This window comes from Triticum urartu, chromosome 1A (genome assembly GCF_056163025.1).
Source record: "Triticum urartu cultivar PI428250 chromosome 1A, HENAU_Tu73, whole genome shotgun sequence".
In the NCBI taxonomy this organism is placed as follows: Eukaryota; Viridiplantae; Streptophyta; class Magnoliopsida; order Poales; family Poaceae; genus Triticum; species Triticum urartu.
The window spans coordinates 49,075,477-49,136,424 of NC_141873.1; the positions used below are offsets into that span (position 1 = coordinate 49,075,477).

Consider the following 60,948-nt stretch of genomic DNA (forward strand, 5'->3'; position numbering starts at 1 on the left):
GAAGAAAAACGGTGGGCCCGCATGTTGGAACAATGCAACATTGCTGTCACCCCAGGAAATAAGTTGTCAGTATTCTCAGCTATGGTCACCTTTCTTCAGGTGCAGACATCTGAGCGGATGACCAACAAATCATCCGATGCGATGTTGGCTGCTTTCCGCAATCTTTCCCAGATGCATCTGAGCTGCCACACACCTACAGTAAAATGAAGAATTTCCTTCGTGCAGTTGGAATTGGATATGATATGATCCATGTTTGTAAGAATAATTGTGTTCTGTTCCGGAAGGATTATGCCAACTTAAGTGAATGCCCGAAATGCAAATCATCAAGATGGAAAGATGGCGATGCTGTGAAGAGGATTCCTCATAATGTTCTAAGACATTTTCCAATTACACCAAGATTGCAGAGGTTGTTTCATGATGCTGAAATAAGAGAGGATTTACTATGGCATTCTAGGAACCAGGAGTACAGAGATCAGAATGTAATGAGCCATCCATCTCATGGTAGTGAGTGGAAAAGCTTCAATGATAAACACAAAGAGTTTGCTGCTGACCCGAGAAACATTAGACTTGGCTTACCTTCAGATGGATTTAACCCATTTGGCCACCAGAGCGCCACATATAGCATGTGGCCAGCGCTTGTTATCCCTTACAACATGCCTCCAAATGTCTGCACCGAAGAATCAAACTACATGATGGCCTTGCTCATCCCAGGTCCAAAAAGTCCTGGAAAGGATTTTGATTTGTTCATGGAGCCTCTTGTGGAGGAACTTCAACAACTATGGAAGGGTGTTCTCACTCGAGACCTATATAGCAGCCCACCAGCTGATTTCTTTCTGCGTGTTGTTATAATTTGGTGCATCCATGATTATCCGGCTTTGGGCACTATGTCAGGGCGAACGACACATGGTTACAATGCATGTGTTCGTTGTGGCAGGAATCCGCTGTCATACGCAATACTTAGCAAGATATGTTACATTGGACACCGTTGTTTCCTTGCCAAGGACAAGCCGCATCCTAGAAAATACCAAAGACATGTGTTCAATGCAAAGCATGAAAACCGTGATGCGCCAAAGAGGCTCACCGCCGATGAGTTGCAAGTGGAATTAGAGAAGGTCAGGCATATTACACCAGGAAACCATCCTGGTAATGGTAGCGGGAAAAGGAAGCGTGGCAGGGTAGAAGAGAGATTATTGTTTACCCGCAGGTCCACTTTGTGGGACTTGGAGTATTGGAAAGATTTGGATCTAAGGCATAATATTGGTGTCTCCAAAGGTACTTTTTGGGTTGGCGTATTTCGAGATTAGGATTTGTCACTCCGATTGTCGGAGAGGTATTTCTGCCCACTCGGTAATGCACATCACTATAAGCCTTGCAAGCATTATAACTAATGAGTTAGTTGCGGAATGATGTATTACGGAATGAGTAAAGAGACTTGCCGGTAACGATATTGAACTAGGTATTGAGATACCGATGATCGAATCTCGGGCAAGTAACATACCGATGACAAAGGGAACAACGTATGTTGTTATGCTGTTTGATCTTTGACCGATAAAGATCTTCGTAGAATATGTAGGAGCCAACATGAGCATGCAGGTTTCGCTATTCATTATTGACCAGAGATGTGTCTCGGTCATGTCTACCTTGTTCTCGAACCCGTAGGGTCTGCACGCTTAAAGTTCGGTGACGATCGGTATTATGAGTTTTAGTGTTTTGATGTACCGAAGGTAGTTCGGAGTCCCGGATGTGATCACGGACATGACGAGGAGTCTCGAAATGGTCGAGACGTAAAGATTGATATATTGGACGGCTATATTCGGACATCGGAAGTGTTCTGGATGGTTTCGGAGAAAACCGGAGTGCCGGAAGGGTTACCGGAACCCCCCGGGGAAGTATTGGGCCTTAGTGGGCCTGAGGGGAGAGAGAGGGCAGCAGCCCAGGAGGTGGCGCGCCCCCTCCCACGAGGAGTCCGAATTGGACTAGAGGAGGGGGCGCGGCCCCTCTTTTCCTCTCCCTCTCTTTCCTTCCCCCTTCCCTCTCCCTCCTCTCCTTGGGGCGCACCAAGGCTGGCCGGCCTCCCCCCTTGCTCCTTTATATACGGGGGCGGGGGGCACCCAAAGACATACAAGTTGATTGTTTGAAGCCGTGTGCGGTGCCCCCCTCCACCATAATCCACCTCGATCATATCGTAGCGATGCTTAGGCGAAGCCCTGCGTCAATAGCATCATCATCACCGTCACCACGCCGTCGTGCTGATGAAAATCTCCTATGAAGCTTTGCTACATCGGGGCTCGCGGGACGTCATCGAGTTGAAGGTGTACAGAACTCGGAGGTGTCGTGTGTTCGGTACTTGGATTGGTCAGATCGTGACGACGTACGACTACATCAACCGCATTGTGCTAACGCTTTCGCTTTTGGTCTACGAGGGTACGTGGACACACTCTCCCCTCTCGTTGCTATGCATCACCATGATCCTGTGGATGCGTAGGAATTTTTTTGAAATTACTACGTTCCCCAACAGAATTAACATGGGGGCAGAAATTAGGAAGATTAAAAGGGGTCTTATGGGTGAATATGATGTTTTAGATATTAAAGCTAAAAATATTGAGCTTTCTCCAGTCATCAGCATCTTGCTGCTAGAGGTAGGGGCAGCGCGACTCTCATGCCGCCGGAGGAAGTAGTGGCATCGTCAAGTTGCTCTAGTCGTCAGTGTCTTGCTCCTGGTCCTGTAGGAGCTGGGAGATGGGGATATGCATAGGGCACTGGTGATTGAGCTCTTGGGGAAGACAAGGGAAAGATCTAGAGGGCGGGCAGCTCAGATGGGGCTAGCTCTGGCCGCCAGAGGCAAGCAAGGTGGCAGCGGCGGGTGAATCGGGAGCATGGCGGCGTTGGGCAAGTGCCCAAACCCCTATCGAGTGGGGAGGCGTGTTGTGCGGGAGAGGCTACTGAAGGGGGAGGCCTGATTTTGTCGTTTCTAGCGACAGGGTCCGGGCTAATTTATTGCTAGATCCCTGATAATTCACTTGTCAAAGTGTTAAATCGGCCAAACAATTAATAGCGAAGACAAGGCATAATAACCGGCCACCCAATGAGTAGCAATAAACTGAGCGATTAATCCTTGAGTCGATCGATCTTTTGAACATTGCAAGAAACTACTCCCTCCGTTCCGAATTACTTGTCTTGGATTTGTCTAGATACGGATGTATCTAGACTCATTTTAGTGTTAGATACCTTCGTATGTAGACAAATCTAAGACAAGTAATTCGGAACGGAGGGAGTACAAAGTATAACTTGCTACTAATAATAAAACTAAGAATTACAACAAAATCTCTCATGTACATCTTCTTCATGGTAACGATTTTAGAAAGATGAAGTCCTTCCAAGCCATCAAGAAAAACATTGCAATTGGACCAGACTCCGTCACTTGTACACCTCCAAGAGCTTGATTAACTTATTGTTCTTCTTACAAGTGAATTTAAAGATGACAGGAGCTTTGATTAACTTGTGGCCACACGGCACAGAAAATAGCGCGAGATTTGATCGATGCGTCTACAACTCTAACATGCATCGCACGTACGTGCTGCTGCATGCTGAGCCTACTCGGACCGAGGCGGGAGTCCACCGACTCCTAACCGAGCTGGCGGGCCGACCCCGCAACCAGCTGGGCCCCCTGGGTATATCCGTGACGCCCACGCCGCCACGCATAAAATTCCTACTAGGCCTCCCTCGCCCCCGCAGCAGCAGCGCCGATCGAAACCCTCCGCAGAACCCGACCTCGCCAAACCTCTCTCGCTGCCGCAGGCCGGCGGCGAGACAGTCACGCACGCGCACGACCGATGGCGGAGATCCTCCTCTACGTGCAGGCGGCGCTGACCGACGAGGCCGCGTGCGCGGACGCGCACGCGGCGGCGCTGGCCACGCTCTGCGACACGCTCGCGCTCACCGACCCGGACGTGCTCCTCGGCATCGTCGACGTCGCCTACTTCGCGGCCCGCCTCCCCGGCTTCCTCGCCGCCGCCGCCCCCGGCGCCGTCGACCAGGGCGACCTGCCCGTCTTCGCCGCGCGGGCCATCGCCGAGGCCGTCGACATCCTGCCGCAGTGGGCCCCCACCTTCGCCCAGCACGGCGCCGTCGAGGCGCTCCGCGACCGCCTCCTCGCCGCCGACAACATCGAGCTCGCCGAGGAGGTACGTGCGTCCCGCGCGCGCCGGCAGCTCACTGATTATTAATTACCGACGACGATGATCTTAAACCGCTGGCTTAAACCCTACATCGAATCATAGATTTCCTTAACTGGCACCATTGTTCTAATTAAATCCAATTTTGACGTGCGGCGCACGGATAGATCGACGTTCTTGTTCACTTATTACATGGCTAGCAAATCAAAAATTTACTACTAGTATCACAAAATTTACTGTAATTAATGTTCTACTGCAAAAGAAAATAATCGGAACATATGCGGCATTTATTTGTTTATTATCTGGTCGTGGGATTATTACTGCTACTGTGTACTCACTCCGGCTGGCTTCTTCTGTCTCGGCGGCAGTGCCTCCGAGCTCTGGACAAGATATCCGAGGAATGCCCGGACCAGTGCCTCCGACTCGGCGTCGCCGCCGCCGCGCTGCACTTGTTCGACTTCTTATCAGCCAGCAAACAGGTCAGCCTCCCTTACCGCAAATCTTCGTGGCTTGTGCCGCCCCTGTTGGAAAAGAAATACCCGCCGTGCCTCTGCTCACCACCTGTTTGCGGGAATGCCGACAGAAAGTGGCGCTCAAGATCGTCGCCGAGCTCGTCCAGGAATGCGACGACGCGGACGTGCCCAAGGCCATGGAGGCCGCGCCGGCGCTCTGCAACCTCCTGCAGTCCGCCGACAACTCGGTACTCGGCTTGTTACCTGTGACCTGTCACTCTTTTGTCTCCCTGATTTTTAGAAGCAGCTGTTCTGATGTATGATCGGTCTCTGTGGATGCCAGATACTGGAGTCGACGCTCTCTTGCCTGGGAATGCTCGCTGCCGATGCTCACGGCAAGGCCGAGCACATGGACAGGCTCTGCGAGTCCAAGGTGATCGACACGGCCATGGGGCTGCTGGACAAGGACGGCTGGAAGACCCTCGGCGACGACACTTTACCTGTATGTGCCATGATCAGTCTCCTCAGTCACCACCAGCTTTGCATTTTGTTTTACCACCGTTCTTGTCACATCTTTCGCGAGCGAGGACTCATTGATGAATCGGCGTGTGTGGCAGGGCATCCTTGGGCTGCTCAAACACATTGCCTCCGCTTCAGAGAAGGCTGTGAACTCCCTTTTCGACCTTGGTGTCTGCGATTTGCTCAAGCAGATGATTACTTACTACAGTCGCTCGCACAGTGGCAGTGATAAGGTACTATACTTGTCCTCGTTGTATTTCCTGGGTGTGCCGGATTTTGTTGCCATGCAAATCCATATCATTGACACTACTGATTTCCAAACATCAGTTGGAGATGCTTGTGGAATTCATCTACCAGCTTATGCGGCCTCTTGGAGCATCTGGGCAGGAGAATGCCACCACAGAGCAAAATGCACACATTGACCAGCTTGCTAGCATTGTGACCCTTATAACACAGGTACCAGTCCCTTGACAATTTGACATAAATTTCAGTATCCTAAGGAAAGGAACTGGCACTAGAACTGTCCCTTTACATACATATTTCTGCACTCCAAACGTAGGTTGCGAAATGTGGTGCGCTATCATCGGTTTGCTACAGGTGCATTATTGTCATCGGCAACATTGTTGAGTTAAGCACACCTACTTTCCTGGTGGAGTTGCAGAAGACTGCAAATCTCTCAAGGTAAATTTTTGCCACAATTGTCGTCTTTGAAAAGATTTTGGATAAGTCTGAAACATGACATTTATTGTATTTCAATCTCGCATGTTGGTCATGCTTTTTTTCATTCTTGTATCAGCTTTCTTACTTGTCTGTTGGCCCGGAAGAACCGCCATATCGTGTTCCAAACGCTCGAAGTTTCAAAGACCCTCCTGAAAAAGCACCATCAGTTTTTCTTCGAGAGTTTTACCAAGGAGGGTGTAAAGCATGCAATTGAGACCATACAAGCACAAGAAAAAAATAGAAACTCCAGTCAGAAGTTGAAAAAGAAAAACAATACGCAAGAATGGTGTTTGTGCTTTGAATTGGACTTGGATTCTTCCTCGACAGATGGATGCAAGATTGAGAACAATGCTATCTTGAATCTAGCAGAAGAGATCAAGAAAAGCTTTGTTGTGGTGAAAGCAAATAACAAATCTCCACATAGGTTTGGATGTGTTCTTAAATTTGTTAAAGATTTTTTTGCTAGGCTGAATCGGCATGCCTTGACAGTCCCCACCCAGGATCTGGATCTCTGCAAAGAGTTGTCTGATATTTCGAGGAAATTTTTATCAGATGAACTTCCAAGTACCTCTACTTTTACGTTTGCAAAGAGCGGATCAACCAAGTATTTAGTAGATTATCTCTCCAATGGGGCATATTTGAAGTCAAACCTCAATAATTGCCAGGACTTAGCAGAGCAGCTTAAGGAAGTGCAACATCGATTGCAGAAGTTCACCCATTTGGCTCTTAAGGTGTCCAATGGAAGCTCCGTGAAGCCCCTTGAGATTTTGGTGGATAAGCTGCTAGATGCTCTGCACATGTCTTACGACAGTTTTCCTGTAATACTATCTGATCATGGACAGCGTACCCGTGAGAGCACGATGATTCCTCTGAGGCATTCAACAACCCAGGAATCAGAATTACTGGATATAAAATTTGTAAAGGCGCGCAGGGAGAAGGAATTGCGCAGTTATGGTGGTGTTCTCCCAGTTAGTCTTTCTTCAAAGCCAGGTGACATTGAAGCAGTCCTTTGGCCTGAGGTTTCCAAAGGGAATGCGCAGGGATCCTCAAGATTGATGTTCTCTTACAAAGGCACAAAACTCCAGCCATCTGCAACAATTTTTGAGTCACTTGTGCGTTTAATGAATGCAGGACAATCTGATATTATGATTGACTCGTCTTTTTGGGATGAAGAGCACAGAATATCATATAACAGAAACAAATGTGAGAACGTCTCTTCTCCGAGTTCCTGTAATACTCAGCTATTCGCCATGCAGGAAAAACTTGAACAGTCATTGGTAAAGGACCCATTTTTCTCTACTCTATTCCATGGGAGGCTTCCTGGTGATGTGGATGAATCTGATCCATCCTACAACTTGTTATTAACGCTGAAAGTTCTTGAAGGGCTTAATCGTTTTTCATATCAGCTGTCAATGGATCAGCAGATATGCAAATTTGCTGAAGGCTACCTCCGGAGTTTGGATGACCTTAAGGTGACAATCTCTCCGATTCCACAGCATCAGTTCATGAGTAGCCTTCTGACAAATAAGCTGGAGATGCAAATGCAAGAGGGCTTGTTTGAGGATGGGCTGGTACCCTCGTGGTGTGTCTATCTGGTGGAAACTTGCCCCTTCTTATTGTCCTTCAGTGCACGGTGGAAGTACTTTTGCCTGACAGTGCATCGCTCATTCATGGGAAATGAGGCAAGTGCTCCGGATGGTTCAAGTACTCCAGATGAGGCAAGTGCTTCACCAGACGAGGAAGAGGAAAGTGATGCTCCAAATGAGGCAAGTAAAAAGATGAAGAAGCACAAAGTAACACGAGATAACATACTTGAAAGTGCTGCCTCTATGATGATCAAACATGGGTCAAGCACCAAAACCATTGAGGTGGTATTTCAAGGAGAGGTTGGGACTGGGCGAGGCCCAACCTTTGAATTTTACAGTACTGTTAGTCATGAACTTCAGAGGCTCGGGATTGGGATGTGGAGAGGCGATAATGCTAGAAAAGCAGGAGAAAATGGATTCGTTCGTTCTGGCTTTGGGCTGTTTCCACAGCCATGGTCCTCAGTAAGCACTTCAACACGGGGGATCGAATTGTCTGACGTGGTAAAAAAGTTCAAGCTTCTTGGACATGTTGTAGCCAGAGCCCTTCTTGATGGAAGGATCCTGGACATCCCGCTCTCAAAAGCATTCTACAAGATCATGCTTGGCCAGGTACTTCCTTCAGCAATCATCGAATAACTGTTTATCCATTCCCTCTTCTTTGCTCAATTGCATCTCCTATATGTTCTTATCATGGATCTTTTTTTGATTTTAGGAGCTAGATATCTACGACATTCCATCATTTGATCCTGAGCTGGGCAAAACGGTAATGGAGTTTCAAGCACTAGTTAAAAGGAAGAAGTTCTTGGAGAAATCTTCAGAGAAGACATCCAATCCCAGCGCAGATTTGTCATATAAAAATGTGAGACTGGAAGATTTGTGCCTGGACTTTACTCTTCCTGGAAATTCTGAATATGAGCTTGTTCCTGGAGGCTCAGACAAGATGGTGACCCTAGACAATCTGGAGGAGTATGTAAATTTGATAGTTGATGCGACCTTGAAGGGTGGGATTGCGAAACAGGTCGAGGCTTTCAAGTCTGCAGTCAACGAGGTCAGTTTTCTGTTGAATAATTAGATCAAATATATTTTATCTTCTTTTCTGAAGTGGACAAGTACTGACCTGTTTTGACAACTTGCAGGTCTTTGCTCTGAAGACCCTTAGATTGTTCGACGAGGAAGAGATGGAGCGCATACTTTGTGGTGAACAAGATTCTTGGGCTGTAAGCACCCCATTGTTTCTTATCTTCATTGCTACAAAGTGTTTTTGCTTAATGGTTTGACTTGGTATGCTTCTTGCAGTCAAGCAAACTTGAAGATCACATCGAATTCGAGCATGGCTACGATGCTAGCAGTCCACCAATAAAAAGTGTAAGTAGAACGTAGACACAAGCTTCTCAAATACTACCTCTGTACCAAAATATAAGGCGTTTTTGCTGTTCAATTTGAACTGCAAAAACGTCTTATATTTTTATAGGGGGGAGTATTTGTCTTCTGAACAGCTAATAATATAGAACTGAAATGCTAATACTCAATAATCCATTGGTGCAGTTCCTGGAGATCTTGCGGGAGTTTGAAAGAGAGGACCAGCGGGCATTCCTCCAATTCACCACTGGTGCTCCTCAGCTCCCACTTGGTGGCCTAGCTTCGCTCGATCCAAAGCTCACCGTCGTGCGAAAGGTTTGCAATTCTGTTTCTCATAAGAAACTATACTCTAATATGGCAAAAGTCTGAGGTTCCGATGAAACTGTTCTGAACGACATTCATTATGTTCAACAGCAATGTGATGGCAACGTCGACAACGAGTTGCCAAGCGTCAACACTTGCCGGCACTTCATCAAGCTTCCTCCTTACTCCTCGAAGGTACCATGAAAAGAGACCCACCCATGCATACATAGTTATTAATACTTCATTCTACAAGCATGCAAAGCCGGGAAGATTTCTCACCCTCTGTGTTTCTGGATCATCGCAGGAGATCATGAAAGCGAAACTCAAATACGCTCTGGCCGAGGGTTTAGGCTCCTTCCACTTGTCATGACAAGGGTCAGAAGGGGTAGGAGCAATGTACATACTAGATAGGGTAGAGCATTGTTTTCTCTTCTTCTGATCTGTTGATGTTTCTGGCTGGGGATCGGTCGCGCTGAATGTGCAACTCCAATTTTCTCCCCTCCAGTTAGATCAATGTTGTACAGCCCACTTTGATTCTTTCGAGTCAATGTATGTAACGTTATATCTTGACACCTCCAAGTTGAGAATGTATTGATGCTGTTTGGTTGCAAATGATTACTTCTTGCTGAATTGATTAATCCTGCAGCAACAGCCCTACACTTGTTCGTTACATTGTTACTCCCTCCGTAAAGAAATATAAGAGCGCGAAGAGCAGCATCTTATGATGTTCATGACCAATCGGATCTTGACGTGCTATGATTGTTACTGTATCCATATCGAAGAGATGCCCTAATCAAATGCCTAGTGGCATGATCAAAGCGATGATCGTAAGCTATGTCTGACACTACATGGAATCGGGCGCCGTGTGAAATGTAGCTCTTCTATTTCTGTACAGAGTTGGCAAATTGGAGATGCAAAAACTGCCCATCAGGCCTCCTTGGCTTGTGAAATTTGCGATGAACTGAATATGAAACATACAATTCAGGTTTGTAATGTCACATTTGTTTAAAAGTAAAGAGTATGCAAATTACCAAACTTCATGACAAGTCTGCATACACATGGACTGCTATAATCATTTCAGATGGGAAACTGGACGCGGCATGAACACACAAATCAAAGCAACTTTCTGCTGCACATTTTGTAGCTCGAACAATTCCAAAATCAAAACTATAGATAGATACATACTCCACATAACATAACTGACTGGTTCCTGAACTTTTTCCTGCTACAGGCTATCATGTAGCAGTACTTAAAAACTTGCTTGCATGATTTGAACATGTAAACTCTTTAATTGCATAGCAAGTCTTTTTTTCTGTGTGGGGACAAGTCTATAGACATGGACTGGTAAAATCATTTCCAAAATGAAAATTGAGCACATCATTCATGGTCTTTAACCAGCTTTGCAATGCAGATAATACAGCACCAATCAAGGGGACACGTCAGAATGAATCCAAAATCCAGATATATAGATAGATAAAAAGCATCATCAATTTAGATGTCTTTGCACCAAAAAGATAAAACTCACTAACATAGTCATCAAACAACACTTTGTAGAAGACAAGCAAAAAAGGTTCAACTGCTGGAAGCTACCAGTCCACATGGATACAACATAACTGACAATATATAGTTCCTGAACTTTTCCCTGCTACAGTCTATCATAGATACTTCAAAACTTGCTTGCTTGCTTGATTTGAACATGTAATCTCTTTCATTGCCTCCTCCTATCCAAAATAACCTGCAAGAGGAAAAACAACATTGATAGTTAGTAACGTAGGAACAGCAAGTGCTGCAATGTCATTGATCAGACAAAAAAGAAACATTGCCAGGATGAGCAGCAGAAACCTGAGTGATCCCCCAAAACAAAACCCATAGTAGTCAGGCTACTGAAGAGCTTCATCATCAACAAATAGGTGATCCATTTCATCGGTGTTCATTGGGCTCTGTGGAGAATCAACCGGCATAGGAGCCGGCAGCGCGTAGGCGAGGCGGTAGCTGACCAGATTTGGGTCCAGGGCACGGATCTTCGGGGTGCTTGAAAACGCCGCCTCGGCATCCAATTTCCTCTTGAAGATCACCATGGAGACCGTCAAACCTTCTGGCCTGGCTTCCACCACAGGCCCAAACTTGCTGAAGATCTTGACGAGGTCACTCGCCGGAGGGACGGTGTCCGGGCCGGTGAAGTTCAGCGACAGCCCGGTCAGCAAAGGCTCATCCTTGTTGAGGCCACCATTCTGCGGCTTCACTGAAGGAGCAGCAGCAGCCCCGGTGCACTTTGCCATCGTCACACCTGCAGCTGCATTCGCCTGAGGATCGGCTTTGTGGCTCACCGGCGACAGCGACATCCGGTGTGCGGCCTGGCTCATGAGCCTCCCCATCTTCGTGGTCGTCTGGTGAGACGCGGGCTGTGGCCTGGGCTCATACTTCTCCTCCATCTCCAAGGGATCTTCCGCGCTCTCGCTTGCGCTGCCGTCGCAGGTGCAGTACCTTGACATCTTCCGTTTGCGCTCGGCGGAATTGTCGCCCTTTGGCCTTCCCCTCTTGGTGGCACGGCGTGCCGGCGTGCCCTCCCTGACACCGTCGGCAATGCCGTCGATGCCATGGCAAGCCGTGTACACGGGGAGGCCTCGGGTGCCCCTCCACCGGGTGAAGGCCGTGAGCTGCGCCATGGCGACGGTGAGCTCGAGCCTGTCGGCTCCGGCCAGCGGCGCGACGGCAAGCGCGGAGACGTACTCGACGAACGCCTCGCCGCGGAACGCGTCCCTGGTGAAGGCGGCATCCACCACCGCGCCCTGCGCGCCCTCACGGACGCCGGGGTTGTCGATCACCTGCTTCTTGGAGACGCGGTAGCCGATGGCGCAGCCGCACGACAGGCCGGCTTCCACGCGGCGCGCGACCTCGCCGAGCGCGGTGTCCAGGGCGGAGGCGAACGGGGACATGGTGGCGCGGGCGCCCCAGAGCTGGACGTGGGCGCGGTCGACGGCGGCGAAGCGCCGGAACCCGTCGCGGAACGGGCAGAGCGCCGCGGCGCCGGACACCCACGCGAACGTCTTCTGCCAGAAGTTGGCGACGAGGACGGCCCCGTCCTTCCGGCGCTCCGCCAGCGCGAGCGCCGACGCGTCCGCCGGGTCGAGCACCTGGGCCGGCCACCACGGGTAGCCCTTCACCTTGGACCACACCAGCCGATTCGGCGCCGCGATCCCCTCCTCCTCCTCCTCGAACGCGCAGCCGTACCGAGCGTGCCCCTCCCCCTTCGCCGCACGCGCCGCCCGCTTCTTGGTCTTGGTCCGCCGGTCGCATCCCCCCTCCTGAAGCACCTCCGCCGCGTCCGAGCGCAAGGCCCGGTGCCTCGACGGGCGCCCCACGGCGCTCCCGAGCCCCTCGTCGACGTTCTTGGCGCCCGCGCCCTCCTCCGGCGCCAGAGCAGACGCCATGTGACCCGCCAGCGCGCGCGCCCTCTCGCCGCCCCTTGTTGGGAGGGAGAGGGAGAGGTCCTCGCCGGAGAGCGTGCAGAAGTAGGCCATGGACGGGACGGGGACGGAGGCGGAGGGGTTCGATCGGTTGGGGTTTAGGGGGAGTTCGAGGCGACGAGGAGAGGAGAGATCGATGGCACTATTTGCAAAACCGCAATCTTGCGGGGGACGGAGGCGGGGGTACGTGAGCGAAAGGGCAGCTGTATTTTTTCTCTTTCCAAAAGAAAAAGTTTCAGTCTTTTTGGAGTTTCTGTTTCCTTGTGTACAATACTATGCAGATGCCTTTTTTACAGCCTCTGATTTCATCATCATCAGCTGGGGCCTTGTAGTGCTGTGAACATGCCATTCAATTTGAATTTGAAAAGAGAAGATTGCTTTCTTATGATCAGGTACTGCCCACCAGCAGGTTTTAGTTGAGAACATGCAGTCATTTTTTGTAAATCTTCTGGCCAATGATGTGCTGAATTTTAGCTTGTATATTGAATTTGTCACATGAAATTTAATACCAGTCGAATCGATCCATCGATATAAAAGATGGCATTGCATTCATACTGTTTTTCATCACCGATATAAAAAGATGTCATTATGGCATTGGTGACATGCAACAGCTGTGGTTGTTGGGGACTTAGGTTAAGTACAATTCCATCCAGGCAGTGTTGCTGCTAGCGAATCACACCGGACCAGAGGCGCTGGGCTATTGGACAAAACCCGTGAAGTGGGTCGGAAGGAAGAAATCCGTTCGAAAGAGAAGGGAGGCCACAAAGCAAAATCATGGTAGAAACTGCCACCTGTGATCTCCTGTCTACACCTGCTGCAACAGCTGGTTGGTTGGTTGCACAAGGCACGTGTGACCTTCATCTCAAAACACAAAGGACCACAAGTAGTGGCGGAGGGCGCAATATTTTTAAGGTGGGGCGGACCTTGTACCGGCTATGGTTGTGAAAACATGCCACCAAGAATTAAAGCACACACAAAATGCTCAATACCCTGGACTGCACAAACAAATAGTTTTTTCAATTATATTTTCATGTGCTACCCGGGCTTGGATCGGTGGGTCGGATGCTCCCATGCCGCCTTGCTTTTCTGGGTTATGCTGGGGCCGAGCCCCATACAACAATGCCCTCCTTTTCCTCCTTTCATGTTTTTTCAACCATGCACCGAGTGATGCATGCACGACTGGATCTAGATCAACCTGGCAGTCGGGTCAGGTTTAGCCGGGTCGACCTCTACCAGACCCATGCCCAATTACACAATTGGGTCCATCCTATGCCCACACCCGTACCCATTGGGTAACCCGACCATATCAGGTGCCCATCGGGTGTAGTACCATTTAATAATTATTAATATTAATTTTAGGTGATGTGCAAGTTGTATTCCTACTGTTTTTCTCCACCGATACAAAAGCTGGCATTGTGGCATTAGTGACATGCAACAGCAGTGGTTGTTGGGGATTGAGGTTAAATAAAATTCCATCGAGGCAGTGTTGCTGCTAGCAAATCACACCGGACCAGAGGCGCTGGGCTATTGGACAAAAGCTATGAAGTGCGCCAAAAGGAAGAAATCTATTCGAAAAGAAGGGAAGGCCACAAAGCAAAATCGTGGTAGAAACTGCCACCCTGATGTCCTGTCTGCACCTGCTGCAGTAGCCGGTTGGTTAGTTTGCACAAGGCACGTGTGATCTTCGTCTCAAAAAACAAGTGACCACAAGCCATGTCGGCAAATGTGTAGGTTTTTACTCTTAGGGCATGTACAATGAAGGCAGCACCAAGGTGTGGCCCCAGCCATCCACATAGATAAATGAAAATGAAGCTACTAGTGTGTGCCACAATCAGCCAACAGAAGCGATACTCTTTGATGCCATCAGCTTACTTTTTCTTTCTCAACAACTTGTTTATCTCTACACAAACATTCCTAACAGTATAATAAGAACATGTCATATTTGCCTAATAAATTGACCCATCTAATTCATGTCATCAATATATGGAGTGGATTAACCCATCTAAACAAAAGAGAGACGAACAAGTTGAACTACATACCTTCTATCCCTCATTGAAAAGTTGATCTTTCAATCTTGTGGCAGCCCTCACATGGATCTCCTTTGCCCATGGCTTCATTGTTGTAGTGTCGGCACTCAACATCTCTGTGAAATTGTCAAACAACTTGGTTCTTTCCACAACTAACTTCGCCAATGTCCTCTCCTTTGCTGCCTCATATGCAAGTCGGTTAGCTTCTACCTTCTGAGTAGATAGACGAATCTATAATTTCACCATCTCATTCGTGTGCACCTTAGTGCTAGATTGTGCTTGTAGAAGGCCTCAATCTGTTCATTCATGTTATTCATCTCAGTATGTGAAAGAACATGCGGTGCCCCCATGTTTGGTTTTGGTAATTGATGACAATCTCTATGGACTAATGGTTTCCTTGAGTTATATTTGAAGGTTTTGTCCATAGGCTTTTCTTGGAGTACATGTGTTGGTTTCAAGGAGAGTTTGTGTCGACCAAGGTGCTATTCAAGGAATTATCCAAAGATTGGTCATTTGAGAGTTGAGCTTATTGCAAGCATGTCTTGAAGAAGAAGATTGTGTGATCATTCATGTTTACCTTCAAGACATCATCCAAACGAAGAGAGTTGGAAAGATTCAAGGTTGATCAAGACTAAGTCAAGAGTGAATCAAGTTGATCAACTCACAAAGAGCAGAAGATGTACCGAGAGGGATCAAGTGATCCCATGGTATGGTAAGCATTGTCCATTGCACTTTGTGTACTAACCCATGGTCTATGTGAGAGTCTATGTGGGGTTAGGTACGTGTCCATGGGCTTACGTCAAGAGGATGATATCATACAACCCATGGGAAGGATGACATCAAGTGGTGATCGTCATCAAGATTGCCGTGTGCAATTTCAAGTGGAGAATCATGAAGAGATCAAGTGCTTGAAGCTTGCCATCCATTGTGGTGTCAATGGACTTGTGAAGATGTGCCGAAGAGTGGCTCACCCATAGTGGAGTATGGGGGAGCAATCATCTAGTCTTCATCGACCCAACGCAATCAAGAAAGGTGGTCCATCTTGAGGAGGACAAGATCGTCATCATCTAACTCAAGTGGATCATATGCAAGGCAAAGGTTTGCCCTTGATAGGTTTTCTATTTTACCGGTCTCATGGTGGTAGTTGGGAGACCGGGTTATAGGATCGATAGCCATACTATCAAGGGGGGCTCTCAAGTGAGTAGCTTGATCGTATCGTTCGTCGAGAGCTCAAACCATTGCATCCTTGCATCATGTTTCTTGGTTCTTGTTTGGTTCTCTTTGTGAGTCTTAGAGCTTATGGTCATATTGATGACAAGCTTGAGTTCATCGAAAACGGAGTTCGCATGCGTCTTCTATGATGTTTTCGGTGTTGTAGGTTTTACCGGTCTTATCCGAGGAAGGGTCCTCACCATTTTCTTATGGGATTTTTCTAATTTGCTTCTTATTGATATTTCTTTGAAGATTGTGTTAGCCCTTGTCGCTAGCTTTCCAACAAACTTGGTTTCATCGAATTCGGAGTCCGTTTGCAAAAGTTGTGGCAGTTTTGGTGTTCTGAAAAGGCTGCAGCGGTACTACCGCGAATTGGAGCGGATGTAATTTTTTACTACCGCTCCAGAGCAGTACTACCGCGGCTCCTACAGCGGTAGTACCGCTCCGGACCAAAAACTCGTCCCAAGTCTTGCGGTGGTAGGCCCGGATGTATTTTTTTAGTACCGCTCGCAAGCAGTAGTACCGCTACCATTTGCGGTAGTACCGTGAGGTCGAACGGTAGTACCGTGAGGACGAGCGGTAGTACCGCTCCGGCGGTTCTTCTGGCCTTTTGCCTCCTCGCTGTTGTTTTTCAAAGGGGTACTTCCGCCCTAGCGGTAGTACCGCTCCTTGGAGCGGTAGTACCGCTCTGTGCGGGCTGTGAGCATAACGGTTGGATTTTTCCCCACCTATAAAAGGGGGTCTTCTTCCCCAATGAACTTTATCCTTTGAGCTCGTGTTCTTCCCCTATTGTTGACCTTCTTCGAGATTTCTACCTCTCAATCCCTCCAATGATTCTTGCTAGTTCTTAAGGGAAAATAGAGAGGAGATCTAGATCCACGTTTCCACCAATCACTTTCTCCTCTTTGTGAGGGGAACCCCTTGGATCTAGATCTTGGAGTTCTTGGTGTTCTCCATCTTGTTCTTCCTCTCATTTTCCTCCCTAGCATTAGTTGCTTCGGTGGGATTTGAGAGAGAAGGACTTGGGCACTCCATGTGCCCTTGCCATTGCATTTGGTGCATCGGTTTGAGTTCTCCATGGTGATACGTGGAAGTGAAGTTTGAGAAGCTTATTACTCTTGGGTGTTTGTGTTGGGTAACGTAGTAATTTCAAAAAATTTCCTACGCACACGCAAGATCATGGTGATGCATAGCAACGAGAGGGGAGAGTGTGATCTACGTACCCTTGTAGATCGACAACGGAAGCGTTAGCACAACGTGGTTGATGTAGTCGTACGTCTTCACGGCCCGACCGATCAAGCACCGAAACTACGGCACCTCCGAGTTCTAGCACACGTTCAGCTCGATGACGATCCCCGGACTCCGATCCAGCAAAGTGTCGGGGAAGAGTTCCGTCAGCACGACGGCGTGGTGACGATCTTGATGTACTACCGTCGCAGGGCTTCGCCTAAGCACCGCTATAATATTATCGAGGACTATGGTGGAAGGGGGCACCGCACACGGCTAAGAATATGATCACATGGATCAACTTGTGTCCCTAGGGGTGCTCCCTGCCTCCGTATATAAAGGATCAAAGGGGGGTGCGACCGGCCAGGAGAGGGCGTGCCAGGAGGAGTCCTACTCCCTCCGGGAGTAGGATTCCCCCCCCCCCCTTCCTAGTTGGAATAGGATTCGGAGGGGGGAAAGAGGAGAGAGAGAAGGAAGGGGGGCGCCGGCCCCCTCTCCTTGTCCTATTCGGACTAGAGGGGGGAGGGGCGCGCGGCCCAGCCCTGGCCACCTCTCCTCTCTTCCACTAAGGCCCACTAAGGCCCATATACCTCCCGGGGGGTTCCGGTAACCTCCCGGTACTCCGGTAAAATCCCGATTTCATCCGGAACACTTCCGATATCCAAATATAGGCTTCCAATATATTAATCTTTATGTCTTGACCATTTCGAGACTCCTCGTGATATCCGTGATCACATCCGGGACTCCGAACAAACTTCGGTACATCAAAATGCATAAACTCATAATATAACTGTCATCAAAACCTTAAGCGTGCGGACCCTACAGGTTCGAGAACAATGTAGACATGACCGAGACACGTCTCCAGTCAATAACCAATAGTGGAACCTGGATGCTCATATTGGCTCCTACATATTCTACGAAGATCTTTTATCGGTCAGACCGCATAACAACATACGTTGTTCCCTTTGTCATCGGTATGTTACTTGCCCGAGATTCGATCGTCGGTATCTCAATACCTAGTTCAATCTCGTTACCGGCAAGTCTCTTTACTCGTTCCGTAATACATCATCTCACAACTAACTCATTAGTTGCAATGCTTGCAAGGCTTATGCGATGTGCATTACCGAGAGGGCCCAGAGATACCTCTCCGACAATCGGAGTGACAAATCCTAATCTCGAAATACGCCAACCCAACATGTACCTTTTGAGACACCTGTAGAGCACCTTTATAATCACCCAGTTACGTTGTGACGTTTGGTAGCACACAAAGTGTTCCTCCGGTAAACGGGAGTTGCATAATCTCATAGTCATAGGAACATGTATAAGTCATGAAGAAAGCAATAGCAACATTCTAAACGATCGGGTGCTAAGCTAATGGAATGGGTCATGTCAATCAGATCATTCATCTAATGATGTGATCCCGTTAATCAAATAACAACTCTTTGTCCATGGTTAGGAAACATAACCATCTTTGATTAACGATCTAGTCTAGTAGAGGCATACTAGTGACACTCTGTTTGTCTATGTATTCACACATGTATTATGTTTTCGGTTAATACAATTCTAGCATGAATAAACATTTATCATGATATAAGGAAATAAATAATAACTTTATTATTGCCTCTAGGGCATATTTCCTTCAATCTCCCACTTGCACTAGAGTCAATAATCTAGATTATACAGTAATGATTCTAACACCCATGGAGCCTTGGTGCTGATCATGTTTTGCTCGTGGAAGAGGCTTAGTCAACGGATCTGCTACATTCAAATCCGTATGTATCTTGCAAATCTCTATGTCTCCCACCTGGACTAGATCCCGGATGGAATTGAAGCCTCTCTTGATGTGCTTGGTTCTCTTGTGAAATCTGGATTCCTTTGCCAAGGCAATTGCAGCAGTATTGTCACAAAAGATTTTCATTGAACCCGATGCACTAGGTATGACACCTAGATCGGATATGAACTCCTTCATCCAGACTCCTTCGGTCGCTGCTTCCGAAGCAGCTATGTACTCCGCTTCACATGTAGATCCCGCTACGACGCTTTGTTTAGAACTGCACCAACTGACAGCTCCACCGTTTAATGTAAACACATATCCGGTTTGCGATTTAGAATCGTCCGGATCAGTGTCAAAGCTCGCATCAACGTAACCTTTTACGATGAGCTCTTTGTCACCTCCATATACGAGAAACATATCCTTAGTCCTTTTCAGGTATTTCAGGATGTTCTTGACCGCTATCTAGTGATCCACTCCTGGATTACTTTGGTACCTCCCTGCTAAACTTATAGTAAGGCACACATCAGGTCTGGTACACAGCATTGCATACATGATAGAGCCTATGGCTGAAGCATAGGGAACATCTTTCATTTTCTCTCTATCTTCTGCAGTGGTCGGGCATTGAGTCTGACTCAACTTCACACCTTGTAACACAGGCAAGAACCCTTTCTTTTCTTGATCCATTTTGAACTTCTTCAAAACTTTGTCAAGGTATGTGCTTTGTGAAAGTCCAATTAAGCGTCTTGATCTATCTCTATAGATCTTAATGCCTAATATGTAAGCAGCTTCACCGAGGTCTTTCATTGAAAAACTCTTATTCAAGTATCCCTTTATGCTATCCAGAAATTCTATATCATTTCCAATTAGTAATATGTCATCCACATATAATATCAGAAATGCTACAGAGCTCCCACTCACTTTCTTGTAAATACAGGCTTCTCCAAAAGTCTGTACAAAATCAAATGCTTTGATCACACTATCAAAGCGTTTATTCCAACTCCAAGAGGCTTGCACCAGTCCATAAATGGATCGCTGGAGCTTGCACACTTTGTTAGCTCCCTTTGAATCGACAAAACCTTCTGGTTGCATCATATACAACTCTTCTTCCAGAAATCCATTCAGGAATGCAGTTTTGACATCCATTTGCCAAATTTCATAATCATAAAATGCGGCAATTGAAGGAAATATGCCCTAGAGGCAATAATAAAGTTATTATTTATTTCCTTATATCATGATAAATGTTTATTATTCATGCTAGAATTGTATTAACCGGAAACATAATACATGTGTGAATACATAGACAAACAGAGTGTCACTAGTATGCCTCTATTTGACCAGCTCATTAATCAAAGATGGTTATGTTTCCTAACCATGAACAAAGTGTTGTTATTTGATTAACGAGGTCACATCATTAGTTGAATGATCTGATTGACATGACCCAATCCATTAGCTTAGCACACGATCGTTTAGTATGTTGCTATTGCTTTCTTCATGACTTATACATGTTCCTATGACTATGAGATTATGCAACTCCCGTTTGCCGGAGGAACACTTTGGGTGCTACCAAATGTCACAACGTAACTGGGTGATTATAAAGGAGCATTACAGGTGTCTCCAAAGGTACATGTTGGGTTGGCGTACTTCGAGATTAGGATTTGTCACTCCGATTGTCGGAGAGGTATCTCTGGGCCCCCTCGGTAATGCACATCACATAAGCCTTGCAAGCACTACAACTAATATGTTAGTTGTGAGATGATGTATTACGGAACGAGTAAAGAGACTTGCCGGTAACGAGATTGAACTAGGTATTGGATACCGACGATCGAATCTCGGGCAATTAACATACCGATGACAAAAGGAACAACGTATGTTGTTATGCGGTCTGACCGATAAAGATCTTCGTAGAATATGTACGAGCCAATATGGGCATCCAGGTCCCGCTATTGGTTATTGACCGGAGATGTGTCTCAGTCATGTCTGCATTGTTCTCGAACCGTAGGGTCCGCACGCTTAACGTTACGATGACAGTTATTATGAGTTTATGCATTTTGATGTACTGAAGTTAGTTCGGAGTCCCGGATGTGATCACGGACATGACGAGGAGTCTCGAAATGGTCGAGACATAAAGATTGATATATTGGAAGCCTATGTTTGGATATCGGAAGTGTCCCGGGTGAAATCGAGATTTTACCGGAGTATCGGGAGGTTACCGGAACCCCCCGGGAGCAATATGGGCCTTAGTTGGCTTTAGTGGAAAGGAGAAAGGGGCAGCCCAAGGTGGGCCGCGCGCCTCCCCCCTCCCCTAGTCCTATTAGGACAAGGAGAGGTGGCCGGCCCCCCTCTCTCTCTTTCCCCCTCGAGGAATCCTATTCCAACTAGGATTGGGGGGGGGGGGGAGTCCTACTCCCGGTAGGAGCAGGACTCCTCCTGCGCCCTCCTCCTGGCCGGCCGCCCCCTCCCCCTTGGATCCTTTATATACGGGGGCAGGGGGGCACCTCTAGACACACAAGTTGATCCTTGAGATCGTTCCTTAGCCGTGTGCGGTGCCCCCTGCCACCATATTCCACCTCGATCATATTGTAGCGGTGCTTAGGCGAAGCCCTGCGACGGTAGAACATCAAGATCGTCACCACGCCATCGTGCTGACAAAACTCCTCCCCGATGCTTTGCTGGATCGGAGCCCGGGGATCGTCATCGAGCTGTACGTGTGCTAAGAACTCGGAGGTGCCGGAGTAACGGTGCTTGGATCGGTCGGATCGAGAAGACGTACGACTACTTCCTCTACGTTACGTCAACGCTTCCGCAGTCGGTCTGCGTGGGTACGTAGATAACACTCTCCCCTCTCGTTGCTATGCATCACCATGATCTTGCGTGTGCGTAGGAAATTTTTTGAAATTACTGCGTTCCCCAACAGTGGCATCCGAGCCTAGGTTTTATGGTTTGATGTTATATGCACGAGTAGAACACAAGTGAGTTGTGGGCGATATAAGTCATACTGCCTACCAGCATGTCATACTTTGGTTCGGCGGTATTGTTGGACGAGACGACCTGGACCAACATTACGCGTACGCTTACGCGAGACCGGTTCTCCCGACGTGCTTTGCACATAGGTGGCTTGCGGGCGACTGTCTCTCCAACTTTAGTTGAACCGAGTGTGGCTACGCCCGGTCCTTGCGAAGGTTAAAACGGAGCCTATTTGACAAACTATCGTTGTGGTTTTGATGCGTAGGTGAGATTGGTTCTTACTTAAGCCCGTAGCAGCCACGTAAAACTTGCAACAACAAAGTAGAGGACGTCTAACTTGTTTTTGCAGGGCATGTTGTGATGTGATATGGCCAAGACATGATGCTAAATTTTATTGTATGAGATGATCATGTTTTGTAACCGAGTTATCGGCAACTGGCAGGAGCCATATGGTTGTCGCTTTATTGTATGCAATGCAATCGCGATGTAATGCTTTACTTTATTACTAAGCGGTAGTGATAGTCGTAGAAGCATAAGATTGGCGAGACGACAACGATGCTACGATGGAGATCAAGGTGTCGCGCCGGTGACGATGGTGATCATGACGGTGCTTCGAAGATGGAGATCACAGGCACAAGATGATGATGGCCATATCATATCACTTACATTGATTGCATGTGATGTTTATCTTTTATACATCTTATCTTGCTTTGATTGACGGTAGCATTATAAGATGATCTCTCACTAAATTATCAAGAAGTGTTCTCCCTGAGTATGCACCGTTGCGAAAGTTCTTCGTGCTGAGACACCACGTGATGATCGGGTGTGATAGGCTCTACGTTCAAATACAACGGGTGCAAAACAGTTGCACACGCGGAATACTCAGGTTATACTTGACTAGCCAAGCATATACAGATATGGCCTCAGGAACACAAAGACCGAAAGGTCGAGCGTGAATCATATAGTAGATATGATCAACATAGTGATGTTCACCAATGAAACTACTCCATCTCACGTGATGATCGGACATGGTTTAGTTGATTTGGATCACGTGATCACTTAGAGGATTAGAGGGGTGTCTATCTAACTGGGAGTTCTTAAGTAATATGATTAATTGAACTTAAATTTATCATGAACTTAGTCCCTGATAGTATCTTGTTTGTTTATGTTGATTGTAGATAGATGGCTCGTGTTGTTGTTCCGTTGAATTTTAATGCGTTCCTTGAGAAAGCAAAGTTGAAATATGATGGTAGCAATTACATGGACTGGGTCCGCAACTTGAGGATTATCCTCATTGCTGCACAGAAGAATTACGTCCTGGAAGCACCGCTGGGTGCCAGGCCTGCTGCTGGAGCAACACCAAATGTTATGAACGTCTGGCAGAGCAAAGCTGATGACTACTCGATAGTTCAGTGTGCCATGCTTTACGGCTTAGAATCGGGACTTCAACGACGTTTTGAACGTCATGGAGCATATGAGATGTTCCAGGAGTTGAAGTTAATATTTCAAGCAAATGCCCAGATTGAGAGATATGAAGTCTCTAATAAGTTCTATAGCTGCAAGATGGAGGAGAACAGTTCTGTCAGTGAGCATATACTCAAAATGTCTGGGTATAATAATCACTTGATTCAATTGGGAGTTAATCTTCCAGATTATTGCGTCATTGACACAATTCTCCAATCACTGCCACCAAGTTACAAGAGCTTCATGATGAACTATAATATGCAAGGGATGAACAAGACTATTCCCGAGCTCTTCGCAATGCTGAAAGCTGTGGGGGTAGAAATCAAGAAGGAGCATCAAGTGTTGATGGTCAATAAGACCACTAGTTTCAAGAAAAAGGGCAAAGGGAAGAAGAAGAAGGGAAACTTCAAGAAGAACGGCAAGCAAGTTGCTGCTCAAGAGAAGAAACCCAAGTCTGGACCTAAGCCTGAAACTGAGTGCTTCTACTGCAAGCAAACTGGTCACTGGAAGCGGAACTGCCCCAAGTATTTGGCGGATAAGAAGGATGGCAAGGTGAACAAAGGTATATGTGATATACATGTGTACCTTACCAATGCTCGCAGTAGCACCTGGGTATTTGATACTGGTTCTGTTGCTAATATTTGCAACTCAAAAAAGGGACTATGGATTAAGCGAAGATTGGCTAAGGACGAGGTGACGATGCGCGTGGGAAACGGTTCCAAAGTCGATGTGATCGCGGTCGGCACGCTACCTCTACATCTACCTTCGGGATTAGTATTAGACCTAAATAATTGTTATTTGGTGCCAGCGTTGAGCATGAACATTATACCTGGATCTTGTTTAATGCGAGACGGTTATTCATTTAAATCAGAGAATAATGGTTGTTCTATTTATATGAGTAATATCTTTTATGGTCATGCACCCTTGAAGAGTGGTCTATTCTTATTGAATCTCGATAATAGTAATACACATATTCATAATGTTGAAGCCAAAAGATGCAGAGTTGATAATGATAGTGCAACTTATTTGTGGCACTGCCGTTTAGGTCATATCGGTGTAAAGCGCATGAAGAAACTCCATACTGATGGACTTTTGGAACCACTTGATTATGAATCACTTGGTACTTGCGAACCGTGCCTCATGGGCAAGATGACTAAAACACCGTTCTCCGGTACTATGGAGAGAGCAATAGATTTGTTGGAAATCGTACATACAGATGTATGTGGTCCGATGAATATTGAGGCTCGTGGCGGATATCGTTATTTTCTCACCTTCACAGATGACTTAAGCAGACATGGGTATATCTACTTAATGAACCACAAGTCTGAAACATTTGAAAAGTTCAAAGAATTTCAGAGCGAAGTTGAAAATCATCGTAACAAGAAAATAAAGTTTCTACGATCTGATCGTGGAGGAGAATATTTGAGTTACGAGTTTGGTGTACTTGAAAAAATGTGGAATAGTTTCGCAACTCACGCCACCCGGAACACCACAGCGTAATGGTGTGTCCGAACGTCGTAATCGTACTTTACTAGATATGGTGCGATCTATGATGTCTCTTACTGATTTACCGCTATCGTTTTGGGGATACGCTCTAGAGACGGCCAACATTCACGTTAAATAGGGCACCATCAAAATCCGTTGAGACGACACCTTATGAACTGTGGTTTGGCAAGAAACCAAAGTTGTCATTTCTGAAAGTTTGGGGCTGCGATGCTTATGTGAAAAAGCTTCAACCTGATAAGCTCGAACCCAAATCGGAGAAATGTGTCTTCATAGGATATCCAAAGGAAACTATTGGATACACCTTCTATCACAGATCTGAAGGCAAGACTTTTGTTGCTAAATTCGGAAACTTTCTAGAGAAGGAGTTTCTCTCGAAAGAAGTGAGTGGGAGAAAAGTAGAACTTGACGAGGTAACTGTACCTGCTCCCTTACTGGAAAGTAGTACATCAAAGAAAACTGTTTCAGTGACACCTACACCAGTTAGTGAGGAAGCTAATGATAATGATCATGAAACTTCAGATCAAGATACTACTGAACCTCGTAGATCAACCAGAGTGAGATCCGCGCCAGAGTGGTACGGTAATCCTGTTCTAGAAGTCATGCTACTAGATCATGATGAACCTACGAACTATGAAGAAGCGATGGTGAGCCCAGATTCCGCAAATGGCTTGAAGCCATGAAATCTGAGATGGGATCCATGTATGAGAACAAAGTATGGACTTTGGTTGACTTGCCCGATGATCGGCAAGCGATTGAGAATAAATGGATCTTCAAGAAGAAGACTGACGCTGACGGTAATGTTACTGTCTACAAAGCTCGACTTGTCGCAAAAGGTTTTCGACAAGTTCAAGGGGTTGACTACGATGAGACCTTCTCACCCATAGCGATGCTTAAGTCTGTCCGAATCATGTTAGCAATTGCCGCATTTTATGATTATGAAATTTGGCAAATGGATGTCAAAACTGCATTCTTGAATGGATTTCTGGAAGAAGAGTTGTATATGATGCAACCAGAAGGTTTTGTCGATCCAAAGGGAGCTAACAAAGTGTGCAAGCTCCAGCGATCCATTTATGGACTGGTGCAAGCCTCTCGGAGTTGGAATAAACGCTTTGAAAGTGTGATCAAAGCATTTGGTTTTATACAGACTTTTGGAGAAGCCTGTATTTACAAGAAAGTGAGTGGGAGCTCTGTAGCATTTCTGATATTATATGTGGATGACATATTACTAATTGGAAATGATATAAAATTTCTGGATAGCATAAAGGGATACTTGAATAAGAGTTTTTTGATGAAAGACCTCGGTGAAGCTGCTTACATATTAGGCATAAAGATCTATAGAGATAGATCAAGACGCTTAATTGGACTTTCACAAAGCACAAACCTTGACAAGATTTTGAAGAAGTTCAAAATGGATCAAGCAAAGAAAGGGTTCTTGCCTGGGTTACAAGGTGTGAAGTTGAGTCAGACTCAATGCCCGACCACTGCAGAAGATAGAGAGAAAATGAAAGATGTTCCCTATGCTTCAGCCATAGGCTCTATCATGTATGCAATGCTGTGTACCAGACCTGATGTGTGCCTTACTATAAGTTTAGCAGGGAGGTACCAAGGTAATCCAGGAGTGGATCACTAGATAGCGGTCAAGAACATCCTGAAATACCTGAAAAGGACTAAGGATATGTTTCTCGTATATGGAGGTGACAAAGAGCTCATCGTAAAAGGTTACGTTGATGCGAGCTTTGACACTGATCCGGACGATTCTAAATCGCAAACCGGATATGTGTTTACATTAAACGGTGGAGCTGTCAGTTGGTGCAGTTCTAAACAAAGCGTCGTAGCGGGATCTACATGTGAAGCGGAGTACATAGCTGCTTCGGAAGCAGCGAACGAAGGAGTCTGGATGAAGGAGTTCATATCCGATCTAGGTGTCATACCTAGTGCATCGGGTTCAATGAAAATCTTTTGTGACAATACTGCTGCAATTGCCTTGGCAAAGGAATCCAGATTTCACAAGAGAACCAAGCACATCAAGAGAGGCTTCAATTCCATCCGGGATCTAGTCCAGGTGGGAGACATAGAGATTTGCAAGATACATACGGATTTGAATGTAGCAGATCCGTTGACTAAGCCTCTTCCACGAGCAAAACATGATCAGCACCAAGGCTCCATGGGTGTTAGAATCATTACTGTATAATCTAGATTATTGACTCTAGTGCAAGTGGGAGACTGAAGGAAATATGCCCTAGAGGCAATAATAAAGTTATTATTTATTTCCTTATATCATGATAAATGTTTATTCATGCTAGAATTGTATTAACCGAAAACATAATACATGTGTGAATACATAGACAAACAGAGTGTCACTAGTATGCCTCTACTAGACTAGATCGTTAATCAAAGATGGTTATGTTTCCTAACCATGGACAAAGAGTTGTTATTTGATTAACGGGATCACATCATTAGATGAATGATCTGATTGACATGACCCATTCCATTAGCTTAGCACCCGATCGTTTAGAATGTTGCTATTGCTTTCTTCATGACTTATACATGTTCCTATGACTATGAGATTATGCAACTCCCGTTTACCGGAGGAACACTTTGTGTGCTACCAAACGTCACAACGTAACTGGGTGATTATAAAGGTGCTCTACAGGTGTCTCCAAAGGTACATGTTGGGTTGGCGTATTTCGAGATTAGGATTTGTCACTCCGATTGTCGGAGAGGTATCTCTGGGCCCTCTCGGTAATGCACATCGCATAAGCCTTGCAAGCATTGCAACTAATGAGTTAGTTGTGAGATGATGTATTACGGAACGAGTAAAGAGACTTGCCGGTAACGAGATTGAACTAGGTATTGAGATACCGACGATCGAATCTCGGGCAAGTAACATACCGATGACAAAGGGAACAACGTATGTTGTTATGCGGTCTGACCGATAAAAGATCTTCGTAGAATATGTAGGAGCCAATATGAGCATCCAGGTTCCACTATTGGTTATTGACCGGAGACGTGTCTCGGTCATGTCTACATTGTTCTCAAACCTGTAGGGTCCGCACGCTTAAGGTTTTGATGACAGTTATATTATGAGTTTATGCATTTTGATGTACCGAAGTTTGTTCGGAGTCCCGGATGTGATCACGGATATGACGAGGAGTCTCGAAATGGTCAAGACATAAAGATTAATATATTGGAAGCCTATATTTGGATATCGGAAGTGTTCCGGATGAAATCGGGATTTTACCGGAGTACCGGGAGGTTACCGGAACCCCCCGGGAGGTATATGGGCCTTAGTGGGCCTTAGTGGAAGAGAGGAGAGGTGGCCAGGGCTGGGCCGCGCGCCCCTCCCCGCGCGCCCCTCCCCCGCGCGCCCCTCCTCCTTGTCCTATTCGGACTAGAGGGGGGAGGGGCGCGCGGCCCAGCCCTGGCCACCTCTCCTCTCTTCCACTAAGGCCCACTAAGGCCCATATACCTCCCGGGGGGTTCCGGTAACCTCCCGGTACTCCGGTAAAATCCCGATTTCATCCGGAACACTTCCGATATCCAAATATAGGCTTCCAATATATTAATCTTTATGTCTTGACCATTTCGAGACTCCTCGTCATATCCGTGATCACATCCGGGACTCCGAACAAACTTCGGTACATCAAAATGCATAAACTCATAATATAACTGTCATCAAAACCTTAAGCGTGTGGACCCTACAGGTTTGAGAACAATGTAGACATGACCAAGACACGTCTCCGGTCAATAACCAATAGTGGAACCTGGATGCTCATATTGGCTCCTACATATTCTACGAAGATCTTTTATCGGTCAGACCGCATAACAACATACGTTGTTCCCTTTGTCATCGGTATGTTACTTGCCCGAGATTCGATCGTCGGTATCTCAATACCTAGTTCAATCTCGTTACCGGCAAGTCTCTTTACTCGTTCCGTAATACATCATCTCACAACTAACTCATTAGTTGCAATGCTTGCAAGGCTTATGCGATGTGCATTACCGAGAGGGCCCAGAGATACCTCTCCGACAATCGGAGTGACAAATCCTAATCTCGAAATACGCCAACCCAACATGTACCTTTGGAGACACCTGTAGAGCACCTTTATAATCACCCAGTTACGTTGTGACGTTTGGTAGCACACAAAGTGTTCCTCCGGTAAACGGGAGTTGCATAATCTCATAGTCATAGGAACATGTATAAGTCATGAAGAAAGCAATAGCAACATACTAAACGATCGGGTGCTAAGCTAATGGAATGGGTCATGTCAATCAGATTATTCACCTAATGATGTGATCCCATTAATCAAATAACAACTCTTTGTCCATGGTTAGGAAACATAACCATCTTTGATTAACGAGCTAGTCTAGTAGAGGCATACTAGTGACACTCTGTTTGTCTATGTATTCACACATGTATTATGTTTCCGGTTAATACAATTCTATCATGAATAATAAACATTTATCATGATATAAGGAAATAAATAATAACTTTATTATTTACTCTAGGGCATATTTCCTTCAGTTTGGGCACCCTAGAGCTTGTTCCTCTTGGGTGCTTTGGCGCCCTAGATGGTTGGTGTTGTTCGGAGCTCAATCATTGTGGTGTAAAGCTCCGGGCAAGCGTCGGGGTCTCCAATTAGGTTGTGGAGATTGCACCGAGCAATTTGACGGGTACCGGTGACCGCCCCAAGGGTTGCCAAAGTGTATGGGTTCAGTGACCGCCCCCAAGGGTTGCCATTTGTACGAGTTCGGTGACCGCCCTCAATGGTCCCTTAGTGGAATCACGGCATCTTGCATTGTGCGAGGGCGTGAGGAGATTATGGTGGCCCTAGTGGCTTCTTGGGGAGCATTGTGCCTCCACACCGCTCCAAACGGAGATTAGCATCCGCAAGGGTGTGAACTTCGGGATACATCGTCGTCTCCGCGTACCTCGGTTATCTCTTACCCGAGCTCTTTACTTATGCACTTTACTTTGTGATAGCCATATTGTTTCTTATCATATATCTTGCTATCACCTAGTAGTTTATCTTGCTTAGCATAAGTTATTGGTGCACATAGGTGAGCCTAGTTGTTGTAGGTTTTGTGCTTGACAAATTAACCGCTAGGTTTATTCCGCATTTGTTCTAGCCTAAACCGTAATTAGTTTAAAGCGCCTATTCACCCCCCCCTCTAGGCGACATCCACGATCTTTCAATTGGTATCAGAGCCTTGTCTCTCTTTGTTAGGCTTAACCGCCTAGAGAGTAAAGATGTCGACTAGGGGATTAGGATTCTCTCACACTCTTAGTTTCGATGGCACAAATTTTGATGTTTGGGTAATTCGCATGCTTAATCTCTTTAGGGTCATGGACCCAAATTTAGAGCAAATTGTAGATATGGGTTTTTCTCCTCCAAAGGATCCTCAAATATTATCTTTAGAGGATGAGAAAAACTCTTATCTCAATGCTCAAGCTTCTAATGTGCTTTTCAATGCTTTGAGCAATGTAGTTATATTTCAACTCATGCCGTTCCGGGATGCTCATGAGTTGTGGACAAAGCTTCAAGATAAATATGGCGTGTCCCAGTTTTGTGGGGATGATTGTTCTCCCTCCACATCCGGCCGTATAGTCTTCTCAACTTCTTCTACTTCACCTACATGTGGCTTGCCACAAGGTAATGATATGGTGAGTAGTGTTGGTCATTGCAATGATGATAGTATGTTTATTGTGGATGATCCTTCATCACTATCTTATTGCAATGCTCCTTCTTTGGGCTTTAACACTTCGATCACTCCAAATGTTTCACATGCTTGTGTTGATAGTCCTTGCATATCATGTAGAAATTGCTTGACTAAATCTCATGATGATATGTTTACTATGTCTTGTTGCCATGATAAAAATGCATATATGTCCTTGAATTGTTGTGCTAACAATGTAGAGGAAACCCGACACCCCATGGAACAAGATGTGGTCTTGAATGGTGCTTCAACGGATCCTACATCATCATCTATTGCATTTTGCCTTATGGCCAAGGCTTCAAAGGTATCTCCCACTTTGAATCCCAATATATCTTGTGATGATGGCAAGAGTGATGATGATGTTGATTATGATGAAGAGAATGATAATGTTGCCTCCTTAAAAACTAACGGGGAAATGATTTTTAAAGCTCTTCACAAAAATAAACTTGCTCGTTCCAACTTCATGGAAATCATGTCTCTTGCCATTGAAGGCAAGAAATACATTGAGGAGTTGGAATCTCATCTAGAGGAGCATGAGTTCACCATTGAGAAAATGGAAGCTCATGAGCGTGATTACGCAAATGAGATCGCGGAGCTATCTCAAGCTCTTGAACATGAACAAACCACATCCGAATCTCTTGAGGAGACCTTTGCTCTAGAATTATCTAGAATAAAGGAATCTCATGATAGAGCACTCAAGGTGGCCAATGGTTTCAAAACTAAAAATGCTAAGCTTGAAGTTGCTCATGCTAGACTCCTTGAGGATTTTGAGCACCTCGAAAATGGATCAAGGGTCATCAAGGGTGAGCTCATAAAACTCACCGAGTCTCATGCTCAACTTAAAGCTTCATATTCAAAAGAGCTTGCCAAGTTGTCTTCTCCTCTTGTTGCTAATGATGATGCTTGTGCTACTAACTCTATCTCTTGTGAAGCATCCATATTAAAGGAGAATGTTGAGCTAAGGGCTCAACTTGAGTTGCTATCTAGCAATTATGGGATGTTGTAAGAAAATCATGTAAACCTCACAAGCTCTCATGATGATCTTCTAGTATCCCATAATGTGCTAAAGATAGCTCATGAGTCCATGCTTGCTAAGGTAACATCTAGTGAGCCTCATGTGGATACTAGCACTACTTTTGGTCAAAATGCTATATTGCCTTGTGCTAGTCCTCGCGATTCATCCATGCATAACATTGGTACATCTTGTGATGGATTGCTTTCCTTGCCTTGTTGCTCTAACGATGAAGCTTATACTTCCTCTAGTACTTGTGTTGAGACTAACCATATAGAGAAAATCAAAGAGCTCAAGGCCCAAGTCACTTCTTTGAAGAAAGACTTGGAAAAGAGTCATGAAGGAAAATTCACACTCAACAATATCTTGAGTGTGCAAAAATCCCCCAATGACAAAGGTGGACTTGGATTCAACTCCAACAATAACAAGAAGAAGTCCAAAGTGAACAAAAAGAAGGGCCAAGAACAAGTCAAGAATTCGGTCAAAATTGTTTGCTTCAAGTGCAAAGTAGAAGGGCATCATGTTAGATCTTGCCCATTGAAGAAGAAGGCCATTAGTGACAAGCAACAAGGGAAGCGGCCACAAGTTCGATCTCATGCTCAACCACAAGTTGAAGAAAGTCCTCTTCCCAAGAATCCTCAAGCTAATGCTTCTCAAGTTGAGAAATCAAGTGAGAAGAAAGTGAAGAGTAGACGTTGCTACTTATGTCGTGAGAAAGGTCACCTTGCCTCTTCATGCACTAGTGGTAACTTATCCAACCCAATTATTATTGATGATATCTATTCTCTTGGGAAGGATAAGGTTGGCAATGTGTTTGCGAAAGTTGTTGGTACTCAAAGTGGTGTCAAGAAGAGAACCATTTGGGTAGCCAAGCCTATTGTGACTAACCTCTTAGGACCCAACTTGGTTGGGGACCAACAAGCTCAAACTTGATCAATAGGTGTTGTTGGAGGACACTGGAGACTTGGCTACTTTATGAAGAATTAAGGGGACTTCATCATTCTAATTGTCTCAAGCCAAGTTATTTGAATTATCAAGTTTCTATCTTATATCCAATGTTTCTCCATGCGGTAACTCGTGCTTAAAGTGTTCACATTGATAGTTACTTACCCCTTTGCATCTTTGGGCTTGTTCCTTGCATGTGTTTGTATATGTTGTGCTTCCAACTTGATTATCTTGTGCAATCAAGTATGTGTGTGTTGGTTTGCACATCATGTACGTGTGTGTCATGCATTGAGCCTTTTGCATCTTGTTCTTTTCTTAGTTGGCTCTTGTGAGAGATTAATGGAATATCCCATTATGGGGGAGTGATGTGCTTTGTGCACCTCACAATCCTATATATGTGTGTACATGAGTAATACCATCTAGTATTGATATTTCAAGATTATCTAGTCGCTATGTGGTATGTCTTCTCATGAGAAATTCAAATTCTATATTGTCCATTAATTATCTCGTGTTGGATCATTATTTTGCCTCTTGTTTATCGTTAATTGGTATCACATTATGGGGGAGTAATATGCTATGTGTATATTACTAGCCTAGAAAATGTGTACATTTGAGATATTGTCACCTAGAATTGATATTGTAAATTATCTTGTTCCTAGGTGGCATGTTAGCTCTACAAGTTGCAATTTGCTTTTTGTTTGGTGTGAAGATGATGTTGGATATCCTTTTTATCTACCACCGGTAATTATTTCCTAATATTTCTTGTCTTTTGACAATTGGTACTCACTTATGTGTGGTAGAAATTATTGATCATCTTTACATTGGCCTTTGCTTTTATTTGCTTTTTCGCTTGCCTAGGATTGTGTCAACTCCCATCGTATTCCATACCACTTGTGGATCTTGTTGATTTCTTGACCTTGTCTAGTGTTTTCTAGATATCGTGAAAGTGGTGATCCCACCCCGTGCATTTTGTATTCAAATGCAAATTCTCTATAATGCACTAGTCTTGGGGGAGCCATCCTATTCTCTATAAAACACTCATCTTGTGATCCTTATCAAGTGTGTGTTTGTGGAAGGCAAGCTGTTTCTTTTTGGTGCTTTGTGCCATCATGAAACTCTATAGAGGGCTTGGTTTGTTTGGAACCATTCTCTCTTTTGGGAGTTTGACATCTTTCTTTTTGAGTGTATCAATGGATATCTCATTCCTTGATGTATCTTTTATGGATATCCTCCAAGTGATGATTTATTCATTTGTTATATTTTCTTCGCTTGGTATTTCTTTGTCTTTTGGTCTCGGTTCTTGAAAGTATTGAGCATGCATATTTACTTCTTGTAGTTTCTTTGGCTTGTTTTCTTTCTTTGACCCAATATATAGGGGGAACTCCACCAAGTCTCAAATTGGATGAGATGTGCATGAAATTCATTTTCATATCTATATGCACATATTTATGTGGAGTTTGTCCTATGTGTTGTTGGTTCTCTAACTCTTTGGTCCCAATGAGTTTGGGTACCATTTTGTTTGTGTTGTTGTTCTAGGAACAAGTGGAGATGCATTGGATGCTCGGCTCACTCACAAGGAAGGTGGTGTCACCATGTGCTTATTGGAGTCAAGCTAGGATGATTAATGAACTACTATCTACCTTTAATTGGCATCTACTACATCCATCCAATGGTATCTCGGTAACAAGTATCATCATCTACTTCATGCACACATTTCTTGCATCAACCTTTCGTAGGTTGTATCATGGCATGTTATCCATTCTCTCTTGTGATACTTGTTTCCTTTCTCAAAGCATCCCAACAATGATGTCTTGTTGCTATTTGTGATGTCTTTGATGTTCGTGTGGTTGGAATTCATTTATATGCAATAAGACCATATCTAGCCTTGTGCTATGCTCTCAAGCAAATATCTTATTGGTATATGTATGACTTCCGTTTGGATATCTTGTTCCTTCATGTTGTAACTATTTCGGGTGTACATCCTTCTTTGTAGATATATATCATCATGATTTCGTCTACCTAGAACCTTATACACTTGAGAGAAATTACATCTTTAGATGATATCCTTTCTTTCACGCCCACCTTGCCTTTCTTATATTATTTCTTTGGTGGCTCCGTGAAAGCTTTTGCCTTGAGTGCGTATTGTATCTCGTTGCATCTTGATGCACTCTTGTGTGGTGAAGATTATTTTCCTCATACTTATCTCTACGAGGCTTTTTCCATCTTAATTGGTATCCCTCGTCTTGATGAGGCTTTCATCTTCTATCTTCGCCACGGGTTGTCACAAGCATAGGTTCTCTATATGCTTATTAGTAAGCTTGTGAACCCATTTGCTTGTTGTGTGTGGGAATGATAGGCCTTGCACTGTGTTGCATCATTCTTTCAAGACTCTATTGATGCTTAATGCTCATCCATACATTAGTCTTCTCAAGTGCATTGCCTTGACTCACACACATCATTTTGGTTGATCCCATGCTTAAGTTGCCTCTTTCACCTATTGCTCTACCATGTGTTTGTTACATGTACTAGGCTTAGTTTCCTATATGCTCACTTGCACTTGTTGTAAGTTTCTATTGACTTTGGGGGAGCTATGATCCTATTTTGTGCACTTTGTTTCCAAATTCAAATATTCTTATGTGTGCACAATGTTGGAAATATGCCCTAGAAGCAATAATAAATTGGTTATTATTATATTTCCTTGTTCATGATAATCGTTTATTATCCATGCTAGAATTGTATTGATAGGAAACTCAGATACATGTGTGGATACATAGACAACACCATGTCCCTAGTAAGCCTCTAGTTGACTAGCTCGTTGATCAATAGATGGTTACGGTTTCCTGACCATGGACATTGGATGTCGTTGATAACGGGATCACATCATTGGGAGAATGATGTGATGGACAAGACCCAATCCTAAGCCTAGCACAAAGATCGTGTAGTTCGTATGCTAAAGCTTTTCTAATGTCAAGTATCATTTCCTTAGACCATGAGATTGTGCAACTCCCAGATACCGTAGGAATACTTTGGGTGTGCCAAACGTCACAACGTAACTGGGTGGCTATAAAGGTACACTACAGGTATCTCCGAAAGTGTCTGTTGGGTTGGCACGAATCGAGACTGGGATTTGTCACTCCGTGTAAACGGAGAGGTATCTCTGGGCCCACTCGGTAGGACATCATCATAATATGCACAATGTGATCAAGGAGTTGATCATGGGATGATGTGTTACGGAACGAGTAAAAGAGACTTGCCGGTAACGAGATTGAACAAGGTATCGGGATACCGACGATCGAATCTCGGGCAAGTATCGTACCGCTAGACAAAGGGAATTGTATACGGGATTGATTAAGTCCTTGACATCGTGGTTCATCCGATGAGATCATCGTGGAACATGTGGGAGCCAACATGGGTATCCAGATCCCGCTGTTGGTTATTGACCGGAGAGTCATCTCGGTCATGTCTGCATGGTTCCCGAACCCGTAGGGTCTACACACTTAAGGTTCGATGACGCTAGGGTTATAGAGATATTAGTATGCGGTAACATGAAAGTTGTTCGGAGTCCCGGATGAGATCCCGGACGTCACGAGGAGTTGTGGAATGGTCCGGAGGTAAAGATTTATATATGGGAAGTCTTGTTTTGGTCACCGGAAAAGTTTCGCGGATTATCGGTATTGTACCGGGAGTGCCGAAAGGGGTCCGGGGGTCCACCAAGGGGGGTCCACCTGCCCCAGGGGGCCACATGGGCTGTAGGGGTGTGCGCCTTGACCTATATGGGCCAAGGGCACCAGCCCCAAGAGGCCCATGCGCCAAGAGATAAGGGAAAGGAAGAGTCCTAAAGGGGGAAGGCACCTCCTAGGTGCCTTGGGGAGGATGGACTCCTCCCTAGCCGCACCCTTCATTGGAGGAAGGGCCAAGGCTGCGCCCCCCTCTCCCTTGGCCCTATATATAGTGGGGGAAGGGAGGGCAGCCATACCTAAGCCCTGGCGCCTCCCTCTCCCTCCCGTGACACATCTCCCTCCTCCCGCAGCGCTTGGCGAAGCCCTGTTGGAATCCCGCTACTTCCACCACCACGCCGTCGTGCTGCTGGATCTCCATCAACCTCTCCTCCCCCTTGCTGGATCAAGAAGGAGGAGACATCGCTGCTCCGTACGTGTGTTGAACGCGGAGGTGCCGTCCGTTCGGCGCTAGGATCATCGGTGATTTGGATCACGACGAGTACGACTCCATCAACCCCGTTCTCTTGAACGCTTCCGCGCGCGACCTACAAGGGTATGTAGATCCACTCCTCCATCGTTGCTAGATGACTCCATAGATTGATCTTGGTGACACGTAGGAAAATTTTGAATTATTGCTACGTTCCCCAACAGTGGCATCATGAGCTAGGTCTATGCGTAGTTTCTATGCACGAGTAGAACACAAAGTAGTTGTGGGCGTTGATTTTGTTCAATATGCTCACCGTTACTAGTCCAATCTTGATTTGGCGACATTGTGGGATGAAGCGGCCCGGACCGACCTTAGACGTACTCTTACGTGAGACTGGTTCGACCGACTAACATGCACTAGTTGCATAAGGTGGCTAGCGGGTGTCTGTCTCTCCCACTTTAGTCGGATCGGATTCGATGAAAAGGGTCCTTATGAAGGGTAAATAGCAATTGGCATATCACATTGTGGTTTTTGCGTAGGTAAGAAACGTTCTTGCTAGAAACCCATAGCAGCCACGTAAAACATGCAAACAACAATTAGAGGACGTCTAACTTGTTTTTGCAGGGTATGCTATGTGATGTGATATGGCCAAGAAGAATGTGATGAATGATATGTGATGTATGAGATTGATCATGTTCTTGTAATAGGAATCACGACTTGCATGTCGATGAGTATGACAACCGGCAGGAGCCATAGGAGTTGTCTTTATTTTTTTGTATGACCTGCGTGTCATTGAGAAACGCCATGTAAATTACTTTACTTTATTGCTAAACGTGTTAGCCATAGTAGTAGAAGTAATAGTTGGCGAGCAACTTCATGGAGACACGATGATGGAGATCATGATGATGGAGATCATGGTGTCATGCCGGTGACAAGATGATCATGGAGCCCCAAGATGGAGATCAAAGGAGCTATATGATATTGGCCATATCATGTCACTATTATTTGATTGCATGTGATGTTTATCATGTTTTTACATCTTGTTTACTTAGAACGACGGTAGTAAATAAGATGATCCCTCATAATAATTTCAAGAAAGTGTTCCCCCTAACTGTGCACCGTTGCGACAGTTCGTTGTTTCGAAGCACCACGTGATGATCGGGTGTGATAGATTCTAACGTTCACATACAACGGGTGTAAGACAGATTTACACACGTGAAACACTTAGGTTGACTTGACGAGCCTAGCATGTACAGACATGGCCTCGGAACACAAGAGACCGAAAGGTCGAGCATGAGTCGTATGGTAGATATGATCAACATGAAGATGTTCACCGATGATGACTAGTCCGTCTCACGTGATGATCGGACACAGCCTAGTTGACTCAGATCATGTAATCACTTAGATGACTAGAGGGATGTCTATCTGAGTGGGAGTTCATAAGATGAACTTAATTATCCTGAACATAGTCAAAAGATCTTCGCAAATTATGTCGTAGCTCGTGCTTCAGTTCTACTGTTTAGATATGTTCCTAGAGAAAAATTAGTTGAAAGTTGGTAGTAGCATTTATGCAGACAGTAGAAGGCTTATGTCCTTAATGCACCGCTCAGTGTGCTGAACCTCGAACGTCGTCTGTGGATGTTGCGAACATCTGACATACACGTTTTGATGACTACATGATAGTTCAGTGCGTAATGCTAAATTGTTTAGAATTGAGGCACCAAAGATGGTTTTTGAAACATCGCCGAACATATGAGATGTTCCAAGGACTGAAATTGGGATTTCAGGCTCGTGCCCACGTCAAGAGGTATAAGACCTCCGATGATTTTCTTAGCCTGCAAACTAAGGGAGAAAAGCTCAATTGTTGAGCTTGTGCTCAGATTGTCTGAGTACAACAATCGCTTGAATCAAGTGGGAGTTGATCTTCCAAATGAAATAGTGATAGTTCTCCGAAGTCATTACCACCAAGCTGCTAGAGCTTCGTGATGAACTATAATATATCAGGGACATATATGATGATCCTTGAGATATTCGCGATGTTTGACACCACAAAAGTAGAAATCAAGAAGGAGCATCAATTGTTGATGGTTGGTGAAACCACTAGTTTCAAGAAGGGCAAGGGCAAGAAGGGATACTTCATGAAATGGCAAATCAGCTGCTGCTCTAGTGAAGAAACCCAAGGTTGAACCCAAACCCGAGACTAAGTGCTTCTGTAATAAGGGGAACAGCCACTGGAGCAGAATTACGCTAGATACTTGGTAGATGAGAAGGCTGGCAAGGTCGATAGAAGTATATTGGATATACATTGTGTTAATGTGTACTTTACTAGTACTCCTAGTAGCACCAGGGTATTAGATACTGGTTCGGTTGCTAAATGTTGGTAACTCGAAATAAAAGCTACGGAATAAACGGAGACTAGCTAAAGGTGAGCTGACGATATGTGTTGGAAGTGTTTCCAATGTTGATATGATCAAAGCATCGCACGCTCCCTCTACCATCGAGATTGGTGTTAAACCTAAATAATTGTTATTTGGTGTTTGCGTTGATCATAGACATGATTGGATTATGTCTATCGCAATGCGGTTATTCATTTAAAGAGAATAATAGTTACTCTGTTTATTTGAATAATACCTTCAATGGTCTTGCACCTAAAATGAATGGTTTATTGAATCTCGATCGTAGTGATACACATGTTCATGCCAAAAGATATAAGATAGTAATGATAGTACCACCTACTTGTGGCACTGCCACGTAAGTCATATCGGTATAAAACGCATGAAGAAGCTCCATGTTGATGGATCTTTGGGCTCACTTGTTTTTGAAAAGTTTGAGACATGCGAACCATGTCTATTGGTGTATATGCATGAAAAAACTCCATGCAAATGGACCGTTTGGACTCACTTGATTTTGAATCACTTGAGACATGCAAATCATACCACATGGGCAGGATGACTGAAAGCCTCGTTTTCAGTAAAATGGAACTAGAAAGCAACTTGTTGGAAGTAATACATTTTGATGTGTGCGGTCCAATAAGTGCTGAGGCGTGTAGTGAGTATCGTTATGTTCTTACTTCACAGATGATTTGAGTAGATATTGAGTACATTTACTTGATGAATCACGAGTCTGAATTATTGAAAGGTTCAAGTAATTTCAGGGTGAAGTTGAAAGATCGTCGTGACAAGAGGATAAAATGTCTATGATATGATCGTAGAGATGAATATCTGAACTACGAGTTTGGCACAGAATTAAGACATTGTGGAAATTGTTTCACAACCAATACATCCAAGAACACCATGGTGTGATGGTGTGTCCGTACATCATAACTGCACCCTATTGGATATGATGCGTACCATGATGTCTCTTATCGAATTACCACGATAATTTATGGGTTAGGCATTAGAGACAACCACATTCACTTTAAAAGGGGCACCACGTAATTCCGATGAGATGACACCGTATGAACTATGGTTTAGAGAAACCTAAGCTGTCATTTCTTGAAAGTTTGGGGCTGCGATGCTTATGTGAAAAAGTTTCAGGCTGATAAGCTCGAACCCAAAGCGGATAAATGCATCTTCATAGGACACCCAAAACAGTTGGGTATACCTCCTGTCTCAGATCCGAAAGCAATAAGGGATTGTGTCTAGAATCGGGTCCTTTCTCGAGGAAAATTTTCTCTCGAAGGAATTGAGTGGGAGGATGGTGGAGACTTGATGAGGTTATTGAACCGTCACTTCAACTAGTGTATAGCAGGGCACAAAGAGTTGTTCCTGTGGCACCTACACCAATTGAAGTGGAAGCTTATGATATTGATCATGATATTTCGGATCAAGTCACTCCTAAACCTCGTAGGATGACAAGGATGCGTACTACTTCAGAGTGGTACGTAATCCTGTCTTGGAAGTCATGTTGCTAGACAACAATGAACCTACGAGCTATGGAGAAGCGATGGTGGGCCTGGATTCCAAAATGGCTTGAGGCCATATAATCCGAGAGAGGATCCATATATGAAAACAAAGTGTAGACTTTGGAAGAACTACTTGATGGTCGTAAGGCTGTTACGTACATATGAATTTTAAAAGGAAGACGGACAATGATGGTAAGTATCACCATTAAGAAAGCTCGACTTGTTGTTAAGATGTTTTCCGACAAGTTCAAGGAGTTGACTACGATGAGACTTTCTCACTCGTAGCGATGCTAAGAGTCTGTTGGAATTATATTAGCGATTACTGCATTATTTATGAAATCTTGCAGATAGGATGTCAAAACATTGTTTCCTCGACGATTTTCTTGAGGAAAGGTTGTATGTGATACAACCGGAAGGTTTTGTCAATCCTGAAAGATGCTAATAAGTATGCAAAGCTCCAGCAATCCTTCTAAGGACTGGAGTAAGCATCTCGGAGTTGGAATGTATGCTTTGATGAGATGATCAAAGATTTTGGGTGTATACAAAGTTTATGAGAAACTTGTATTTCCAAAGAAGTGAGTGGGAGCACTATAGAATTTCTGATGAATATATGTTGTTGACATATTGTTGATCAGAAATGACGTAGAATTTCTGGAAAGCATATAGGGTTATTTGGAAAGTGTTTTTCAATGGAAAGCCTGGATTAAGCTACTTGAACATTGAGCATCAAGATCTATAAGGATAAGATCAAAACGCATAATGGTACTTTCAAATGAGCACATACCTTGACATGATCTTGAAGGTGTTCAAGATGGATTAGTCAAAGAAGGAGTTCTTGCCTGAGTTGTAAGGTATGAAGTTAAGACTTAAAGCTCGACCGCGGCAGAATAGAGAGAAAGGACGAAGGTCGTCCCCTATGCTTTAGACGTAGGCTCTACAGTATGCTATGCTGTGTACCGCACCTGAAGTGTGCCTTGCCATGAGTCAGTCAAGGGGTACAAGAGTGATCCAAGAATGGATCACAGGACAGCGGTCAAAATTATCCTTAGTAACTAGTGGACTAAGGAATTTTCTCGATTATGGAGGCGGTAAAAGAGTTCGTCGTAAAGGGTTACACCGATGCAAACTTTGACACTAATCCAGATTATTCTGAGTAGTAAACTGGATTCGTATAGTAGAACAGTTATTTGGAATAGCTCCAAATAGAACGTGGTAGCTGCATCTGGGAGATGACATAGAGATTTGTAAAGCACACACGGATCTGAAAGATTCAGACCCGTTGACTATAACATCTCTCACAAGCATAACATGATCAAAACCAGAACTCATCAAGTGTTAATCACATGGTAATGTGAACTAGATTATTGACTCTAGTAAACTCTTGGGTGTTAGTCACATGGGGATGTGACCTTGAGTGTTAATCACATAGCGATGTGAACTGGATTATTGACTCTAGTGCAAGTGGGAGAATGTTGGAAATATGCCCTAGAAGCAATAATAAATTGGTTATTATTATATTTCCTTGTTCATGATAATCGTTTATTATCCATGCTAGAATTGTATTGATAGGAAACTCAGATACATGTGTGGATACATAGACAACACCATGTCCCTAGTAAGCCTCTAGTTGACTAGCTCGTTGATCAATAGATGGTTACGGTTTCCTGACCATGGACATTGGATGTCGTTGATAACGGGATCACATCATTGGGAGAATGATGTGATGGACAAGACCCAATCCTAAGCCTAGCACAAAGATCGTGTAGTTCGTATGCTAAAGCTTTTCTAATGTCAAGTATCATTTCCTTAGACCATGAGATTGTGCAACTCCCAGATACCGTAGGAATACTTTGGGTGTGCCAAACGTCACAACGTAACTGGGTGGCTATAAAGGTACACTACAGGTATCTCCGAAAGTGTCTGTTGGGTTGGCACGAATCGAGACTGGGATTTGTCACTCCGTGTAAACGGAGAGGTATCTCTGGGCCCACTCGGTAGGACATCATCATAATGTGCACAATGTGATCAAGGAGTTGATCATGGGATGATGTGTTACGGAACGAGTAAAAGAGACTTGCCGGTAACGAGATTGAACAAGGTATCGGGATACCGACGATCGAATCTCGGGCAAGTATCGTACCGCTAGACAAAGGGAATTGTATACGGGATTGATTAAGTCCTTGACATCGTGGTTCATCCGATGAGATCATCGTGGAACATGTGGGAGCCAACATGGGTATCCAGATCCCGCTGTTGGTTATTGACCGGAGAGTCATCTCGGTCATGTCTGCATGGTTCCCGAACCCGTAGGGTCTACACACTTAAGGTTCGATGACGCTAGGGTTATAGAGATATTAGTATGCGGTAACACGAAAGTTGTTCGGAGTCCCGGATGAGATCCCGGACGTCACGAGGAGTTGCGGAATGGTCCGGAGGTCAAGATTTATATATGGGAAGTCTTGTTTTGGTCACCGGAAAAGTTTCGCGCATTATCGGTATTGTACCGGGAGTGCCGAAAGGGGTCCGGGGGTCCACCTGCCCCGGGGGGCCACATGGGATGTAGGGGTGTGCGCCTTGACCTATATGGGCCAAGGGCACCAGCCCCAAGAGGCCCATGCGCCAAGAGATAAGGGAAAGGAAGAGTCCTAAAGGGGGAAGGCACCTCCTAGGTGCCTTGGGGAGGATGGACTCCTCCCTAGCCGCACCCTTCCTTGGAGGAAGGGCCAAGGCTGCGCCCCCCCCCCTCTCCCTTGGCCCTATATATAGTGGGGGGAAGGGAGGGCAGCCATACCTAAGCCCTGGCGCCTCCCTCTCCCTCCCGTGACACATCTCCCTCCTCCCGCAGCGCTTGGCGAAGCCCTGTTGGAATCCCGCTACTTCCACCACCACGCCGCCGTGCTGCTGGATCTCCATCAATCTCTCCTCCCCCTTGCTGGATCAAGAAGGAGGAGACGTCGCTGCTCCGTACGTGTGTTGAACGCGGAGGTGCCGTCCGTTTGGCGCTAGGATCATCGGTGATTTGGATCACGACGAGTACGACTCCATCAACCCCGTTCTCTTGAACGCTTCCGCGCGCGATCTACAAGGGTATGTAGATCCACTCCTCCCTCGTTGCTAGATGACTCCATAGATTGATCTTGGTGACACGTAGGAAAATTTTGAATTATTGCTACGTTCCCCAACACACAAATCATGGGGAGCCTCTCTAGTTTCTTTAGAACACTCCTTTGCTAATATCATAATATCTTTTATTCATGTAGCTCGTAGGATCTTTGGCCTAGTTGGTTCAATTGGTATCTTTTGATAGCTTGCTTCAATTGGTATCTTTTGATTGCTTGATTGCTTGTTTCTCTCTTTGTTATGTCCTTGTGGCATATCATTCCTTTAGCAATCTTGGTGCCTCAATATAGTTGGTCTTCCTCCAAGTATTACCGTTGGATATGTGTATTGCATTCCACTCTCTTGTTGAGAAATACACAATTTATGGAGGAACACAATTTATATTGGCCTTCTATGCTTTTCGCCCATTTTGGCAATCGATGCCAATGGGGGAGAAGTTTCAGAGAGTTTTGTGGAGAAGTCTTCAGAGTTTTCTCCTTGCTTTGGTTTTGTTCCTAAGCATTTGCATCTCATACACATGCATTATTGGTTGTTGCATTGCTTGGTGATGCATAATTCCTTGTATAAACTCTCGTGAAAGTGATTGTCATCAATTACCAAAATGGGGGAGATTGAAAGAACATGCGGTGCCCCCATGTTTGGTTTTGGTAATTGATGACAATCTCTATGGACTAATGGTTTCCTTGAGTTATATTTGAAGGTTTTGTCCATAGGCTTTTCTTGGAGTACATGTGTTGGTTTCATTGAGAGTTTGTGTCGACCAAGGTGCTATTCAAGGAATTATCCAAAGATTGGTCATTTGAGAGTTGAGCTTATTGCAAGCATGTCTTGAAGAAGAAGATTGTGTGATCATTCATGTTTACCTTCAAGACATCATCCAAACGAAGAGAGTTGGAAAGATTCAAGGTTGATCAAGACTAAGTCAAGAGTGAATCAAGTTGATCAACTCACAAAGAGTAGAAGATGTACCGAGAGGGATCAAGTGATCCCATGGTATGATAAGCATTGTCCATTGCACTTTGTGTACTAACCCATGGTCTATGTGAGAGTCTATGTGGGGTTAGGTACGTGTCCATGGGCTTACGTTAAGAGGATGATATCATACAACCCATGGGAAGGATGACATCAAGTGGTGATCGCCATCAAGATTGCCGTGTGCAATTTCAAGTGGAGAATCACGAAGAGATCAAGTGCTTGAAGCTTGCCATCCATTGTGGTGTCAATGGACTCGTGAAGATGTGCCGAAGAGTGGCTCACCCATAGTGGAGTATGGGGGAGCAATCATCTAGTCTTCATCGACCCAACGCAATAAAGAAAGGTGGTCCATCTTGAGGAGGACAAGATCGTCATAATCTAACTCAAGTGGATCATGTGCAAGGCAAAGGTTTGCCCTTGATAGGTTTTCTATTTTACCGGTCTCATGGTGGTAGTTGGGAGACCGGGTTATAGGATCGATAGCCGTACTATCAAGGGGGGCTCTCAAGTGAGTAGCTTGATCGTATCGTTCGTCGAGAGCTCAAACCATTGCATCCTTGCATCATGTTTCTTGGTTCTTGTTTGGTTCTCTTTGTGAGTCTTAGAGCTTATGGTCATCTTGATGACAAGCTTGAGTTCATCGAAAACGGAGTTCGCATGCGTCTTCTATGATGTTTTCGGTGTTGTAGGTTTTACCGGTCTTATCCGAGGAAGGGTCCTCACCATTTTCTTATGGGCCTTTTCTAATTTGCTTCTTATTGATATTTCTTTGAAGATTGTGTTAGCCCTTGTTGCTAGCTTTCCAACAAACTTGGTTTCATCGAATTCGGAGTCCGTTTGCAAAAGTTGTGGCAGTTTTGGTGTTCTGAAAAGGCTGCAGCGGTACTACCGCGAATTGGAGCGGATGTAATTTTTTACTACCGCTCCAGAGCAGTACTACCGTGGCTCCTACAGCGGTAGTACCGCTCCGGACCAAAAACTCGTCCCAAGTCTTGCGGTGGTAGGCCCGGATGTATTTTTTAGTACCGCTCGCAAGCAGTAGTACCGCTACCATTTGCGGTAGTACCGTGAGGTCGAGCGGTAGTACCGTGAGGACGAGCGGTAGTACCGCTCCGGCGGTTCTTCTGGCCTTTTGCCTCCTCGCTGTTGTTTTTCAAAGGGGTACTTCCGCCCTAGCGGTAGTACCGCTCCTTGGAGCGGTAGTACCGCTCTGTGCGGGCTGTGAGCATAACGGTTGGATTTTTCCCCACCTATAAAAGGGGGTCTTCTTCCCCAATGAACTTTATCCTTTGAGCTCGTGTTCTTCCCCCATTGTTGACCTTCTTAAAGATTTCTAACTCTCAATCCCTCCAATGATTCTTGCTAGTTCTTAAGGGAAAAGAGAGAAGAGATCTAGATCCACGTTTCCACCAATCACTTTCTCCTCTTTGTGAGGGGAACCCCTTGGATCTAGATCTTGGAGTTCTTGGTGTTCTCCTTCTTGTTCTTCCTCTCATTTTCCTCCCTAGCATTAGTTGCTTCGGTGGGATTTGAGAGAGAAGGACTTGGGCACTCTGTGTGCCCTTGCCATTGCATTTGGTGCATCGGTTTGAGTTCTCCACGGTGATACGTGGAAGTGAAGTTTGAGAAGCTTATTACTCTTGGGTGTTTGGGCACCCTAGAGCTTGTTCCTCTTGGGTGCCTTGGCGCCCTAAACGGTTGGTGTTGTTCGGAGCTCAATCATTGTGGTGTAAAGCTCCGGGCAAGCGTCGGGGTCTCCAATTAGGTTGTGGAGATCGCCCCGAGCAATTTGACGGGTACCGGTGACCGCCCCCAAGGGTTGCCAAAGTGTACGGGTTCGGTGACCGCCCCCAAGGGTTGCCATTTGTACGGGTTCGGTGACCGCCCTCAATGGTCCCTTAGTGGAATCACGGCATCTTGCATTGTGCGAGGGCGTGAGGAGATTACGGTGGCCCTAGTGGCTTCTTGGGGAGCATTGTGCCTCCACACCGCTCCAAACGGAGATTAGCATCCGCAAGGGTGTGAACTTCGGGATACATCGTCGTCTCCGCGTGCCTCGGTTATCTCTTACCCGAGCTCTTTACTTATGCACTTTACTTTGTGATAGCCATATTGTTTCTTATCATATATCTTGCTATCACCTAGTAGTTTATCTTGCTTAGCATAAGTTATTGGTGCACATAGGTGAGCCTAGTTGTTGTAGGTTTTGTGCTTGACAAATTAACCGCTAGGTTTATTCCGCATTTGTTCTAGCCTAAACCGTAATTAGTTTAAAGCGCCTATTCACCCCCCCCTCTAGGCGACATCCACGATCTTTCAGTATGGGCTTCCTTATCCTTTCATGTAGCTTTCTTCTTCCTCTTTGTTCCTGGGGGACGCTGAGCAGTCTCAGTTGGTATTGGTGCTGACCTCATTGTTCCATCCCCTTCTGTGTATACATGAATCTTCCACTTTTGGATGTCTTTCACAGCTTCGCACCAATGCACATACATGAACTGGTGTGTCCATTGCGGCTGTGGTGCAGGTCTACAACTTGTTGCATAAATTGTTTATCACAGTGGCCACTCGCATAGGTGTTTCCCGTCTTGTTATAGCAGCCATTGAAAGAGGTTACCTTCTTTGTTGTTTTGTATCAATGGTTCTTGAGGTGCTTCACGTCCCTATGTCGATCACTCTCGGTTGTGTTGTTGTATGTATCAGCAACCTCCTTCAAGTAGTATTCTCCCTTCTTTGCATTCCCATCGATTGGATTCACAGAGTTGCACAACCAAGCACTCACCTGCACAAAAGGAAGTAAGCATACTGTTAAATTTGACTAAACAAAAGACAAGATGCATGTCCAAGAGTATAAAACTAGGAGAACTAGCCAAGATAAATTCTTAGGTAGCAAAACATGAGTTATGTTTGATGTCTACTTGACAAGAATAAGAGGATTTGGGGGGCTTACCAATCTGATATCCTCATGTTTTGTATAGTACAACCTCAGCCTATTTTCATCATATGCTTCCACATCGACTGTGACTCGTTTTCGCTTGTTCGATGGAGTTGAGGTCCTGGGATCAGACATTGATGGAAGAGGGTGGTACCTGGATGATGGCGGCGGCTGCTATGTGCAGAACATCAGATATTGAAAACCAAGTTGTTGAGGGGCTGGAAGGTGATGTTGGGATGATTTTGGACCTGAAGGAAGCTCATGAAACCATTAGGAGGACGGTATTCCATTGCAACTGAAGAAAAAAAGAATGTTTGATGAAGATAGAGCATGACAAGATTATATGATTTTGTAGGGATAACTTTCTTCAGCCATGATATTTTGAGAATACATGATTGCTTTATTAGTACGCTTGAAGTATTATTGTTTTATGTCAATATTAAATTATTTTTTTGAATCTTATGGATATGAATTTTCATGCCACAATAAGAAAAATTACATTGAATTATATGTTAGGTAGCATTCCACATAAAAAATTCTGTTTTTGCCATTTACCTACCCGAGGACGAGCATGAATTAAGCTTGGGATGCTTCATACGTCTCCAACATATCTATAATTTTTTATTTTTCCATGCTATTATATTATCTATCTTGGATGTTGTATATGCATTAATATGATATTTTATATCATTTTCTGGGACTAACCTATTAACCTAGTGCCCAGTGCCCAGTGCCAGTTGCTGTTTTTTTCCTTGTTTTTGTCTTCTACAGAAATCAATACCAAACGGAGTTCAAACAGAACGAAACTTTTTGAGGATTTTTCCTGGACCAGAAGACAACCATGAAGCTTCGGGAAGAGACCAGAAGACCCACGAGGGAGCCACAAGCCCTCAGGGCGTGCCCCGGGGGCGCCCTAGGCTTGTGGGGCCCTCGCACACCTCCTAACCCTAATCCCGGCTCTATAAATACCCAAATATTCCCCTTACATCAGAGGGCACACCAAAAATACTTTGTCGCCGCCGTAAGATTCTGTTCTCGTGAGATCCCATCTTGGGGCCTTTTCTGGCACTCTGCCAGAGGGGGATTCGATCACGAAGGGCCTCTACACCAACCTTGTTGCCCTTCCGATGATGTGTGAGTAGTTTACCACAGATCTACGGGTCCACAGCTAGTAGCTAGATGGCTTCTTCTCTCTCTCTTTGATCTTCAATACAATGTTCTCCTCGTTTTTGGAGATTTATTCGAGGTAATCTTCTTTTGCGGTGCGTTTGTTGAGATTCGATGAATTGTGGATTGATGGTCAGATTATTTATGAATATTATTTGAGTCTTCTCTGAACTCTTTTATACATGATTAAGATAGCTTTGCATCTCTCTCTGATCTATCGATTTGGTTTGGCCAACTAGATTGCTTTTTCTTGCAATGGGAGAGGTGCTTTGTGATGGGTTCAACCTTGCGGTGTCCTCACCCAGTGACAGTAGGGGTAGCGAGGCACGCATTTGTATTGTTGCCATTAAGGATAAAAAGATGTTTTTTACCATATTAATTGGATCTATCCCTCTAGTGAAAACTATGGCCCTCGGGGTCTATTTCTTATCATATATTTTCAGATCTATAAAACCAAAAACCCAAAACACCTTACTGCAATTTATCTATATTTACTTTATTTTGCCTTTTATCTCCATCAGATCTCACTCTTGCTAGTGACTGTGAAGGGATTGACAACCCTTTTTTCGCGTTGTGTGCAAGTGTTTGCTAGTTTGTGGAGGTGCATCTATGGGGGCTTGCTTGTACCTCCTACTGGATTGATACATTGGTTCTTAACTGAGGGAGATAGTTATCTCTACTTTGTTGCATCACCCTTTCCTCTTCAAGGGGAAAATGAACGCAAGCTCAAGAAGTGGCATCAGTGCCTATGATGCTTACTTCAAGCTAAAGAGGATGTCATCGGACACATTGAGTTCTCTGGTCTCCAGAAGTGCATGGCTGCTACTAGGATGCTTCTGTGCCCTAGACTAGTGGGATGAGTACCTTCAGGTATCTGTGAGCACATGCCTCAAGGCCATGGTTTGATTTGCTACTGCAACGGTCAAGGTGTTTGTAACGTGATACCTTGACAACCCCAACACTGGAAATATGTTAATGGTGTTTGATAATCAAAGGTTATTGAAATGACAATGTGTGACTCCGAACATGTTGATATTTTAGTAGTTCTTTTTTACGTAGGGTAATACATTAATATCAAGATGGTACCAATTGCCGTGGGCCCTCTTCCTTCGTGCCGGAGCCATCTCCCTAGATTCATGCGGTACAGGACGCAAGTCCGCCGGTTTTCTGCAATGGACCAACCGACCGTTCACTGGTCTGGCCCGGTTCGGTCCTCCTTTTTATGTTCTGGGAGTCTCTCGCAGCACGCATAACTTGTGATGAATTGAATTAAGTTGTGTAATTTGACATTTATTTATGCCAAAAGTAAAAGCATGGAGAACAATGATTCGAAGAAGAGTCTCATCTACACATGTCCATGAACAGTAAATTCAAAAATAATAGTAGAAAAAACAAAACAACTGAGGCCTAGTTTGGCAACAAAGTTTTTCTAAAATCGAAGTATTCAGATACTGAAGTATTTACATGCCCGGGCAACAAATACTTCAGTTTTAAAAAAAGAGGTCCGGAGCTCTTTTTTACATACTTCAAAATTAGTGCAGTTTCTAGCAATACCGAAGTATATAAAACTGCATTTTTTGTTGGGGCCAAACAGCCTGAAGTATTTAATACTTTAGTATTTTTAGAAACTGAAGTATTCTCAAAATACTTCGAAAAAACTGAGCTCCCAAACGGACCCTGAATTTTTTAATCAACCAAGACGCTCAGGTGCATGCAAATTTTCACGGTAAAATGACATCCGAGGAGCTCGTGGCAAAGAAAAAAGAACGGCCACGAACCCAAGCATCTTGGATGCCTAAATTTTTTTAATAAAAAATTGAATTCGTTTTTGAATTTGCTGTTCACCGAGAGCAGATAAGCCTGGGTTCTTCTCTGGATTACCGCTGATGCACCAATTACCAAGGTTTCTAATATGGATAACAAGTATCTAAACGCGTTGACTGGTATAATCATTCATTTCAGACAAAAATTGAACACAGCATGGAAACAAATTTTCATCGCCAAAAAAGAAACATGGAAACAAATTTCTGCTACAAATTTTAGATCGAAATGACCCAGCTTATAATGCAGGCAATACAGCAACAGTCCAAATTCCAAATGGATAGATAGGATATAAATCATCATCGACTTAGATGTCTTTGCACCACAGATAACTCACTAACATGTAGTAGAAGACAGGCCAAAAAGATGTAACTGATGTGTGATGATTCTACTTCACCACTCCACATGGATGCAACACAACTGACTACTTCCTGAACTATTTTTCCTGCTAGAGGTTATCATCGCCTAAGATTCAAAAACTTTCTTGCTTGATTTGAACATGTAGACTCTTCCATTGTCTTCTCATATCCAAAATAACTAACCTGCAAGAGAAAAACAGCATCGACATTGAGTAACACAAGAACAGGAAATGCTACAATGTGTCATGATGCAGACAAGAAAGGGAGTACATTGTCAGGGATGAGCAGAAGAGACCAGAGTGATTCTGCAAAACCTGAGTCTGAGTGAGGCAGCTAGTGAAGAGCTTCGACTGCGAGGAGGTCGAGGAGATCCATGCCCTCCGCCTCATCAAGCAGGTGATCCATCTCATCGGCGTTCATGGGGCTCTGCGGAGAATCATCGGCCTGCGCGGCGGGAGCGGACAGCGAGTAGGCGAGGCGGAAGCTGATGAGGTTGGGGCTGAGGGCGCCGATCTTGGCCGTGCCCGCGAACGCCGCCGCGGCGTCCAGGCTACTCTCGAAGATCACCACGGCGACGGAGAAGCCTTCCGGCCTGGCCTCCACCACGGGCCCGAACCGGCTGAAGATGTCGACGAGGTCGGTCGCCGGAGGGACGGCGGTCGGGCCGGTGAAGTTCAGCAGCAGCCCGGTCAGCCGAGGCTGCTCGTCCTTGTGCTGCGGCTTCGCCGGAGGAGGAGCAGCGGTGGTGACGGTGACGTCATGCAGCTGAGCGGCATGATCGGCAGCAGCGCTTGTGCACCGTGTCACCACAGCAGCGTTCGCCGGAGGAGTGGGCGTGGCGCGGTCGGCTCTGCGGGTCACCGGCGGCGACAGCGACATCCGGCGTGCGGCCCTGCGCATGAGCTTCCCCATCTTTGTGGTCGGCTCGTAGTTCTCCACCTCCTGGGCGTCTTCCACGCTCTCCCTTGCTCTGCCGCAGGTGATGCACCTTGAGTCCTTCCATATGCCATCGGCACTGTCGCCCCTCGGCCGTCCCCTCTTGGCGGTGCCACTGGCGCGGCCACGGCGTGCCGGCGTGGCCCCCATGGCGCCATCGGCAACGTCGCGGATGCCGTACCAAACCGTGTACACGGGGAGGCCTCCGGTGCCCCTCCACCGGGTGAAGGCCCTGAGCTGCGCGGTGGCGACGGTGAGCTCGAGCCGGTCAGCTCCGGCGAGCGGCGCGACGGCGAGCGCGGAGAGGTACTCGACGAACGCCTCGCCGCGGAACGCGTCCCGGGCGAAGGCGGTGTCCACCACGGCCCCGTGCGCGCCCTCCCGGACGCCGGCGTTGTCGACCACCTGCCGCTTGGCGACGCCGCGGCTGATGGCGCAGTCGCAGGACAGGCCGAAGTCGACGCGGCGCGCGACCTCGCCGAGCGCGGCGTCCACGGCGGAGGCGAACGGGGACATGGTCCTGCGGGCGCCCCAGCGCGGGACGTGGGCGCGGTCCACCGCGGCGAAGCGCGGGAACCCCTCGCGGAACGGGCGGAGCGCGGCCGGGTCGTCCTCCCACGCGAACGTCCGCTCCCAGAAGTTGGCGACCAGGGCGGCGCCGCGCCGCCGGCGCTCCCCGAGCGCGAGCGCCGACGCGTCCGCCGGGTCGAACACCTGCGCCGGCCACCAGTGGTAGCCCCGCACCTTGGCCCACACCAGCCGAGGCGGCGCCGGGAGCCCCGCCTCGTCCTCGTCCTCGCGCTCGAACACGTAGTCGTACCGAGCGCGCCCCACCTCCCCGCCCTTGGCCACGCGCGCCGTCGGCGAGGCCTTCTTCCTGGTCCGCCGGTGACTGGATCGCTGGAGCAACTCCGCCACGTCCGGGTGCAAGGACCGTGCCCTCCGTGCCGGAGTTCCCGCGGTGCTCCCGTGCCCCCCGTCGACGTTCCTGGCGACGGCTCCTTCCTCCGGCGACAGAGTAGCAGGCGCCATGGTTACCACCCTGCAAACAAGCAGCGGCAACAAACGATCAGCGCGTCCTCGACTCTTCTGTTCTCGAAAGGGGGGAGGGGGAAGGGCTTGCCCTTACCGGAGAGCGAGCAGCAGGCGGCCGTGGACGGGGACGAAGGAGCTCTGTGGAGACGGACGGCGACGGAGAGGGAGGGGTTTGGTTGGGGTTTAGGGGTGAGGCGATGGGAAGAACAGAGAGGCCATATGCCAAAATGCAGTCTTGTGGGGTGAGACGGAGGGAAGGGCTACGTGAGCAAAAGGAAGGTGGTTGTTTTCTTTTCCCGAAAGAAAGAGGAAAAGGTTTCTTGTCTTTTTTGCATTGGTAGTACAATGCCATGCAGATGCCTCTTTTACTGCCTCTGATTTTGTCAGTTGGGGCCTTGTACTATGATGAACAGTACTCCTACATGCCATTCACTTTGAGGTCGGAAACAGAGGATTGGTAGTACTTTGAGTTTGGAAACAGTACTCCTATTCATGTTTCCCCATCAGATCAAATTTTTTTTTAGTTTGCACTTTTTTTAGCATCGTATTTGTCGCATGAAACTGATGCCAGTCGACTGAAATCCACTGTCAAAATGCACACCCATGTCATCACATTCCTACTGTTTTTCACCAAGAAAGATATCGTTGTTGCGTGGTGGTGTATGCGGCCGTACTTGCTGGGGATTGACATGAAGTAAAATTCCATCAGGGAACTGTTGCGGAACCGATCACAGCAGAGGCAGCCGGGCTACCCCATGAGCAAAAGACGGCAAGGGGCAATCCGTTTCATCAGAAAGCAAAAACGTGGTACAAACTGCCACAGCTCTCATCATCTCCTGTCTGCGCCTGCTGCAGCAGCAGCCGGTCCGCTGGCTGGCTGGCTGGCTGGCTCGTGTGATCGACCTCCATCTCAAGCACCAGGCGGGCTCATGGCTCCTGCGCCAGCGGTGAAATACTGGTGGTGCTTCGGTTAGATTTTATTTAAACGGTGAAAAAATGGCAATCAACAGTAAATGGTGATGATTTAGGGAGATTTCAAACGTTTTTCCGACAACCTAACGGTGAAATAGTGTCATGTAAACAACGCCTGAAAAGAATCTTGTCTCTTTCAAGCAAACCCTTCAAAAGAATTGTGATCTTCTTCATTACAAAACCAATGTATATTTCTTTTTTTTTTGAACTGAAAACCAACGTATCTTTGGTTCAATGAACTTCACTGTGTTTTTTTTAGAAAAGGAGGAGGACCCCAACCAGGACGCTGATAGTTTGGGCCTAATACCAAACAGACCTCGCATCCAAACCTAACATCTAAGACCTGGGATCCCAACCAGGACGCCTGCCGGGTATGGGGCACCCATCAGTCCGGCGCACTCCTCAACCAGAACGTCTGTCGGGTATGAGGCCGCTGCCGTCACCTGCCACCAATCCATCTTCAGTGTTGTACTGCTGCATCTACCTTGCCCGGTCACGCTGCCGTCGACGCCACCATGGCGCCAGACAGCTCCACCGCCCCGCGCTCGTCCATCCAGCCGCATCCGTCGTCGATATGCAGTTGCACCATGCCGCCAAAACTCGTCATCATCTATGCGGTGGATACAACGCCGCACCACCTGGCAACCTCCACACCGTCGCCACTGCTGGAGGTACTCGGAGCCCACCATCCACATCATCTGTCCCCCGAGCAGCAGGTCCTCCCAAGACAGCGCCTTCATTGAGGATACGACGCGCAGGACGCCGCCGCCGCCCAATCCAGACTGAATTTTGGACTTTCGTCCGGGAGGTGTTCGGAGGTGGATAGAAGAGACCTCGGCTTCGCCTCCACGGAGAGTAACAGCGTCGAGTAACGTCACCGATGCCGGGCCGGCCTAGCCGACCAAAGTTTCCTCCGGTCCCCATCCTATGCCACCAAACCTCCATCTGCTCCGGATCCGGCAACGGGCCACGATCCAAAACCTGCGAAGATGCAGGAGCCATGGGGCTCGACCCGCCAGAAAGGAGGATCGAGAAGAACCCATTGTAGATCTCCAGACGCCGAAACCAGCGGTCCGACGTGGCCAGTGACGACCATCACCACCCCGCGGCGGCCGACGGAGTCCGAAGACGGGATCCAGATGGATCCTCGCGACCACCGGGCATTCCCAACGCAGCCACCACCTCGCAACACGTAGGGCGCCACCACCGCGCCGCGCACGACGCCGCCTGTAGACCCGCCCAACGCGTCGGCGAACCCCACGTTCGCCCGGCGCTCCTCTCGACCCCGCTGTCCCGCACCAGCCAAAGACGAAAAGGATGGGGAGAAGCCCCGCCGCCGCCCAGCCCGCCAGGCTTCGCCCGGCGGCACTGCGGACCGCGGCGAGGAGGGAGAGGGGCAGAAGAGGTGCGAGAAGCGGCGGCTAGGGTTTCCCCCCGGGTTGCCTGCAGGGGCGACACAAGGGGGCCTGAACTTCATTGTGTGTGTGGCGGGCCTGCTGTTATCTTACTTTACCCACTTGGCATTACCTGCGGTTGTAGCTATCCGTGGCCGTGCAACTACTGTCGCTCTCTCAAACCCATGCTGCTCCAAAGGAGAGTTTTTCTTTGTCCCTCTCAATCCAGTATGTGCTGTCAACTTTTCTGAAATTTCTACTTTTTTAGCATGATATATTAGTAGTCACATGAAATTGATACCTGTAGACTCAATCCACCATGAAAGAAAGAAAAGTAGCCCTACCCTGTAGACTCAATCTACTGTTTATTTCGCCTAAAATAAAAATGTGTTATTGTGGCATGGTGGTATGCAGCTGGGCTACCAATAAGCAAAAGATGGGAAGAAGCCAGAAGCAGGAAGCAAAAAGCATGGTAGATACTGCCGGTCCTCTGGTTGGTTGGTTCATGTACTCATGGATCATGGCACCATGCCAGCAACCAATCCACGGTGAAACAGTGGATGCTTGTGAAACGTCTTTCCAACAGTACACACCCCAGACCTTGGTTTTACTCACAACTTCACGTCAACAAAACTTGAAAAAAAAAGTGATCTTCTTCACAAAACCACCTGTCATTGCCGTGATGTGTCTTTGGTGCAATCTTGTGGGGGCGAGACGGAAGGAAGGCCGACGTGAGCAAATGGAAGGTGGTCGTTTTCTTTTTCAGAAAGAAAGAGGAAAAGTTTCTTGTCTTTTTTGGAGTTTCTTTTCTGCACTGGTAGTACAATGCAGATGCCTCTTTTACTGCCTCTGATTTTGTCAGTTGGGGCCTTGTACTATGAACAATGCATGCCATTCACTTTGAGCTTGGAAACACAAGATTGATTTCGTATGATCAACTACTCCTATTAATGTTAGAGCATCTGCAGTCTGACGCCCCAAACGTATCTCAAATCGTCCCGGCACAAAAAATCGACTCATCCAGACGCCTTAAACCGGCCTCAAACGTCCGAGCTGCTTGGGGCCCCTTGTATATAGCTCAAATCTAGGGTGGATATGGGGCGGACAGGGCACACCTAGATGCGTCCGTCTGATAGGCCCGGCACACCACCAATCCCACAATTGTCCCAATAAATCCCTAATCCGGCTTCCAACTTCAAACCCTAGGTCATCCACTCGCCTCTCTCGCTCCGTCCTATCCTCTTCTCTCCTCCATTCCAATCCAATCGAGAGCAATGTCGAGTTCCAGCGGCCACTCCGGCTCCGACCTCGAGTACGATGAGGAGCTGGCCCTTCGCTTTGCCTTGGGGCTGTCCAAGGTGGACACCGGGGGGCAGCTCCGGATCTGCAGCGTTGCCGACGCTAGTGTGAAAGTGGTGGTCCCGCACCTCTATGTGACTAACATCATGCTAAAACAGTGTAAATAAAATAAAATTGACTGGACATTCTTGGTTATAATCTAACGGGGTAAAAGCATCTACAACCGCGAAGAGTTAATAACTCGGACCCTTAAACGTCTACGGACGCGTCGGGCACGCCTCATATTTTGCTTTTCACATTCATGTATCTTATATCTGGCACCTTATGTCCATATTATACATACAATGTGAGCTATTCTACATGATCAAACAACTGCAACAAGATCGGCTGCAAACGGACATTAAACGAGCTTCACATCATCCAAAAGATCATCTGTGTTTGTCACCAAACAAGTTCTTAAACATCAACAACTAAGGCCCTATTTGGTTCATAAGTCCTAGGACTTTTTCTAGTCCCAACTAAAAAGTCCCTAGTCCCTAGAAAGTCCCTCCCTGTTTGTTTCCAGGGACTAAAAAGTCCCTAGTCCCTCCTTAGAGGTTATTAAATGACCATATTAAATGACCATATTACCCCTTGTATACAAAAAAAATAACAACCGAACAACACCATGGGACGGCGGGGCAATGGGTGCAGTGAGGGGCATTGTTGGAAAAGTCCCAAAAAAACTCTCCTTGAGAGTCTTTTTCATTTAATCCCAAAAAACAACTTTTAATCCTGTTTGGTTAAAAAGTCTCTAAGAGGAACTTTTTCTAGTCCCTACATCAAAAAATCCCTGAAAACAAACACCCCCTAAAAACGATATAAACATAAGAGGAACTGATACCAATCGACTCCTTTTTTCACCATAAAAGAAAGTAGTCCCATGTCATTGCATTCTATTACTACTACTGTTTTTCACCGTCAAAGAAAGATTTAGTTGTTGTGTGGTGGTATGCAGCCGTACTTGCTGGGGATTGACATGAAGTAAAATTCCATGAGGGCACTGTTGCGGATCAGATCACAGCAGAGGCAACTGGGCTTCTTTCTGCCATCAGCAAAAAAAAGATGGGAAGGGGGTTTGCCACAAAGAAAGAAAGAAGCAATCCGTTTCATCACAAAGCAAAAGCAAAGCTTGGCAGAAACTGCCACAGCTCTCATCATCTCCTGTCTGCACCTGTTGCCGCAGCAGCCGGTCCGCTGGCTGGCTGGCTGGCTCGTGTGACCTGGAGACCAGGTGGGTTCATTGCCAGCGGTGAAATAGTGGGGCCGAATTTCGTGTTTTCACCCTTTTTGGTAAGAATTACAGGATCTGACCCTGGTTGCTAAAAATTTCGGGATTTGACCCTTTTGCTACCGCCAGGGCCACTGGCGGTAGGGTTAGATAGCCTACCGCCACGGCCCATGGCGGTAGGGGTGCGACGGAGGGGGACGGCGGCCGTTTGACTGCGCTGACATGGATAAAAACCTACCGCCAGGAGGCCTGGCGGTAGGCTGTCCAAACCTACCGCCAGAGCACCTGGCGGTAGGGTGTAGCAGGGTTTTGCCGTACAAACTTTCTGTAACGAAATGTGCAGTGGACCTGGCGGTAGGTTCACCCTACCGCCATTGGGCCTGGCGGTAGGCTGTGCGACCCTACCGCCAGAGCCCACGGCGGTAGGGTCCTGTGTTTTTCAGTGTAATGTTTCTGTAACAAGAATGGAAGGGCCCTGGTGGTAGGTTGTCTGACCCTACCGCCAGGGTCCTTGGCGGTAGGGTCCTGTGTTTTATTGTTTTCAAATTCAATATGACGGTAATATTATAGCAAGTTTTACAAATATGACAACAATATCACAGATCTCAAACAAATAAACTTGGGCATCACATACACATTAACAAATGAAGTGCATAGAACATTTCAAACGAACTTCAACTAATTAGTAAACGGAGTTCCACATAGTTTCACAAATAGCAAACACATAGATCCACAAATAGCAAACACATAGTTCCATGTAGTTTCATAACCACTAGACAAGTTCAACCAAATGAAGTTCAACCAAACTAAAAGAGCCAACTATCGAAGAGCATAATCAGTTGCTCCTTCCCCTCTTGGAGGTACAGTCCTCGTTACTCTTTAAACGAGTCTCTTCGGTCTTCTTCTTGGGCCGTCGAGGAACCGGTCTCTGGAAAGGGTCCGGACTCAGCAAATTCTTTTTCTTCGGATTCCTCTTCTTCGGTAGCTGAGATGCTTGAGATGTTTGAGTTGGTGGAGGTCCATAATCTTCATCGTACTCCTCCTCCCCGTTGCTCTCATCCTCCTCCTCCCCTTCTTCATATGTGGCCTCCTCCTCCTCATCATCATCATCATCCTCCTCCTCCCCAACCAACCTAGACGACGAGGGAACATGGCTCGATGAGCCGATGAGACCCTGTGTGGCTACAGGCTGATATGCTTCAACTGACCCAGCTCCAGCACACCCAAGCAGCCCTACCAGCTTGCGACAACGCTGCACGAACTTCTGCACTCACAATGAAGCAAGGTCATAATAAGTATCAGATCGACTGACTACAAGTGAACAAGATGCATTTGTTCCGAGGAGGCTGAAATTGTACCTTCATCGTCCCCCTAACTCTGGTCTCCGATTGTACGCTCCCGGGAAGATCACCTAGTGCATCTGAGGCATCGAAGATGCATCTGTTCAGCTCACCGGACTGCAACGGCATAAGTCAGTCACGATGACGAATAAAATATTTTAAAATCAACCGTCGGTTCGAACTTACCACTCTGTTGATGCCGGTCCGGTATGCCTGTTCATCGGGGTCATCCCTCTCCAGCTCCGCGATGTCTTCCGCCGTCCATCGAGGCCTGAGACGAAGACGTTGCTTCTGGCCATCATCGTACCACCTCATGTGTCGGCCCAGGTAATCATCCCAGTTAGTCACTCTCCTCTCCACGTCTTTATGGTACCTCCGTCGGTCCCACGCCTCCACATGAGTCTTATGCTCCTCTTCCCAGTCTGTGATCGACTGATTCTTCTGCCGGCTCTTCCTGCAAGGCATAAGCAACAAGAATCATCATAAGCGCAATGAGATCATCATAAGCAACAAGAAACATGATAATCTCACGGAGAACAAAGAGCTCACAGGTGGAGCGCGTGGCCGCCGGTATTGGTGGGCTGGCCTGGTGGGGTATGCTGATAAATCCCAAACTGTGTGGCCACGCGTTGTGGCAAATGCCACTCGACGGCGTACACACAGATCATGGGCACGATGCACCGCCAGAGACCACGGTCCGCATCACACATCACGTTCAGATCAAAGTCCCACTGTCGTTCTTGTCGATACGGCCACCAGATTACCTATTACATATACCTTGGTAAGTTCGCACTCTCGGTCAATAGTGGAATCAAAGAGAAAGGTGTTGGGCGAGTTCATATACCTGCGTATGCGTCAAAGCGTCCAACTCGTTGGTGTATGTCTTGTACGAAGTCTTGTTTAGGCCCGTGTAGAGTTTGACAACATCCCACTCGTAAGCTACGGTGGGGTTTCGAGTCTCGTCGCCTTCTTCGCCATAGTCTTCCCATGGGCGTCTTCGCAACTTCTCCGGACGCCCCACCGGCAGCCGCTCCCACATCCAAATGGAGAAGGCCCAGACAAAGCCACCCATATTGGACTTGTCTCCCGTCCTCTGCGTTGCGTCGTCAAGCTGCAAAACATCAAATGAGGATCAGATATAAGAAAATGTCATGGATACACTTTCGTAGGTAGGTACGCAATTAGACACTCTCTTACCGAACGGTATAGGTAGGCGAGAGATGCCGTCCCCCAACTGTACCCTGCATCCCAGTCCGCTAGGAAGAACAGATACGCCCAGTTGGCAGAGTTCCCGGAGCTGTCTGGAAACACGACCTCTGAGAGAATATACCACAGATAGGCCCTCGCGTACAACTCCACAGTCGCCTCATCTACGCCTTGGGGGCATGTCTTCCGGTGCTCCGAGAGCCAGATCGACGGCACACCGGATGTACGGTTACTCTTGGCACCGGGGCAGTCACCGATGAGGGTGGTGACCCTCTCCTGCCAGTTGTCCCTCTCCACTCGACCGGTGAGTGCATGAACCTTGATCGGCATTGCAGGAATCATCCCCCAGACCTCTAGGGTCACCGTCATCTCCCCGCATGGCAGATGGAAAGAATGGGTCTCCGGTCTCCAACGATCAATCAGAGCTGTGAGAGCCGCGTGGACAAGCGTCGTCGGCGGCCACAGGGGAAACCCTAGATGGGTTTGGGCACCCCCACCCCCTAGGAAACTTGCCCCCCAAGCCGGGAGGGGCGGCTGCCCTAGGGGTGGCGCCCCCACCTCTCCTGGTTACGTGAGATGGGGTGGGAGGGGCGCTCAGCCCCTTAGTGGGCTGATGTTCCCTCTCCCCTTGGCCCATAAGGC

At 46.4% G+C, this 60,948-nt stretch overlaps 3 protein-coding genes and 2 pseudogenes across 4 annotated transcripts; 1 reads left to right on the plus strand and 4 right to left on the minus strand.

The window, feature by feature from the left end:
- The first annotated feature begins 3,755 nt into the window (after positions 1-3,755).
- On the plus strand, positions 3,756-9,729 carry LOC125532755 (E3 ubiquitin-protein ligase UPL4-like). Its single transcript, XM_048696688.2, has 14 exons — positions 3,756-4,184; positions 4,544-4,654; positions 4,759-4,875; positions 4,971-5,129; positions 5,245-5,379; positions 5,474-5,602; positions 5,706-5,827; positions 5,943-8,061; positions 8,165-8,500; positions 8,589-8,669; positions 8,749-8,817; positions 8,998-9,126; positions 9,226-9,309; positions 9,419-9,729. Exons 1-14 carry the CDS (start codon positions 3,834-3,836, stop codon positions 9,482-9,484), a joined length of 4,008 nt encoding a protein of 1,335 aa, XP_048552645.2. The 5' UTR covers positions 3,756-3,833; the 3' UTR covers positions 9,485-9,729.
- Positions 9,730-10,580: 851 nt separating this feature from the next.
- On the minus strand, positions 10,581-12,782 carry LOC125515251 (uncharacterized). Its single transcript, XM_048680722.2, has 2 exons — positions 10,957-12,782; positions 10,581-10,849 (listed from the first exon to the last, which is right to left on the minus strand). The coding sequence occupies exon 1, from the start codon at positions 12,633-12,635 to the stop codon at positions 10,995-10,997; it is 1,641 nt and encodes a 546-aa protein (XP_048536679.2). The 5' UTR covers positions 12,636-12,782; the 3' UTR covers positions 10,581-10,849; positions 10,957-10,994.
- Positions 12,783-14,623: 1,841 nt separating this feature from the next.
- Positions 14,624-47,797, minus strand: LOC147989881 (uncharacterized; annotated as a pseudogene).
- Positions 47,798-50,707: 2,910 nt separating this feature from the next.
- On the minus strand, positions 50,708-53,052 carry LOC125551147 (uncharacterized). 2 transcript variants are annotated; one of them, XM_048714334.2, is made up of 3 exons: positions 52,920-53,052; positions 51,169-52,832; positions 50,708-51,037 (listed from the first exon to the last, which is right to left on the minus strand). In XM_048714334.2, the coding sequence occupies exon 2, from the start codon at positions 52,820-52,822 to the stop codon at positions 51,188-51,190; it is 1,635 nt and encodes a 544-aa protein (XP_048570291.2). In that variant the 5' UTR covers positions 52,823-52,832; positions 52,920-53,052; the 3' UTR covers positions 50,708-51,037; positions 51,169-51,187. The 2 variants fall into 2 exon arrangements, with proteins under 2 accessions (XP_048570291.2, XP_048570338.2); XM_048714381.2 differs by having other exon boundaries at positions 51,150-52,832.
- Positions 53,053-58,595: 5,543 nt separating this feature from the next.
- Positions 58,596-59,810, minus strand: LOC147989882 (uncharacterized; annotated as a pseudogene).
- Between the last annotated feature and the right edge of the window lie 1,138 nt (positions 59,811-60,948).

Coding starts and splice junctions, on each gene's coding strand:
- LOC125532755 (XM_048696688.2), top strand. CDS start 3,834: ATGGCGGAGATCCTCCTCTACGTGCAGGCGGCGCTGACCGACGAGGCC. Junction 4,655..4,758: donor TCTTATCAGCCAGCAAACAG/GTCAGCCTCCCT, acceptor GAATGCCGACAG/AAAGTGGCGCTCAAGATCGT. Junction 8,501..8,588: donor TCAAGTCTGCAGTCAACGAG/GTCAGTTTTCTG, acceptor GACAACTTGCAG/GTCTTTGCTCTGAAGACCCT.
- LOC125515251 (XM_048680722.2), bottom strand. CDS start 12,635: ATGGCCTACTTCTGCACGCTCTCCGGCGAGGACCTCTCCCTCTCCCTC.
- LOC125551147 (XM_048714334.2), bottom strand. CDS start 52,822: ATGGCGCCTGCTACTCTGTCGCCGGAGGAAGGAGCCGTCGCCAGGAAC.